This window comes from Rana temporaria, chromosome 12 (assembly GCF_905171775.1).
Source record: "Rana temporaria chromosome 12, aRanTem1.1, whole genome shotgun sequence".
Lineage (NCBI taxonomy): Eukaryota > Metazoa > Chordata > Amphibia > Anura > Ranidae > Rana > Rana temporaria.
Genome location: NC_053500.1, coordinates 69,329,999 through 69,402,087, shown reverse-complemented (window position 1 = coordinate 69,402,087; position 72,089 = coordinate 69,329,999). Strand labels below are relative to the sequence as shown.

General features: G+C 46.4%; 1 long non-coding RNA gene across 1 annotated transcript; it reads right to left on the bottom strand.

Moving 5' to 3' along the window:
* Positions 1–24,757: 24,757 nt before the first annotated feature.
* LOC120919178 lies at positions 24,758–38,001 on the bottom strand. The gene is made up of 2 exons (XR_005744526.1): positions 37,368–38,001; positions 24,758–25,154 (listed from the first exon to the last, which is right to left on the bottom strand). It is a non-coding gene; the product is annotated as an uncharacterized LOC120919178 (long non-coding RNA).
* Positions 38,002–72,089: the final 34,088 nt, after the last annotated feature.

Below are 72,089 nucleotides of genomic sequence, written 5' to 3'. Positions count from 1 at the left end.
TGGACCAGTTTCAGCGGACATGTTCGATGGTGTGTACGAGGCCTGAGGGTAAGGAAAGACAGATCCTGGTGGTAGGGGATTCAACTATTAGAGGGCAACCTCTCACAAAAACCCTAATGCCGCGTACACACGGTCGTTTTTTGTGATGAAAAAAAACAACATTTTTAAAAACGTCATTTAAAGTGACCGTGTGTGGGGAAAACGTTGTTTTATGTCTTCTGAAAAACAAAAAAAAAATCGAACATGCTTCAATTTTTTATGTCGTTTTTCAAAACGTTGTTTTTTGTGTCATAAAAAATGATCGTGTGTGGGCTAAAACGACGTTTAAAACAATGTTTTTAAACATGTGCATGCTCAGAAGCAAGTTATGACGCGAGCTTGAATGGAACAGAGTGCCTCCGTACGTGCTGAACATAACCGCGCTTTGCTAGAGCATTTTGGAAAAACAATGGTGTGTAGGCAACTTAGTTTTTTAAAATTAAGTTTGAAAAACTTCGTTTTTTTTTTCATGAGAAAAAAAAGTTTTTTTACAAGACAAAAAACAACCGTGTGTACGCGGCATTAGTGCTGAACTGTATGTTGTTTACTGGGCACTCGGGTTTAGCACATTTGCAGATCAAGTGGACAGATTATTGGGGGGGGGGGGGGCTGGGGAGGACCCAGCTGTCATGGTACAGGTGGGTACCAATGACAAAGTTAGAGGAAGATATAGAGTCCTAAAAAATTATTTTAGGAGCTAAATTGAGGAGTTGGACCTCCAAGGTAGTATTCTCAAAAATAATACCAGTACCTACAGCCAAACCAGAGATGCAGCGGGAGATTAGGGAAATAACAAGTGGATGAGGAGCTGGTGTAGAAAGGAGGGGTTCGGGTTCCTTGAGAACTGGGCCGACTTCTCTGTTGGTTACCAACTTGTTAGCAGGGGAGAGGGTGCAGCTTGACTGGGAGAGAAGATAGCCGAAAAGTTAGAAGGACTTTTAAAATAGGTGTTGGGGGGGAGGGGTCCAGATGTAGAGCTAGCCAGCACGAAGCAAGGTTCAGCAGCTAATATTGGGGGCATTAGCAGTAGGGTGACTAGAATACCAAAACCCAAAGGTAAACAAGTTGGTAAATCCAAATTGCAGCCTCATAACAACTAACAAGGAAATCATATGCCACAGGACAAAATTACGAGGCTTGTATACGAATACTAGAAGTCTGGCTAATACAAGAAAGAGAGTCACCGCTCTAGGTGGGTCTACTATATGGTCACACGTTTAAAACAGGATTCCAAGGGTGCTGGCAGTGCACTGGGCAAGCATGAAAAGTAGATGAAAGATGGATAGCCGCACTCCAAAAAAAACGTGCAGGTTGTCTTTTATTCAAATAAACAGCAAATACATCACCGAATCATAAAACAGGAACAGGGGAACAGCCGACGTTTCACACAAGATTAGTGCTTATTCATGGCACTAATCTTGTGCGAAACGTTGGGAGAACTGGAGCTGCTAACGTACGAGGAGGATTTCAATTTTGTGTGAACTTCAGAAACTTGGTTTGACATATTACATGATTGGCTTGCAACCATTCAGGGGCATTCCAAATATTGTAGAGATAGGGAGGGTAGGAAGAGGGAAGTATGCCTGTATAGCAAGAATGATGTGCAAGTAGATATGAGGGATGATGTCATTAATGGAGCTTGGGAGGAAGTGGAATCCTTGTGGGTGGAGTTTCAAAGGGAAGAGAAATAATGGGAAAGTAATAGTGGGAAAAATCCATGGGTTCCCTAAACTGAGGGAGCAAGGGGAGGCGGACCTCCTATCACCGCTTGTAATGGTGGCAAGGCTTAGAAATGTTATTATAATGGGGGATTTTATTTATCCAGATATAGACTGGACAGAAGGAACCACGCATTTTTCTAAGGCTCGCCATTTCCTAAATGTCTTTCAGGATAATTTCATGGGTCAGATGGTGAACGCACCAACAAGAGAAAACACGGTACTAGACCTACTGATTACAAACAATACAGACCTGATTGCAGATGTGGAAATATGGGGCAACTAAAGCCTCGTACAGACGATAGGTTAACCAGAGGACAACGGTCTGAAGGACCGTTGTCCTAGGTTAACCGATGAAGCTGACTGATGGTCCATCACGCCTACACACCATAGGTTAAATAAACGATTGTGTCAGAACGCGGTGACGTAAAACACAATGACGTGCTGAAAAAAAAGAAGTTCAATGCTTCCAAGCATGCGTCGACTTGATTCTGAGCATGCATGGATTTTTAACCGATGGTTGTGCCTACTAACGATCGGTTTTGACCTATCGGTTACCAATCCATAGGTTAATTTTAAAGCAAGTTGCCTTTTTTTTAACCTAAGGTTAAATAAACTATGGGCGCATGCGCAGCGGGGATCCTCGGCTAAAGTACCGGCAGACGCTGGACCTTGCCAGAGAGAAGTCTCCCACGCGCAAGCGGGAGTGACGACATTGCCGCTCCAGCCAATCACAGCGCTGGAGCGGCGATACCCGGAAGACACGCTGAGGAAAGATGATATCTCCCTCAGCGTGGACCAGGTAAGTTCCTCTCACCTCGTTCCAAGGTAAGTATTTCATAATCAGCTAGTATGCGGTGCATATACAAAAATAGATTTTTTTTATTGATTACATAAAGATAAAAGAGTTTAGTTCAAAAATAGGAGCAGTATACAAATATTGTGGGAGCAATACATTAAAGTACAAGCCAGTGATCAAGTCTACCATAGTTTCGCCAATCCTTGGGCCTCATCAGGGGATTTAAGACGTGACCATCACAATGAAATGCTCTAAAACGAGACAAAAATCATTTATCAGTTCATTCAATAGTTGCATGAATATAACATTGTACACAATTGTTAATATAATTATAGTTTGGCTAGGAAATGTGGCAGAGAAAAATAAAGCCCAGGTGCCAAATTACAGACCCCAAAATGTCCCAAGAGAACCCCCCCCGTGAAACCCCACATAGTGCAGACAAGCACTATAAGCTCTGGAGGGTAAGATGATGGTAACCTACCCAAAGCTGCCCAGTGACCCAAGAAGGGAACCCAAGTCGCCTGACAGCAAATACGCATCCAGGAGCCCTCTGGTGGTGGCTATCTAATAATGGAGAAGTCAATATCAAGGAAATATCAATATCAAGGAAAAAGGAAATATATTTCCTTTTTCCTTGATATAGGCGACTCGGGTTCCCGTCTTGGTTCACTGGGCAGCTTTGGGTAGGTTACCATCATCTTACCCTCCAGGGCTTATAGTGCTTGTCTGCACTATGTGGGGTTTCACGGGGGGTTCTCTTGGGACATTTTGGGGTCTGTAATTTGGCACCTGGGCCTTATTTTTCTCCGACCACATTTCCTAGCCAAACTATAATTATATTAACAATTGTGTACAATGTTATATTCATGCAACTATTGAATGAACTGATAAATGATTTTTGTCTCGTTTTAGAGCGTTTCATTGTGATGGTCACGTCTTAAATCCCCTGATGAAGCCAAAGGATTGGTGAATTTTACTCAATTAAGGGATGAGGTGCCGTATTTTTTTTTTGGACTATCGACCACTACCTACCCACTTTTCCTTTTAAAACATTATATTGTAAAAAATAATATTGTAAAAAGATAATAAAAAATAAATAATACAACATTTAAAAACTGACACTGTCCACGACCCTACTATCTCAACCTATGTCCTACTGACACCATCCTGTTTGCCTCACTGCTATAGGGTCAAACATTTGAGAACACCTGATTACCACACCTATATGAGCTTGTTGGACATCCAATTCCCAAACCATGACCATTAATATGAGGTTGCCCCCCCCCCCCCCCTTTGCAGCTATAACATGCCCCCTTCTTGCTGGAAGGTTCTCTTAAAAATTTTGGAGGGTATCTGGGAGAACTTTTGCCCATTCAGCCAAAAGGACATTTGTGAGGTCAAATACTGATGTTGTATGAGGAGACCTGGCTCTGCGTTCTAAGTCATCCCAAAGGTGTTCAATAGGGTTGAGGTCAGGGCTCTGTGCAGGACTATGGCGTCGGGTCAGCGTCGTCTTTTTCTGTCGTTTTCCTAAGTCGTTCGCGAATAGGACTTTACGTCAATGACGCTCATGTCGACGTCATTGACGTTTTCCGTCGTGAGCTGGAGCATGCGCACTGGGCTGGAGCATGCGCACTTAATTTAAATATAAGCCGCCCCCTTTGAATTACGCGGCCTTACGCCGGGCCATTTACACTACTCCAACGCAAATTACGGAGCAAGTGCTTGGAGAATACGGCACTTGCTCCAGTAATTTGCGGCGGCGTAGTGTAAATGGCTTACGCTACGCCGCCGCGGATTCTACAAGAATCTGGCCTTTTTTTTTTCTTTTTTTTTAACCAGTTAGCAACCGCCCTATAGACGAAATACGTCTACAAGGCGGTTGCTTAACTCTGGGAGGGCGTCAATGTACGTCCTCCCAGAATCGCGCTCCCGCGCGCCCTGTGGGGCGCGCACACGGGAGTCTCCGTGACCGCCGGGTCCTCCGACCCAGCTGATCACGGATCACGGTAAATCGCCGCTGATAGCGGCGGTTTACCACGTGATCGCTCCGTCCAATGACGGAGCGATCACTAGTAAACAAACCGGCGTCATGTGATGACGCCGGTTCCTCCCTCTCCTCTCTGTACCGAACGGTACAGTGTGAGAGAGGAGAGGGGAGAGAGCGGAAGCAGCAGCAGCTGCTGCTGCTGCTGCGGGCTGGATCTGTGACACATGCAGTCACAGATCCAGCCATCGATCCCTCCCTGTGCAATACTCTGCAGTACCAGCCATACTCTGCAATGCCCCCACACTCTGCAATGCCCCCACACTCTGCAATGCCCCCACACTGTGCAATACCCCAAAATACTCTGCAATGCCCCCACACTCTGCAATGCCCCCACACTGTGCAATACCCCAAAATACTCTGCAATACCCCAAAATACTCTGCAATGCCCGCAATACTCCGCAATGCCCCGCAATACTCCGCAATGCCCCGCAATACTCCGCAATGCCCCACAATACCCCACAATACCCCGCAATACCCCGCAATACCCCGTAATACTCCGCAATACCCCGCAATACTCCGCAATACCCCGCAATACCCCGCAATACTCCGCAATACTCCGCAATACCCCACAATACCCCACAATACCCCGCAATACCCCGCAATACTCCGCAATACCCTGCAATACCCCACAATACTCCGCAATACCCCACAATACTCCGCAATACCCCACAATACTCCGCAATACCCTGCAACGTCGTCTATGGGGATTTTTAAGTAGCGAAGTTTGGCGCCATTCCACGAGCGTGTGCAATTTTGAAGGGTGACATGTTGGGTATCTATTTACTCGGCGTAACTTCATCTTTCACATTTATGCAAAAGAATGAAAAAAAAATACTAAATTTGCCAAATTTTATAACAGAAACAAAGAAAAATTATTTTTTTTTACAGAATTTTCAGTCTTTTTTCTTTTATAGCGCAAAAAATAAAAAACCCAACGGTGATTAAATACCACCAAAAGAAAGCTCTATTTGTGTGAAAAAAAGGACGAAAATTTCATTTGGGTACAGTGTTGTATGACTGAGTAATTGTCATTCAAATTGTGAGAGCACCGAAAGCTGAAAATTGGTCTGGTTATTAAGGGGGTTTACGTGCCTAGTAGTCAAGTGGTTAAATAGACCCCTATCCATCAGGATAGGAACTTATGGAAGATCTCTTCAATTGAAAATATTTTTAGTTGAGTGGGTCAGAACTTATTGGGGTAGATTCAGGTACCGCTGCGCACTTCTTACGGAGGCGCAGCGTACCGTTTTTACCCTGCGCCTACGCAAATTATCTGCGCTACGCTTCATTCATGAAGCAGTAGCTACGTAATTTGCGCGGGCGCTCCTTAAAACTGCCCGGCTTAAGGGCGCGTAATTTAAATGATCCCGTAGGGGGCGTGGATCATTTAAATTAGGCGTGTTCCCGCGCCGAACGTAGTGCGCATGCTCCGTCGGGAAACTTTCCCGACGTGCATTGCGGCAAATGACGTCGCAAGGACGTCATTTGCTTCAAAGTGAACGTAAATGGCGTCCAGCGCCATTCACGATTCACTTACGCAAACTACGTTAAATTTTAAATTTGCGACGCGGGAACGACGGGTATACGTAGCATTGGCTGCCCCTGCTAATAGCAGGAGCAGCCTTACGCGGAACCCGAACGGAAACGATGTGAACTGCGTACGCAGGGCTCGCGTAGGGTTGTGAATCGGCGTTAGTATGCAATTTGCATACTATACGCTGACCACTACGGGAACGCCACCTAGCGGCCAGCGTAAGAATGCAGCCTACGATACGATGGCATAAGAGCCTTATGCCAGTCATATCTTAGGCTGCAGTCAGCCTATCGAGCTCTCTGAATCAGGAGCACTCGATACGCCGGCGCAACTAAGCAATTGCGCTGCGTAACTATGGTTACGCAGACGCAATTGCTACCTGAATCTACCCCATTGTTTTTATTCTTGCCTGTGCAGGAAATAAACCTATGGGGTTGAGTTACTAAAACCAGAGAGTGAAAATTCTGGTGCAGCTCTGCATGGGAGCCGATCGGATCCTAACTTCAGTTTGTTCAATAAAGCTTTGGTAATAAAACCCAAAAGCTGATTAGTTTCTATGCAGAGCTACACCAGATTTTTCACTCCCCGGTTTTAGTAAATCAACCCTGTTATTATTTGTGTAACATTCATACAGAATATTTTTTCTAAATAGACCCCTAAAAAAAAATTATAATATCAGTTTATGTGGATAAATCCTTTACCTTTACCTTTCACACTTGTGCGACTTTTCCTGCGACTTGGGACTGCAAAGTCCCATGACAAGTCATTCCCCATGATTTCCAATGATAACCATTCATATATGTGTGACTTCAAGTAATGCCAACTTCAAAGTATTCCCTGTAAGACTTTGGTCAACTTTCATGCAAGTTGAGGTCCATAGACCTCAAGTTTTCACAGGTATTCCCTGAAACTGCTTCAAAATCGCAGCTGCAAAATCGATGCAGGATCGCGCAACTTTGAAGTCGCAGTATTGTGAAAGGGGCACCTGACTGTAAGTTACAGCTGCACATATACCAATAGAGCAAATAATTTCCCAGCAGCTAAAGTGCAGGAGTTTTTTTTCCCCAGGAGGGCCAGTTCAGTTTACAATAGAGACTACTGCATTTATTAAACTCACAATTCTCACTTTGAAACTCAGATTTCTGATTTTTAATCTCAGAATTTTGACTTTGAGCCTAGGTTCACATTGCATCGATTTGGAATGCGATTTGACATGTCACATCGCATGCCAAAATGGCAGCTATTGCTGGCAATGGCACCATCCAAAGCGGTGCATAGCTGACTTTGCAAAAGTAGTTTCTGTACTACTTTTGGTGACTTAGGCCCCATACTCACGAGCAAACATGTCTGCTGAAACTGGCCCGCAGGCCAGTTTCAGCAGACATGTTTGGTCGTGTGTGGGCGCGAGCGGGCCGAATTCCAGCAAACATTTGCCCGCCGGGCCTTTTCCCAGCAGACAAATATTCCTGGACTTGTTTTAAAACAGCCCGCTGGAATTCAGCCCGCTCGGACATGTACGGTCGTCAGTACAGACCTACCGTACATGTCCAGGCGCCCGCCGTCCCTCGCATGCGTCGAATGACTTCGACGCATGCGTGGAAGCATTTTAAAGGCGGGCCGCGCACGTCGCCGCGTCATTGTCGCGGCGACACCGCGTCATCGACGCGGCGACACCGCGGACACGCCCCGCGTATTGTTTACGCGCGGACTTCTGTACGATGGTGTGTACAACCATCGTACAGAAGCCCTCTGGCAGACATGTATGGTGAAAACGGTCCGACGGACCGCTTTCACCATACATGTTTGTCCGTGTGTACCCGGCCTCAGGGGTGTGATTTGTATTAACATCTGTGCAGCAACCCCCACAGATGTCTCAGAAATCGCCCCCCGAAGTCGGACTTACATGTGGGTATGAAATTGTGCGAGTTCAGCTGAACTTGCGTGATTTTGATCCCGCTGTCGTTCTGAACCAGGGCTTAAACTTAGAATTCAGATTTTTAATCTCCGAATCCTGACTTTTAGGCTGGGATCACACTGCTGTGCGGCTTGCAGCAGGGGGTCCGATGCATCCCCATTCACCATTTCAGGTCCGAATTACTGTAGGTCTGAATGTTTGCCTGAATTCGGACCTGAAATTACGCCAAAGACGCACAGGACCCTTCTGCAGTGTGCTTCGCAGCCACCCCAGAGATGTGTGAACCAACTCTATTGAGAGCTGGTCATAGTCTCCTGCCATGGGAATTGGATGTGGCCAAACCGCATTCAATTCACATTAGTGTGAACCTGGCACGAATCTCAGAATTTTTACTTTCAAACACAAAATGTTGTGTTTTCCACTTCTCTATCTTATCCCAGAATTTTCATCAATTCCACGTTCTCCTGGTTAGGTGATTATTTCTTGAAGCTTAAATAAAAGTAAAATTTTTTTTTTTAAATATACAGTCAAAGAACAAAACTTTTCGGTTTTTGCAAGTATGCAGATGTGTATACTATACATACAACATGGCATTGCAGTTCTCAGCTTCCCCTCTAAGGAGCACTGCTGTCTATGGAGAAAGACAATGCTTTCAGAAAGAGCTCAATTGGCCTGACCATGTCTTGAACTTACAAAGATTTATGAGTTCAACCAATTTTCTTTCTGGATACACAGTAATAGGAAATGTACGTGTAGCGCTACCCCCTCAGGAGCCGCTGGTTAGATTTGGGACGGCATAATTATGTTACCTCTGTGATGTGTCTAGGGTTGATGGTGATGCTGAGAGCAGTGAAGGAATGTCCAAACAGTGGGTTGACGTTTTCAATGCTTTTATTTCTGGTCCAACACCACCAACAGTCAACTCGAGGTAGATAGAATAGGTTGGTGAAGAAGAATAAACTTTGCAGATTCAGGCTATGGATAGAAGAAGCAGTCCTGCCTCCAATAATTATGTTTGTTTCGTCGCCACTCCAGCCGGAGTGGGTATAGTGCCCCTGGACAGGTCCCTCTCACAGACCTGGCAGCCAGGGCGTCACTCGGAACTGCTGGGAAGGAACAAGTCTCTGCCACCGACTTGACTCTATTGGGTTTTAGATTAGTAAAGGGTCTCTGCCACAGGCCCAGTACTTAGGAACATGAAAGTAGAGCGAATCCTCCCAGTCAATAATTTGGGGTCACCGACTGACAGTTTGAATCATACAACCTGCCAGTATTTGGTCACCCAGATCCCCGATGGTTCGTCCAAGCCCTATTGGATCACCTGCCTCCGGGCTCACCTCAGACTGACTCCCAACCGAACAGCACAGCCAGCTTGGGATCTTTCTCTCAAAGTGTGGGGACCCAGTAAGTCACTGAGGTCCCATTGTAGCTTCAGTTGCTCTGAGTCATGAGGGCCCAGAGTCAGGAACTCACGTAGCACGTGCGCCCCGGCCAAATAGGCCATATCGCTGTGGCCCGTGATGTGCGCACACCCTAAATGTGGGTGCCGCACCTGGAACCAGGAACCCGCGAAGAACCCAGAACCACGGCCTCCGCCACAGAAATACCCCTCCCAGCATGCCCCACGAGGGAAAAGCTCCTCTGAATGGCTGCTGAGGAAGAGCGGCTCCGCCTGGACCCCTCTGGCGCCACCTGCCACCCAGAGATGGAACTACATCTCTGGAGTACAGAATGACCCACAGGACAGTTCAGGGCTGGCGACAGCCAAAATGTAAACAGATCAACCCTGATGAGAGCAAATAACTCTCTTATCCTACTAAATTTAACAATTTGAAAAGTACACAGGCGCTACACACTCCCCCCACTTGAAATGACACTGTCCCCAGTGTCCTAAGGCATTCAATCCTGAAGGCCAGCCTAAATCTGCTAAACAGTATAGGAAAAGGAAGAGCAAGAGAACATAAGTGCAAACTTTGAGTTACAAATATTAGCTCCCTAGAATACTATAGGAAGAACTATGGTATTACACAACACTACAATAAAAACAGTGATATATACACTCCTATCTATTTAATCCGCCCCATTCTCCGGCAGTGTTGATAGTAGGTCAGATCAGCAACCCCTGCTGAGGAATAAAAGAAAACAAACATACACAATATACATTCTAATATATTAATAATTTTGCTATGTACAATCTCCAAGATCGGAATCGAAACTGCACCCTCTCATCAGAGAGTGAAATTTCCCTTCCTCCCAGGGAGTTTATCAATAAGTGCTAAAAGAGATTTAGATTTTTTTTTTCCATTGCAAGAAATAGAACGGAGCAAAAACACAAAATATACATTGAAGTCCTGCAGAAAAAAACGTTGCAGAACACTGCCCCCTAGCGGTCAGTGCGCTGGTATTACACGGCAGTCCATTATTCATTTTAGAATATAAAGTAAGAGAAGGGAAATGCAGAGGATGACATTCCCTTCATTGATCTCTTTCCCGATGTTGGTAAGAAGCTGGCAAGGCCCCACTCTAACTGGCTGAACCCACCCCAACCTGAAGTTCTTCACATATACAATGATGCGGATCCGGAGAGCAGGGCCGTCTTTAATATGGTTTGGGCCCTGGGCAAACATTTTTTTTGGGCCCCCCTCCAGCTTATTTTGGGCCTAGCTTGTTCACATGTATGTTTTGGCGGTCCTCATTTGTGCAGGTACAGCAGCCTATTGATTTGAATGGGCTGCCATGCCTTTGTTTCCTGCAGAAAAAAGGTGCATTCAGCATTTTAAAAATACAGTTGCCTTGAAATCCATTCTGCTTTTGCACCATGCTACTTACCTGCAGTTCTTGCACACACAAACGCACTGTGTTTTTAAAAGCGTGACCTAAACGTCTAAAAATGCAGCAAGTTTGACAGTGCGGGAACTGCAGATAAGTCACAGCAGACAGCAGAATGGACAGACAGTGCTGTATTTCAGTGCTTGATGGGCATAGGCGTGCCGTGTGCGCAGCCTATTACATGAGGCATGCACTTTTCTTTGCAGGAAACGCAGGCATGGCAGCCCATTCAATGAATGGGCTGCTGTGCCTGCGCAAATGTGGGCCGCCAAAACACATACATGTGAACCAGCCAGGCCCAAAATAAGCCCATCAAGCAGTTAAATACAGACAGTAATGCCATGTGCTCTGAGGCCTTACTCAGCCTGGACTGCAGGTCTGGTCTGTGATTTAAAGAGTTCCTCTATTTTACACATGGCATGGCATGGGGTCCCATGGTGCTAAAGCAGAATGGACAGACGGTGCTGTGACCCCCATGCCATGCCATGTGTAAAATAGAGGAACTTTTTAAAACACTGACCAGACCTGCAGTGAATCATCAAATATTATAAAGACTTTGGGCACACTCTACAGAAAACTTCTATTTACAATATAGATTAGCAAACAGTGACATACCTTGAGGAGCAGGACATGAAGAAGTCAGCCTCGGGAAGAGCAAACTGGGGATGTTATAAAATCACATTCTAATTCACTTTTATATACAAGCAGCACCCAGTGGCAGGAAGGGAGAAGTGCACTTCTAAAGGGAAGCCAGGGGTGCTGTACATTTTAAAACAATGGGAAGGGAAGCAGTACTGTCACTGGCTGCGTGCCGCTGATGATTTTCAGCCTGATTTGTGGGCAGCACAGGGGCTTAACGTGCATCAGGGCCGCCATCAGGAATTATGGGGCCACTTACACAGCTTCAGGCATGGGCCCCCTGGAGCAGAGAAATGAGGGGGGGGTGTGCTGCCGCCTGAAATTGAGAAGCAGGGGGGGGGGCTGCCGCGAATTTAGAAGCGGGGGGCCCTTTACAAAAAAGAAATAAAGAAAGAATTAAAGAAAAATATATATAAAAAAGGGGTGTAGCCATCCGGGGCCCTGGGGACCTCTGGGCCCTTTAATAAAAAGAAAAAAATAAATAAAAAAGGGGGGTTGTCATCTGGGGCCCTGGGGGCCTCCGGGCCCCTGGGGACCCCTAAAAAAAATTGTCCCTTTAATAAAAAAACCTCTAAAAAAATTGTCCCTTTAATAAAAAATAAAATAAAAATATATTAAAAAAATATATATTTTTTTATTTAAAAATAAATAAAAAAAGGGGGGTTGTCATCTGTGGCCCTTGGGGCCTCCGGGCCCCTGGGGACCCCTAAAAAAAATGTCCCTTTAATAAAAAAACCTCTAAAAAAAAATTGTCCCTTTAATAAAAAATAAAATAAAAATATATTAAAAAAATATTTTTTTTTTTATTTAAAAATAAATAAAAAAAGGGGGGTTGTCATCTGGGGCCCTGGGGGCCTCCGGGCCCCCTAAAAAAATTGTCCCTTTAATAAAAAAAACTCTAAAAAAAATTGGCCCTTTAATAAAAAATAAAATAAAAATATATTAAAAAAAGATATTTTTTTTATTTAAAAATAAATAAAAAAAGGGGGGTTGCCATCTGGGGCCCTGGGGACCTCCGGACCCCTAAAAAAAAAAAAAAAAACTAAAAAAAAAAAAAAGGGTTTTTTTTTTTAAAGGGGGTTGCTTTGGGCCCCCAACAGTGACAGGGCCCTGGGCAGCTGCCCCATTTGCCCTGTGGTAAAGACGGCCCTGCCTGAGAGGTAGGTAAAAAAAACTTGAGTGGGGGCGAGTAAACTTTAAATGAGATGTTTTTTTTTTGCAATATGCAATTATTCAAAAATAATTTAAATATATGAAATATAAAAAATATTTCCATAATAACCAGGCTCATGAGCCTGGTTATTTCATATATTAAATTATTTTTGAATAATTGCGTATTGCTAAAAACACATCTAATTTAAAGTCCCAAAACCTCCCCCCCTCTATCCATTTACAGGGATGGAGGCCTATGGTTGTTTATCATATGCCTCATGTAAAGTCCCAACTTTATCCCCCCTTTTTTTTACATCACAGCAGAAGCAACCCGGACTGGGGAAAAAATCAATTTGAAACCTGAATAAGGTTGAGAGGTCAAATCGATTCAGATTTTCAGCAAATCGATTATTATTTTTTTCACCAGGACCGTAGCTGACACCGCGCCGATCCTTAGGATCTGCGGGCAGGAGTTTTTAGGCGAGGCCGTGGCTTCGGCCAAGTCCATGAGGCCGGACGCCGCGGACTAGGCCGAAGCCGCGACCTCGCCTAAAAACTCCTGCCCGCAGCTCCTCAGGACCAGCGCAGTGTCCATAAAAAAAAACGCAGATTTGATTTTTTAGAAAAACGCCCCGCTCTAGTAAGCAGTAGTGCAGAATCACATTTATATACAGTACATGATCCTGCACAGGAGGTCCAGAAGTATATGAGAAAAATGGGCCTAATTTAACATGCATAGGTCGCAGGGTGATACTGCGAATGCACCAATCAAAGAGTGTGCCACCGCCCCGATATTAGAGGAATTGAAATAAGAACTAGTGGTTTAGGCTTTGAAGGCACACGATACCATTTATATGAAAATATTAGAAAATGTATTGGTATGAAATATCATAAAATCAGTTATGAACATAAAATCAACATAGAGATTAGATGAATAGCTGGTTCTACAGAGGTTAACACAGTACTTATATAATCTTAGTGTACAGGAGGCTTAAATATAAAGCAAGGTTTAGAGATACAATCTTATACTGTGAGACCCGAGTAGTATTCCGGAGGATATGGAGGACTTGCTCTACATGTTGCGCGCTTAGGAATATCGCTTTCTCAGGAGCATAGATATTTCAGTAGTTTAGCCGCGTTGGGAGTAGACAACGTGCGGTCGTGTAGTTATCCCCACAATGGCTGTGTGTTCAGAATTAAACTGATCCAGCTCAGTGTAGGGGTAATGTCATAAACACGGGAACACATTAACGTAAGGTAATAAGGCAGTCGATTGCTGGTAAGCAACTATAAATATATGTCCGGTCCAGGGATGTAACCAAAACGGTGATGTATACGCTTGGAAAAGGGGCTGAATAGAGAAAGGGCAGATGGGTAGATCTGCCAAACCGATTACCAGCCTGGAAAACCCCAATCAGTAGAGAGGAGATGGTTGCAGGCAATGGTAGTAAAAAAGTATCCTTGAAGCCCAAGATCCCACATGCATCCGTATGTAGATCCCCAATACGGCGTCATATCCATATCCATTTACTACCATTGCCTGCAACCATCTCCTCTCTACCGATTGGGGTTTTCCAGGCTGGTAATCGGTTTTGGCAGATCTACCCATCTGCCCTTTCTCTATTCAGCCTCTTTTCCAAGCGTATACATCACCGTTTTGGTTACATCCCTGGACCGGACATATATTTATAGTTGCTTACCAGCAATCGACTGCCTTATTACCTTACGTTAATGTGTTCCCGTGTTTATGACATTACCCCTACACTGAGCTGGATCAGTTTAATTCTGAACACACAGCCATTGTGGGGATAACTACACGACCGCACGATGTCTACTCCCAACGCGGCTAAACTACTGAAATATCTATGCTCCTGAGAAAGCGATATTCCTAAGCGCGCAACATGTAGAGCAAGTCCTCCATATCCTCCGGAATACTACTCGGGTCTCACAGTATAAGATTGTATCTCTAAACCTTGCTTTATATTTAAGCCTCATGTACACTAAGATTATATAAGTACTGTGTTAACCTCTGTAGAACCAGCTATTCATCTAATCTCTATGTTGATTTTATGTTCATAACTGATTTTATGATATTTCATACCAATAAATGTTCTAGTATTTTCATATAAATGGTATCGTGCGCCTTCAAAGCCCAAACCACTAGTTCTTATTTCAATTCCAGGAGGTCCAGAAGTGGTTAACCAATCGGCTGTGTGTTAAAGGGGTCTATTTTTTAAAAACATTCACACAGCCACCACAAACAGTCACCATTTTTTGCCTAATATGTTTATTTCCTATGATCGTCAGCTACATCTAGTGGTCTTGATGCTATATTTTCCCGATTGAGGTATTGATTGAGGTACTGCATTATGGCCACTAGATGGAGCTGGAAATCATAGGAAACAAACATTTTTAGGCAAACTACAGTGATTACTCATGATGGATGTTCCAACACGTGGGACATTCACACAGCAATTATTTTTATAAATAGACCCCAAATGATATGTGCTATTTATAGCATCACTCAATGCTCTGTATTTATGTGAAGTATTGATGGTTTGTATTTTCTATAGGCAATGATAGAGGTGTAATCCTGAGCATGGCAGGACTGTGTCTTTCACCCATAAATCTGGTTCCATAGGAGATTCTTTTTCCTTCCTTGTATAGACGGAGGTATGCAGGTACTTCACATAGCTCTGCTCCAAGTAGTTCTCACTGTCAGGACACACAAGTGCCAGATTAACTTGTGTTTTGCCAAATGCCAGGCCTCTGAGATAAGCTTTGGCAGCACGATGGATGCGCACACATCAGTCAGCCACCCCCCCCCCCAGTCACAGCATGCAGCCATGGGGCACATAAACATGAATGCTTGGCCTGACCAACTTACCCAAAGTCTTCGGAAATAAAATTGGAAGGGTAGTGCTGGCACCTTTTGGTAATCCTAATGATCTAAAGGGTATACAGGTGTTCAACTGAGATGTTATTTTTGGGACCAGTAGCTTCTACACATCTAAGGACCTCCACTGTTTGGAACCGGGAAATTCTGAGCTTGAAGTATCATACCAAAATCCAGATATAGATTTGCAAAAATTCTATCCTGCTTCACATGATCAATGTAGCCAGAAGCAATCTGGTGCTCCTTCAATCTCAACATGGTTGGCCAATATTAATGAAATACGTCTCATTGAAGACTTTTTATTTTTTCCTATAAAGGAACCCATGAAATATTTTAGATAATTTGGTTTTGTTGGACCAGTTTCACAACCTCTGCTAAATATGCAGTTCTTCCCGGCAATAGCCCCTCATAACTACCATAATGTTCTGATGTACACCCAACCCCAAAGGGTACTCTATAGTCTGGGGCTGGAGGAGAGGTACCTCCAAACGCTTCCCCCCAATCCTAATGGGTACACTATAGTCTGGGGCTGGAGGAGAGGTACGCCTGAACACTTACCCCCCTCCAACCCCAATGGGTATGGTATAGTCTGGGGCTGGAGGAGAGGTACCTCCGAACACTCCCCCCAATCCTAATGGGTACACTATAGTCTGGGGCTGGAGGAGAGGTACCTCTGAACACTTACCCTCCTCCAACCCCAATGGGAATCAGTAGTACCTACCAGTAATTGCTATACAGACCCCCCACCCCCCTACAACCACCCTAGATAATAAATAAATAAAAGACTTTGCTGCCCCAATGGGGAGGGTGTAGTCTGGGGCTGGAGCAGAGGTACCCCTGAACACTTACCCCCCTACAACCCCAATGGGGAGGGTGTAGTCTGGGGCTGAAGGAGAGGTACCCCTGAACACTTACCCCCCTCCAACTCCAATGGGGAGGGTGTAGCCTGGGGCTGGAGGAGAGGTACCCCTGAACACTTACCCCTGAACACTTACCCCCTCCAACCTCAATGGGGAGGGTGTAGTCTGGGGCTGAAGGAGAGGTACCCCTGAACACTTACACCCTCCAACCCCAATTGGGAGGGTGTAGTCTGGGGCTGGAGAAGAGGTACCTTTCCCTCCAAGGTGTTATGATGTGGGCTCACACTGGCATGCTGCAGTTTGTCTGCAGTGCTGGCATACTTCCTGCATGTTGCCTCTGGTCCCATAGAGGTTGCACATTTTTACTGTATGTTCTGAAAGTGCACATAACATCCCGCATGCTGCATCTTTTGTGCTATTCCAGAAAATGCAGCAAAAATGTGCAACCTGAGGGACTATGACTATGGAAAACTGCCAGTACACCAGTGTGAGCCCAAAGACTTGTATTCACTTGCAGCAGGCACTGCCACTCCACTTAAAAGTGACAGGCAGAGGAGGTGATATCACATTTAATCCCTGCCTGTTTTACCCCCCTAAATGCCCATACCTCCAAGTAATGGCACGGTTCACTTTGAACTCCACCTTATTTCCATTACTCTCTGTAGGTATTAGATGTGCTCTCACCTTATTGTTTGCACATCTAATACATAAAGATTTCTGAAAATAAGGTGGAGTAAAAAGTGAATTTTTACACCTAAGTGCAGCACCCTTTCAGGAGATTTGAGGATATTATTAAACCCAAACGCTGGTGGACTTAGGCCAGCATAGACAGATTTAATTTTCAGCAAAATTTCAATCTATGTGCAGACTTCAGTACAACCAGAATGCTTTTTTTTTTGGCGATCACGATCACTGTATTCTGATGGCTGGAAAACTTTCACCCCCACAGAGAGTGACCCCCTTCACTTTGCGGGCAATGTGGAGCAGTCTCTCTCTCTCTCTCTGTGTGCAGGCAGTGTCAAGCGGCCTTTCTCTCTCACTCTGTGTGCAGGCAGTGTCAAGTGGTCTCTCTCTCTCTGTGCAGGCAGTCTCTCTCTCTCTGTGCAGGCAGTGTCAAGCGGTCTTTCTCCCTCTGTGCAGGCAGTGTCAAGCGGTCTCTCTCTCTGTGCAGGCAGTGTCAAGTGGTCTCTCTCACTCTGTGTGCAGGCAGTGTCAAGCGGTCTCTCTCTCTCTGTGCAGGCAGTGTCAAGTGGTCTCTCTCTCTGTGCAGGCAGTGTCAAGTGGTCTCTCTCACTCTGTGTGCAGGCAGTGTCAAGCGGTCTCTCTCTCTCTGTGCAGGCAGTGTCAAGCGGTCTCTCTCTCTGTGCAGGCAGTGTCAAGCGGTCTTTCTCTCTCTGTGCAGGCAGTGTCAAGCGGTCTCTGTCTCTCTGTGCAGGCAGTGTCAAGTGGTCTCTCTCTCTGTGCAGGCAGTGTCAAGCGGTCTTTCTCTCTCTGTGCAGGCAGTGTCAAGCGGTCTTTCTCTCTCTGTGCAGGCAGTGTCAAGTGGTCTCTCTCTCTCTGTGCAGGCAGTGTCAAGCGGTCTTTCTCTCTCTCTCTCTCTGTGTTCAGGCAGTGTCAAGTGGTCTCTCTCTCTCTCTGTGCAGGCAGTGTCAAGCGGTCTTTCTCTCTCTCTGTGTGCAGGCAGTGTCACGCTGTCTCTCTCTCTGTGCAGGCAGTGTCAAGCTGTCTCTCTCTCTGTGCAGGCAGTGTCAAGCAGTCTCTCTCTCTCTCTCTGTGCAGGCAGTGTCAAGCGGTCTTTCTCTCTCTGTGTAGGCAGTGTCAAGCGGTCTCTCTCTCTCTGTGCAGGCAGTGTCAAGCGGTCTCTCTCTCTCTCTCTCTGTGCAGGCAGTGTCAAGCGGTCTCTCTCTCGATGTGCAGGCAGTGTCAAGCGGTCTTTCTCTCTCTGTGTAGGCAGTGTCAAGCGGTCTCTCTCTCTCTGTGCAGGCAGTGTCAAGCGGTCTCTCTCTCTCTCTCTCTGTGCAGGCAGTGTCAAGCGGTCTCTCTCTGTGCAGGCAGTGTCAAGCGGTCTCTCTCTGTGCAGGCAGTGTCAAGCGGTCTCTCTCTCTGTGCAGGCAGTGTCAAGCGGTCTCTCTCTCTGTGCAGGCAGTGTCAAGCGGTCTCTCTTTCTGTGCAGGCAGTGTCAAGCGGTCTCTCTCTGTGCAGGCAGTGTCAAGCGGTCTCTCTCTGTGCAGGCAGTGTCAAGCAGTCTCTCTCTCTCTCTCTCTGTGCAGGCAGTGTCAAGCGGTCTCTCTCTCTGTGCAGGCAGTGTCAAGCGGTCTTTCTCTCTCTGTGCAGGCAGTGTCAAGCGGTCTCTCTTTCTGTGCAGGCAGTGTCAAGCGGTCTCTCTCTGTGCAGGCAGTGTCAAGCGGTCTCTCTCTGTGCAGGCAGTGTCAAGCAGTCTCTCTCTCTCTCTCTGTGCAGGCAGTGTCAAGTGGTCTCTCTCTCTGTGCAGGCAGTGTCAAGCGGTCTCTCTCTCTGTGCAGGCAGTGTCAAGCGGTCTCTCTCTCTCTGTGCAGGCAGTGTCAAGCGGTCTCTCTCTCTCTCTGTGCAGGCAGTGTCAAGCGGTCTCTCTCTCTCTGTGCAGGCAGTGTCAAGCGGTCTCTCTCTGTGCAGGCAGTGTAAAGCGGTCTCTCTCTCTGTGCAGGCAGTGTCAAGCGGTCTCTCTTTCTGTGCAGGCAGTGTCAAGCGGTCTCTCTGTGCAGGCAGTGTCAAGCGGTCTCTCTCTGTGCAGGCAGTGTCAAGCGGTCTCTCTCTCTCTGTGCAGGCAGTGTCAACCGGTCTCTCTCTGGGGCAATATGGAGCAGTCTCCCTCTCTCTCTCTGTGCAGGGAATGTGGTGTAGATGGAAGGTGAGCTGATTCTGTGGTTCAGTGGGCCACTTGACTGGTCTTGCCCCCCAGGCCTAAGGCTGCCAGCCCTCCCCTGGTGAACACCCATGCAATCCAATTCCAGTGCGGACTGAAAAAGGGTCCTGCAGCATTTTGGTGTGATTGTGATGCGATTTAGTTTGTATGGCTGAATTCCATCACGACATTGCATGTGATTAGGGTTGCCACCTGTCCGGGATTCACCCGGACAGTACGGGTTTTGAACTGTGTGTCCGGTTTTCAATCTCCCTGGAACCCGGACACGTGATTCATTTAGATCATACTGTAGAAGCTGGGGATCGGGGAAGTGTAGCTAGTGCTTATCGGGCAGCAGCTGGGGGCTGAGGAAGCGACACAAATAGTTAAAATAGGTCAGCAGTGCAGACTGTGCAGTAAAACTTGTACAGTTGCACCCGACAATTAAACTATAGTCCCGGTCCCCTTGTGTATATCAATCCGCCAGGCATGCAAATGCCGGGAGCCACAGTACAACGATTACTCCGCTGGGACTATTTGATGATTTTCGGGCACAGCACACAGGTGAAGAATTCTTGTGCTGCGGTTTCCGGCAATCACATGCCCAGCGGATTGACAGAGAAGGTCTGGAGCACCACATAACTATTGCCAGATAAGGATTAACCAATTCTGTTCCTTCCCCAGTCTGCAGCACTCCTATGGTAACAGTCTGATCAGAGTAATCACTTGACCAGGAGGTGAGGAGTTAATGAGGAGTTTGCCTTGCTTGTCTCTGCTGGTAAAGATTAGGAGGAGGATGGGGGGTGCATGGTGATTAAAAAACTGAACTCAGGAGCTGCCTGTGTGTATCTGTGAGGATGTGAACCCGGGGGGGCACAGGGGCTGACTGTGTGTGGGCCATTATATAATACTTACCTCTGCCTTCTGCTTTTTTTATGCCTCTGGCAGATTGTTGGGACTCTGATTTATTTTGTCTGAAGCACTGCAATAAGGATTACTCCACAGCTCCCTGATGAGCTATAACTTGTCCTTCTAAGGTCTCTCTCTGTGCAGGCAGTGTCAAGCGGTCTCTCTCTGTGCAGGCAGTGTCAAGCAGTCTCTCTCTCTCTCTCTGTGCAGGCAGTGTCAAGTGGTCTCTCTCTCTGTGCAGGCAGTGTCAAGCGGTCTCTCTCTCTGTGCAGGCAGTGTCAAGCGGTCTCTCTCTCTCTGTGCAGGCAGTGTCAAGCGGTCTCTCTCTCTCTCTGTGCAGGCAGTGTCAAGCGGTCTCTCTCTCTCTGTGCAGGCAGTGTCAAGCGGTCTCTCTCTGTGCAGGCAGTGTAAAGCGGTCTCTCTCTCTGTGCAGGCAGTGTCAAGCGGTCTCTCTTTCTTTGCAGGCAGTGTCAAGCGGTCTCTCTGTGCAGGCAGTGTCAAGCGGTCTCTCTCTGTGCAGGCAGTGTCAAGCGGTCTCTCTCTCTCTGTGCAGGCAGTGTCAACCGGTCTCTCTCTGGGGCAATATGGAGCAGTCTCCCTCTCTCTCTCTGTGCAGGGAATGTGGTGTAGATGGAAGGTGAGCTGATTCTGTGGTTCAGTGGGCCACTTGACTGGTCTTGCCCCCCAGGCCTAAGGCTGCCAGCCCTCCCCTGGTGAACACCCATGCAATCCAATTCCAGTGCGGACTGAAAAAGGGTCCTGCAGCATTTTGGTGTGATTGTGATGCGATTTAGTTTGTATGGCTGAATTCCATCACGACATTGCATGTGATTAGGGTTGCCACCTGTCCGGGATTCACCCGGACAGTACGGGTTTTGAACTGTGTGTCCGGTTTTCAATCTCCCTGGAACCCGGACACGTGATTCATTTAGATCATACTGTAGAAGCTGGGGATCGGGGAAGTGTAGCTAGTGCTTATCGGGCAGCAGCTGGGGCTGAGGAAGCGACACAAATAGTTAAAATAGGTCAGCAGTGCAGACTGTGCAGTAAAACTTGTACAGTTGCACCCGACAATTAAACTATAGTCCCGGTCCCCTTGTGTATATCAATCCGCCAGGCATGCAAATGCCGGGAGCCACAGTACAACGATTACTCCGCTGGGACTATTTGATGATTTTCGGGCACAGCACACAGGTGAAGAATTCTTGTGCTGCGGTTTCCGGCAATCACATGCCCAGCGGATTGACAGAGAAGGTCTGGAGCACCACATAACTATTGCCAGATAAGGATTAACCAATTCTGTTCCTTCCCCAGTCTGCAGCACTCCTATGGTAACAGTCTGATCAGAGTAATCACTTGACCAGGAGGTGAGGAGTTAATGAGGAGTTTGCCTTGCTTGTCTCTGCTGGTAAAGATTAGGAGGAGGATGGGGGGGTGCATGGTGATTAAAAAACTGAACCTAGGAGCTGCATGTGTGTATCTGTGAGGATGTGAACCTGGGGGGCACAGGGGCTGACTGTGTGTGGGCCATTATATAATACTTACCTCTGCCATACTACTGACCTTTGCCTTCTGCTTTTTTTTATGCCTCTGGCAGATTGTCAGGACTTGTCCTTCTAAGGTGTCTGAACAACTTCTGCATCTTTTGTTACCATAGAAAGTTTTAGGGAATGTCCGGTTCACTTAAAGCGGAGTTCCACCTAAAAGTGGAACTTTCGCTAATTTTGTTCCCCCCCCCCCCCTCCAGGGTCACAATTGGCACCTTTCGGGGGGAGAGGGGGGGACAGGATACCTGTCTTTGCATCCTTTCCCACTTCCAAGAGTCTGGGCTGCATCCCGTGATGTCACCGCAGGGCTCCCCCCTCCTCTCCCGGCCGCTGGGTCAGTAGGAGAGATGAGCGGGCCTCGTGCATGTGCAGTAGGGTTCCTGGCATGAAGCCAAAAGGCTACACTGCCGTGCCTGGCCAATGATTACCTGTGCTGATCACTACTGGACGCTGGACTGGCAAAATGTCAATAAAATGAAGAGGGCCAGGAGCCACACCTAGCCGATGAGAGCGACATCAGGAACTGTTACAATTTTGCACCAGTGCTAATCACCAGTGTGAAAGTAGCCTAAGGCCCCTTTCACACTGATGTGTTTTTCCTGCGTTTTTACTCTGCAATGGGATGTTTCACACCACTGCGCTGTGGGTGCAATGCGGTTTGAAAAGTCCTACAGTGTGCAGAGACAGACCTGTCATCTGCCTGCTCAGCGGGGATCGACAAAGCGATCCCCGCTGAGCAAAGTGGAGCCTGTGTGAAAGTGCCCTAAAACTGTATACTACAAAAAAAATTCCCGTACGACACAAAAATGTTCGGGTTTGGCTTGAAGAAAAGGTGGCAACCCTACATGTGATGTGCACCGCAATGCAGTGCGAATCACATGTGATGTCTGGCATCGCACTAGTGTGAACCCAGCCTAAAAGTGGGTGTACTTAATGTGAAAATGGTAGGTAATGGTTGAACAAAAATACAGCTGAAGTTCTAGGGTTTTTCTTAACTTCAAAACTTGGGCAATTGGTTGCAGTCTGAAGGGGTTAAACTTTCCATATGTTTTCATAAACAACCACACCCCACAAAGGATAGCTGCAAGTGACCTTTACCAGTCAGGATGGATTCAAGAAAGAGAAGCAATATATGGATTCATTTTGAGTAAGCTGGTCCACAGAAGGCAAAATGCAAGATTTGTAAGAAGATTTTCTCAGGGCAAAGAGGATCAACTTTACATTTTAGACGACATCTTCAAAGCAAACATCCAACTGCATTGCTTATGCAAGTGAGACAAAAGGGCCCATCAGAATCTGCATCAGCCTCAGGTGAATGCACATCAAGGCCTTCAACCTCCGGTGATACCGTCATCGCATGTGAATCATCCACCACATCTGGAATTGGTACCTTTGTACACCGGTCTAGGCAAAGTCTGATTATGAGGTATGTGAGCGCACCAACCGGCCCCATCAGACAGAGCGAAGTGGATGAGTTGTTGGTTAAAATGATTGCTCTGGATTTACAACCCTTTTCAGTAGATGACAAGGGATTTAGGAGTTCTGTGAAAGCTCTTGATCCATCATATGTTTTGCCGAATAGAAAGACATTATTGGGAAGTTTGTTACCTTAACCACTTGCTTACTGGGCACATATACCCCCCTCCTGCCCAGGTGAAATTTCAGCTTTCGGCACTGCATCGCTTTAACTAACAATTGCGCGGTCGTGCGACGTGGCTCCCAAACAAAATTGACGTCCTTTTTTTCCCCACAAGTAGAGCTTTCTTTTGGTGGTATTTGATCGCCTGTGCAGTTTTTATTTTTTGCGCTATAAACAAAAAAGAGCGACAATTTTGAAAAAAATACAATATTTTTTACTTGTTGCTATAATAAATATCCCAATTTAAAAAAAAAAACACTTTTTTTCTCAGTTTAGGCCGATACGTATTCTTCTACATATTTCTGGTAAAAAAAATTAAAATTGCAATAAGCAAATTATTATTTTTTATTTTTTTACTAGAAATGGCGGCGATCTGCGATTTTTATTGGGACTGCGACGTTATGGCGGACACATCGGACACTTTTGACACCATTCACATTTATACTGCGATCAGTGCTATAAATATGCACTAATTACAGTATAAATGTGACTGGCATTGAAGGGGTTAACACTAGGGGGTGAGGAAGGGGTTAAATGTATTCCCTGCATTGTGTTCTAACTGTAGGTGGAGGGGGGGGGGGTGACTGGGGGAGGTGACCGATCTATGTCCCTATGTACAAGGGACACAGATCGGTCTCCTCTCCAGAGACCGGACACTGTCTCTGTGTAAAACGGCAATGAGAGATGATATAATATGAGATCATCTCTCATTGGCCGCACAGATCGCATCGCAAACGGCCACTCTGATTGGCCGTTCGCAGCGAACTGTAATTGGCTGTGTCCAAGGGACACGGCCAACACAGAGTTTCCCCGCCGCGCGCGCCCTAAGGGGCGGACGTCAATTGACGTCCAGTTGGATTTTCAGGTCCGCGCTGTAGCCGATGGTTAAAGTAAGCAATGCTTCTGTGTGTGACAAGTGACTGCTGGACATCACACACAACCACTAGTTTTATGGCAGTCACTTGTCATTATATTGACCTTTCATCATCTTGACTGGACTGCTTCTCATTTACAGAAAGGCACACAGCTGACAATCTGTCAGTGGAACTTTCAGAAATCTGTGAAGCTGTGTATCCCGTTTTCACCTTTTTTGCTGTGGATTGTAGTGTATTCCATTTTACCATTAGACTTCATGTCCATGGACGTTTTAAAAAACGGGCTGTAAAGCTAGTACAGACGCCAGGAAAAAAGTGGCGTTTTTACTGTTATTTTTCCTGCGCCCCCCCCACCCCAAAGCACCTTGTCCCCATGTTGATGGGGACAAGGGTTTCTTCCCGACAACCGGTGTTCTTCTCCCACTCTCCGGTGCCGTCTTCGGGGCTGGCCGCTGCTATCTTCTTGCAGCTCTTTTACTATTGTTTTGGACCCGAGCCAAGTGCACGGAGTGTCTGATATCTGCTTCCTGAGCCAAATTAGATAAGAAGCGTTTGTACAAACTGAAGAACGTAAATAATCTACACTCAGACTTGTGTCTCAGGGTGAAGACCGTTACTTCTGCTTTTTTATTGCAAGCCGTGTGTTTTTATATGGATTACAAGTACATTCAAGAGCGCATGACCGAACACACGACCATGCTCATTAATATTCATTAATATTCAACATTCTCATTAATATGTAATATTATTCTTGTGACGTCCTGGCGTCTGGCATCTGTCTGGTTCTGTGGTTCTTAGGGACTTTCAGCTGTCCTAAAATAGTTGTTTTTTGCAGACTGAGTTCCTGTTCTGATAAACCATGTGATGCATCTCTGAAATACAACATTATATTAGCAAAGGGGTAAATTATGCATTACGATTATATGTGATTATTCCTATAGCAATCAATAACCTATTTGCATACGTTATATATATATATGATCATATGTGATATAAAGCATGTGTTTGTGCATTGAAATAGGCATTTCATTATCTTAGTTTGACTATTTTTATCACATCCACTACAGCACCCCCCTTGAAATGTCTATTTTAATCTATTTTAATCTGTCCCTGTTTTAATCTAAGTTTCCCCACCCCAAGGCGCGCGGAGTCTAAGCTCCAGCAGGTTTTCCCCAGAGCCTCTAGTGGTGAGGATGGCTTTCGCTGCAGCTGGACCCAGGTCGCGGCCTCAAGGCTCCTACCCTATCTGTCCCTGTCATCCTGCCTATTCATGATGTGAGACTGGGAATGTCTGTAGTGGAATGTGCGGTTCTTCGTACTCATCTTCCTCGAGCCCTATGTCTTGGTTCACGAACGTAGGGATTCCTTGTTCTACTGCTTTCTCTATACATTTCTTTAAACAAGGGAGTATGCAACAAATTATCAGAGCGAGGAGAAATAGAAAGATTAGTATGGTTACTCCTATTTGGGTTAAAATTCTCTGCCACCCGTTCATCCAACTGAAGTATTGGTCCCATGGATCTGTGATGCCTGAATTTTTCTTTAGTTCAACTGACAGATTCTTCAACTTTTTAAGGGCTACAGTGACTTGGCCATTCGGGCCGGTGTTGTCTGGAATATATGTACAGCAAGTGGTGCTGGTCATCTTGTCTATCACAGTACAAACCCCTCCTTTCTCTGCAAATATCATATCCAGAGCCATCCGGTTCTGGAAAGTCATTTGAGAGTCGGCCTCCAACTGTTCGGCTATTCCCTGGAATGCGTCTCTCGTGTAATTGACAAACCTTTGCTGATTGTAATATATATAATTTATCCAGTCTACATTTTTGCTAACAGTTATTATGGGGATTAGGGCCTCTAAACCTGCTTTTACCTGGTCTCGGGCCTTGAATTCATCAGGGACCCCCCTCGGAACTCCAATGGCATCTAAATACACATGAGGTTCAAAACTTCCCGGAAGGGCTTCCCTTTTTGTCCTCTTACCCTGTGTGTTGTGAGTACCTTCCGTTAGGGTTAGGATGTGCAGAGGCATGATGGCCTTTGCAAGGGCACATTCTCCCCTCCATTGTCCTTCCAATCTGGACCTCACTTGCATGTCTCCACATATCCAATACACATCCCCCAAGGATTGACTTTGATTCTGTATTAAGTTGGCCGGGACATGACTGTAAGAAGCACAGTAACCTTTGGAGAAGTTACCTAGGTTTTTACCCCTCCCTTCATGGTGAGCATAACAAGTGTAGTTTCCAGGGTATAAGGTGATAGCCAGTGGCGGCCCGTCCATAGGGGCGCCCGGGCGCCGCCCCCCATCCCACAATCAGTAAAAAAAAAAAAATTTTTTTTTTAAATCTGTCCCTTTAAGAATTTTTTTTTTCCCAAAAAAGGGCCTTATGGGCTCTATGTCCGCGCGCCGGACGCCGGGAACAGTCCTGTAGGAGTAGCGCCACGTCTGTGCAATCACGGGATTGCAGACGCGGCGCTACATTGGCACAAAAAATATGCCTTTGTGGCGCTCTCCATCGCGCCATTTGCTTCCGGCGCGATGGAGTGTATAGTTATGGCCGGGCGGGTGCATAACACTGTCTGTGTGCACCCGCCCGTCTCTGAGCTCGTTCCGACGTCACTGGAAAAACAGGAAGTGACGTCGGGTCAGCTCAAACACAGTGCGCCCGACCGTGGACGAGGTAAGCCTGCCTGTCTCTACATCGGCGGCATCCGACCCCTCCCGCGATTTCCACAAAGTATGAGTATGTTAGTATTCGGCGGCCGGCCTGCCCCCCCCCCCCCGCTTATTCAAAGTGTTTTTTTCAATCAATTGATTGTTCGGCGGCACCCCCCCCCCCGCTTATTCAAAGTCTTTTTTTTTATCTAGTATTCGGCGGCTGGCATCCACCCTCCACCCCCCCTGCTTAATCCAATTTCTTTTTTATATATTTTTTAATATTTTTTTTAAATATTTTTTAATATTTAATATTCAGTGAAAATAATGCCAGGCAACAACCCCCCCCCCCCCATCAATGTTTTTTTTTATTTAATATTAGTTAAATATATTAAGCTTATTAACAGTTTATTTTTTATATTTGATTGAATTTAGCATTAAGTATAAAAAAAGTTTTTTTTTTAATAACGGGGGGGGGGGGGGGGTGGTCTGGTGGGGTAGTGTTACCGCCCGCTGTAGTGTTACTTGTGCTGTAATGAATTTTTTTATAGAAAATAAATGTTGTTAATAAATGGGTAAATGAATTATAAAAAAAAGATTTTTCCAATAACGGTTATTAAAATTTTTTTTTTTTTATAATTCATTTACCCATTTATTAACAACATTTCTTTTCTATGTAAAAATTCATTACAGCACAAATAGCGGGCGGTAACACTACCCCACCAGACCACCCCACCCCCCCCCCCCCCAGTTATTATAAAAAAAAAAACTTTTTTTATACTTAATGTGCAGGGAAAATATCGGCCGTCAACACCACCGCACCCCCCGCTTGCAAATTGTCCTGCGACTTGGGACTGGAAAGTTGCAGGATAAGTTGGACCCGATGATTTCCAATGAGAACTGTTCATATCTGTGCAACTTTGAAGTAGTCCCTGCATTACTTTTGTCCCACCTTGATGTGACTTGAGGTCCATAGACCTCCAGAATACATAGGCATTGCTTCAAGTCGCTGCAAAATCGCACCAAAAAATTGTGGCAGAATCTTGCGACTTTCAGGCTAATGCAGTCTGAAAGTTGCACAATTCTACTGCAATTTTGATGTGACTTAAAGCAAATACCTGTGTATTCTGGAGGTCTATGGACCTCAAGTTGCATCAAAGTGGGACCAAAGTAATGCAGGGACTACTTTGAAGTCGCACAGATATGAACGGTTCTCATTGGAAATCATGGGGTACGACTTGTCGTGCAACATTTAAGTCCCAAGTCGCAGGACAAGTAATTCCTGCAGTCTCTGGTAATCCTGTGCAGTATGTCCGCAGTCTCTGGTAATCTTGTGTAGTATGTCCGCAGTCTCTGGTAATCTCCTGCAGTATGTCCGCAGTCTCTGGTAATCTTGTGCAGTATGTCCGCAGTCTCTGGTAATCTTGTGTAGTATGTCCGCAGTCTCTGGTAATCTTGTGTAGTATGTCCGCAGTCTCTGGTAATCTCCTGCAGTATGTCCGCAGTCTCTGGTAATCTTGTGCAGTATGTCCGCAGTCTCTGGTAATCTTGTGTAGTATGTCCGCAGTCTCTGGTAATCTTGTGTAGTATGTCCGCAGTCTCTGGTAATCTTGTGCAGTATGTCCGCAGTCTCTGGTAATCTTGTGTAGTATGTCCGCAGTCTCTGGTAATCTTGTGTAGTATGTCCGCAGTCTCTGGTAATCTCCTGCAGTATGTCCGCAGTATGTCCGCAGTCTCTGGTACTCTTGTCCAGTATGTCCGCAGTCTCTGGTAATCTTGTGCAGTATGTCCGCAGTCTCTGGTAATCATGTGCAGTATGTCCGCAGTCTCTGGTAATCCTGTGCAGTATGTCCGCAGTCTCTGGTAATCTTGTGCAGTATGTCCGCAGTCTCTGGTACTCTTGTCCAGTATGTCCGCAGTCTCTGGTAATCTTGTGCAGTATGTCCGCAGTCTCTGGTAATCATGTGCAGTATGTCCGCAGTCTCTGGTAATCCTGTGCAGTATGTCCGCAGTATGTCCGCAGTCTCTGGTAATCTTCTGCAGTATGTCCGCAGTCTCTGGTACTCTTGTCCAGTATGTCCGCAGTCTCTGGTAATCTTGTGCAGTATGTCCGCAGTCTCTGGTAATCATGTGCAGTATGTCCGCAGTCTCTGGTAATCCTGTGCAGTATGTCCGCAGTCTCTGGTAATCTTGTGCAGTATGTCCGCAGTCTCTGGTAATCCTGTGCAGTATGCCTGCAGTCTCTGGTAATCCTGTGCAGTATGTCCGCAGTCTCTGGTAATCTTGTGCAGTATGTCCGCAGTCTCTGGTAATCCTGTGCAGTATGTCCGCAGTCTCTGGTAATCTTGTGCAGTATGTCCGCAGTCTCTGGTAATCTCCTGCCCATTTCGAGTCCTTCATTACTAACAGTGTCATATTTTAGTTTGTTTGCACCGATCTGTAAGGCTGCGCTATATACCATGATTTGTGATGCTGGGGCTATATACTCTGTGTTGTGACGCTGAGCTGTATACTCCTGACATTGAGTGGAATACAGGGGACGGAGTGGTGGATTCTATAAGGGGTGTGGCTTATGAGAAGTGGGAGGGACCAAATGTGGAAGGGCGGGGTATTGCGCCCCCCCATCATAAAACTTCACCAGCCGCCACTGGTGATAGCTATCTTAGGTATTGAAGCACTGGTGTCTATGGGATATTCCTTTTTCCATTTTTCACATGTTAATTGGTTGGTGGAAATGTTAGCGTAGAGGCTTAGGAAGCACTCTTCCTCTTTTTTAGGTATAACTAATGGGACTGTACCCAAATGTGGCCTTGCACTACCACAGACATAGCAGTTGGTTTTATTATGTCTGCTGGCGCTATATCTCATCCATTCTAGCCAGAGATTGATTTCTGAAAGGCCGGTCTCAACCTCCATTGTATCCTTGAAGGTAGGATCTGCTATTGCAACCATGTCCTCCAGGGTCTGTACATGGGGCTTTAAGGGGTTTGGTGGGGGCGGCAGGTTCTTGATTGGCTGCCATTCATTGTTGTTGTACATATCTTCTAGACGGAAAGACCCTCTATGACCCCAGTGACCACCTCCGAACCACCACCCCAACACATACTCTCCCTTATCGGATGGGCTCGGATTCCGTATGTTTAGGACAAGTGTCATACTGGGCCCTGGCTTGGTGAGGGTAAGACGGGTTAGCAAGGGCTCCCCCTGGCTGTCTTTACTGTCATAGGCTGGCAGAGGGTTATATCCCCAGGGTGTCCCTGTGTTCCAAGCTGCTGCTCCCCAACTGTCACAATTTTTTCCCCATGACCCTTTAGTGACACATATATATCCCTCTCCGTCACCTTTTTCATACCGTTCTGACCTGCTGTCATGCTCAGGACATGGGAGTATCTTACACGGGTGGAAGTCAAACGTGGCTATATGGGTATCAGATGAATTATACCAAAAAATGACCTTCCCATCTTTCTTAGTAATAGCTGCATGCTGTGCCCCAGTCAACCCACACAGACAAAGGATATATATGATCATGATTTATCTTTATCAGTTTCCTTGGGTATGGTGACCTTCTTGCAGTGGGAGGCGTGTATCCAGGTATTCTTCCCTGCAACTTTCACAGATGTAGCTGTTATTAGGAGGACCTGGAAGGGACCGTCATATCTTGGTTCAAGAGGGTGTTTTCGCACAAATTTCTTCACCAGAACCCAATCACCGGGGACCAGCTTGTGTGTTCCTGTATCTAACTCAGGATCTGGAATGGAAGAGAAAACCTTTGCATGGATTCGGGTTAATTCACGAGATAAAGCAGTCACATAATCAGTTAATACATCGGATTGTAACTGTAACTGTTGTGGATAATAACACCCTAATCTCGGGGCTGAACCAAACAGTATTTCATAAGGTGATAAACCATGGCTCTCTTTAGGAGTGTATCTCACACTGAACAGGGCGATGGGTAGACTATCTGGCCAGCTCATCCCTGTCTCCTGAGACATTTTCAACATTCGGGATTTTATTGTGCCATTCAATCTTTCTACCTTCCCACTGCTCTGAGGGTGATACGGGGTGTGGAAAGCAAGTGTGACCCCTAGGGCTGTCCATATTTCTTTGGTTAACGAGGCCGTGAAAGCCGGCCCCTGATCACTCTCTATGACCTCTGGGACACCATATCTGCACACTATTTCCGTTAGAAGCTTCTTGGCTGTGGTCTTCGCTGTCATGTTGGTCACAGGGAACGCTTCGGGCCAGGAACTGAACATATCAACGATTACTAGAGCGTATTCATACCGGCCACTCTTCGGCATCTGAATATGATCAATCTGTATTCGTTGAAAGGGATATTGAGCTTTAGCTAGATGTTTCATGGGTGTCTTTTCCGTTCTGCCTGGGTTGCACTTGGCACAAATGACGCATGACTTACAGAAGTTGTTGGTAAGTGGGGTAATTCCTGGGGCCAGGTAGTATTAATTGATCAAAGCATTCATCAAGGTCTTCGACAGGTGAGAAGCACCATGAGCCCACTGCACCACAGCTGGGAACATGGACCGTGGTAAACATGGTCTCTTATTCACTTCCATGAGTCCATCCTTCAATATGGCTCCCTTCTTCGTCCATGTTCCTTTTTCCTCTTCACTTGCTGCCTCTTGCATTTCCTTCAAGCGTGCCCAATCCACAGGAGGGTTCTGCAAGATCATGCTGGCTTGTACTGTCTCTTGTGTTGGAATGTTTTGGACGTCCACTCTGCGTACAACTTCTCGCACACCTTTCGCGGCATGTTTTGCTGCAGTGTCCGCCAAGTGATTACCTTGTGCTTCTTGAGTGTTCAGTCTGCCATGTGCCTTTACCTTGAGAACTGCCACTTGGGTAGGAAGTAGCAGAGCATCAATCAGGTCCCTGACTGCTGCGCTGTGTTTTATAGGTGTACCCACTGCTGTCAGAAAACCCCTATTCTTCCACAGGACACCATAGTCACAGGCCACTCCAAGAGCATATCTTGAGTCCGTATAAATGTTAGCCTTCTTCCCTTCCGCCAGCTTGCATGCCATGATTAGGGCCTGAAGTTCTGCTTCTTGTGCGGACTTAGAGGGGGGCAATGCAGAGGCATGGAGGATTGTGCCTCTGGTAGTGACAGCATATCCGGTGTGGTACCTCCCTTCATGATCTGCATATCTTGATCCATCAACATAGATAGTCAGGTCAGGGTCGTCCAGAGGCACTCTGCTAACTGTTGGCAGGTGTGTAGTTTCCATCTTCATGATTTCAAGACAGTCGTGAGAGATATCGTAAGGGTCGTATCCCCCCTCGAAAAGCGGGAGCAGAGTGGACGGGTTGAGGGTGTTACATCTGAGGAGGGATATATTGTCCGGGAGGAGCAAAGTGCATTGTAGTCTGAGATGTCTTGCTGCTGACATATGTTTTGGTTGTACTTGGTTTAGCACGGCTGATATGTCATGCGGAGCTAGAAGGATGAGGAAGTGGCCCAACACGAGATCTGCAGTTTTGTCCAGAAGGGCTTGGGCTGCGAAAACAGCTCTGAGGCAGGAGGGTGCCCCCCTAGCTACTGGATCCAATCGACAGGAATAGTACCCGATAGGTCTAAGTCTGTTGTCACAAGATTGGGCCAGTACTCCTGTGGCGTGTCCTTCTCTCTCTGAGACAAATAGCTTGAAGCTCTTTTCATAGTCTGGTATGCCAAGGGCAGGGGCCGACGACAGGATCTGTTTCAGAATTTCAAAGTTTGTAAGGGCCTCTGGTGGCAGAGTGAAAGGATCAGTCTTTAGAGCATCATAGAGTGGTTGCATTAGCAGAGATGCTTCTGGAATCCATGAACGACAATAAGATATTAGGCCCAGAAAAGCATGGAGAGACTTGTGGCCAACTGGCACCGGAATTGCTTTGATCACAGCTATTCGTTCTTGAGTAAGATGTCTTACGCCTTGTGAGATACAATGTCCAAGGAAGACCACTGTTTGCTTGCACCACTGGATCTTCTGTTTTGATGCTTTACAGCCTTGTTCAGCCAGGTAACAAAGAAGGTCTTCAGAGTGGGTGGCAGCCTCATTTTGGGTATCTGCGCAAAGCAAGAGGTCATCCACATATTCGAGAAGCACAACGTCTGGGTGGAGTTTGATCCACGTGTCCAGAATGAATTTCATTGCCTTGGAGAATTGGGACGGGGAGTTCTGGGCACCTTGCGGCATTACAGTCCAGGTGTAGCTTTTCCTTTCGTGGATGAAACTGAATAAGAATTGACAACGCGGGTCTAGGGGGACACTGAAGTAGGCGTTCGCTAGGTCCACCACAGTAAAGTACTTGGCCGTGGGTGGTATTCCTGCCAGCAAGGTGTGTGGGTTGGGTACGATGGGTGTCTCCAGTATGGTGGCTTCATTCACTGCTCGCAGGTCCTGCACCATGCGATATTTCACAGGTTCTCCTTTTGGGGTTTTCTTCTTGACTGGGAAGAGTGGGGTGTTGCAGGGGCTTGTGCAGGGTATAAGAGCCCCATTCTGGAGGAGGGCCTCTATCTGGCGAGTGATTGCTGCTGACACGGAGGGCTTGAGGGGGTATTGGGGTTTTCTGGGGAAAGGGGCACCAGGCTTCATTCTGACCATGACAGGCGGGACTTTTAGATGACCGATGTCTTCTGGGCCTGTAGACCACAGGCAGGAAGGTATTCGGGTTAAAACCTCTTCCGGAATTCCAGTCTTGTCTTCTACGTTTAGGGACAGCAAGAGCGGAATGGAGCATAATGCTGACGTGTCTTCATCAGTCAGTGGTGAGGTTACTCGGATACCACCATCAGGTTGGAAGGAGATTGAGGCCTGGAGTCTGGATAAGACGTCAGCCCCTAGTAAGTTCAAGGGACAGGTGTCGGAAACCACAAATCTTGTTAGCAGGTCAGGGATGTTGCCAACTCGTAGGGGGCGGGTTAGAGGACTTTTTCGGGGTGTTCCATCCACTCCAACGCACGTGATGTCATTGCCAGATAGGAAGGAGATATCGGGTAATTCTTTCGTTCGAATAACAGACCGGGCAGCACCTGTGTCGCAAATGAACTGTGTGGGCCGGCCCTCGATGCTGAGTGTTATCTTGGCTAGAGGTCCCCCTGAATCTTTGTGTGTTGCGATCATGGTTGGAGTGTATGACACAGGCTTGCCGAATTCCTATGGATCCATATGGCCAAACAGAGGAGGAGGAGGCCAATCATTGGGTGCTGAGTTGGGATTCCCCTGGACGTTTTGTCCTTGGTGTTGAGCATCTCCTCTTCTTTGGTCCCCTTGATCGGGCTGTCTTCGATCGGATCTCCACGGGCTTCGGCATTGTCTCCGAAAATGTCCGGGCTTTCCACAGTTGTAACAGCAGGCTCGCGGGTTTCGTGTTTGTGGTGGCGGGTATGGTGTGTCAGAAGTCAACATGAGAGGGACTGCCTTCCTATTACCCTGTGAGGACTCTATGCCCTTTGCTACCAGTAGTAGAGTGTCAAGAGGTAACACTCTGTACTCTGGCCGAGATAGTAGCAGGCCTTTCCGGATTGTGTCCCTGAGGCCTGTTACAAATGCAGAGGATAGCATCTGCGTATGTGCCTTGTTTTGTGTGCTGAATCCCAAATCGGTGAACACCTGTAACATCCTAGTATGGAATTTCTCAACTGATTCAGCCTTATCTTGTGTAATGTCTTGGATGTTTGTTGCTTGGTCTGCCAGGCGGTCACGTGCCCACTGTTGTAACTGCGTCACAAACTCACATCCCGAACCATATGTATTGTCAGGGATGCCACTGTCCACTTTGAAACACCTTAGCATTACTGGCCAGTAAGCATCCCCTGCTTTGATTTCACAGAGACTTACCAGGTCCCGCCAGGCACAGGAGTATGCCTTCTGGATCTGGGCAACTCTTCTGTAAAATGGCATGGGCTGTTTTTCAGGATCTGGTAGACTGGTTACAAGGGATGATGCTTGTTGAGGGCTAAAGGTCACATACATCAGGGGTGCGCCTAGTGGTGCAGGTGGCATTTCCCCCCTTGGTATGTGAGGTTGTGACCCACTGGGTGGAAGTCTCCAGTAATTTCCCTGTTGTGGTGGTTGGAGAGGTAGTCCCCTGTTTTGTGGGGGGGGGGCCATACTGTATGGTGTCATGTGAATCACCTGTGGGTCCTCCTGAGACATTCACCGTATCCTCAGAGAACGGTTGTGAATGAGGAGGGGAATACAATGGGAGTGAGAACCTAGCACCAACCCTGGTTGTTTGCGCTGCTCCCCACAGGCCTGCGGATGTAGGCCGTGCTGCTGTGGAAGTGGGATGGAGATGTGAGGATGTCACTCGGTCAGATTCCATACAGAATTCATGCAGCGCCCTGTGAGGTGACTGAAGGGGGGATGTACTGGTTCATGGCCCTGGTATGGAAGTGTAGTTGTCTTGGTGTTCACATCCGACAGGCCTCCAGACACTATAATCTGAGCTGGGCCCTGGTCTTCATGACTGGCTGAACTGGGAGTGGTACCAGTTGGAGCGAAGCCCCCCTTGGTCACTGACGCTTCTTGGTGCTCAGGTGAGTGGCAGTGACTATCAATGCTTTCCTCTGCCTCATCCTCATCATCTTCTAACATCATTAATGGGTTAACACCTTCCTTGTAATATGCTCCGGTCTGATCTAACACTGGGCATATAGGTATGGGTGTACCAATATGGCCGTCACAGGAAGCAGTCATGGGGAGTCTTCCTGTGTCACCAGTGTTGGGTGTTGCAAGATGGCCACTGCCCTTGGGAGGTGCCATGGGTGCTGAAGGAGGTGGTACCTTGGGACGGTGCCTGGTGGGAGGATCAAGTGAGGGGCAGGGTTTCCTGTCCTGTGCTCGGACGCCATTATAGGGTGGTGGCCGTCCAGACTCAAATGTACATTCTGGTTTATGATACACATATACAATATATCCATGTTGGTTTGTCTCTTGCTCTGACCACCCCTCTACTTGGACAGCTTGCGATACTCTGTACCAGGCTTCAGCTGTAGCTAATAAGCCATGATCAGACAATAGACCTTTTTTCCGTTTTAACAACACCCTCCATTCTTCTGCCTGCAACCTCCCACCCATGTGCATGTTGATGTCACATACTTTTGCAAGTTCATTTATCCTCTTAACTGCTGTTTTTCCCTCCCTCTCTAAAACCAAGCTGTAAGCTAAGCTGCCTTCCCTCGGCTTTTCTAACTTCTGTCCCATTGCTATTTAATGGAGGGATACACGTTCAGATCTCTGGATTTTGTATTACAAGGCTGTCTAGGACACAAGTTTGAAGTTTTGGCTGCGTGCTCTTTTGAGATCTTTCTGCGCTGTCACTTCCTCTTTTTTAAAAGTACACTTTCTCCTTTTTTTTTTTTTTTTAAATCGAAAGTGTCAGCCTGCTGCAGACAGACGAGCTTAAACAATACAGCAGTTAAATACAGTGCGTTCCTTTAAATGTCATTTACGTCTCCCAGAGGCAAACCCAAACTTCTGACTCTGTCCTTTTCACCCTCCTCACACTTTTCTGGCTGTTCTGGCTGGAGTGGGCACCTAATAGGTAAGTATCCCCTCTCTCTAGCTTCACCTTCTATTGCTGGTAATGATGCACCGACTACAATTCTGACTGGGTAGTGCACGTTTAATCTGAACACCAACACATCTGGAAAATCTACCAACAAAGGTTTCAGGCCAAGAATTTCTTCCCTGTATCCTGGGGTTATCACTTTCACCAGCCCCCAGCCCTCTGAATGAATTCCTAACAGTAGCCCACAGACACATTCAGGACATGACATCCCTGGCTCATGTGATTAAAAGATGAGACCTCAGAACAACGTCACAGGATTTTCCCTGCACACCTTTGTGCACACCTGTGCAGTAGTACCTGATACCCTGAGCTGTGCGCACCTTCTCAGGTATACCTTACAACAACCCTGAGAGAAGTTTGACCACGTTATCACAGCCAGTTATCGCATCTGTGACTCTATTCCTTTCTGCCTGTCTCATCCAAACATCAGAGGCCAGCACATATAACAAAACACCAAGATATGTGACAACCGCAGTGAAATATAGGATTATTAGTCCTCACGGGATCCCCACGCAACTATGCGTTCTCCTGACGCCCCCTCCTGGTCATCCGTGCTTCACAGCACAATTATTTATTCCCCCAGGAGGAGTTTGACCACGTCAATTCTCATCCGTGATTATATAATTAATCCCCTTATTCCCAACAGCCGTCACAAGCTTGACAGAACAAAACAAAAACAACAGGAAACAAAATACAGGCTGCAGATACCAATGCAGGTTCTTATAAATGACCCTCGGGCAAGCTATATTATCTGCCTGCTTTGCTGATCGAGGGCAAGCCGACACGGGAACAGGAACTAACCAACCACGGGCGGGATGAACAGTAGACAAAATTAAAAGTGTCTTACCGTTCTCAGAGGTGATCAGTCTCTGCACCCGTCCGCATTGGTCTCCGTCCCAGTCCCCTCTCGATCGGCTTGGCCCGAATCAGGAAGCCCGAAGCCCCACGTTGGGCGCCAATTGTTTTGGACCCGAGCCAAGTGCACGGAGTGTCTGATATCTGCTTCCTGAGCCAAATTAGATAAGAAGCGTTTGTACAAACTGAAGAACGTAAATAATCTACACTCAGACTTGTGTCTCAGGGTGAAGACCGTTACTTCTGCTTTTTTATTGCAAGCCGTGTGTTTTTATATGGATTACAAGTACATTCAAGAGCGCATGACCGAACACACGATCATGCTCATTAATATTCATTAATATTCAACATTCTCATTAATATGTAATATTATTCTTGTGACGTCCTGGCGTCTGGCATCTGTCTGGTTCTGTGGTTCTTAGGGACTTTCAGCTGTCCTAAAATAGTTGTTTTTTGCAGACTGAGTTCCTGTTCTGATAAACCATGTGATGCATCTCTGAAATACAACATTATATTAGCAAAGGGGTAAATTATGCATTACGATTATATGTGATTATTCCTATAGCAATCAATAACCTATTTGCATACGTTATATATATATATGATCATATGTGATATAAAGCATGTGTTTGTGCATTGAAATAGGCATTTCATTATCTTAGTTTGACTATTTTTATCACATCCACTACACTAGCAGCGGCCAGCCCGCTCTTCCTCGTCGCCTTCTGCCTTCTTCCTTTTTCTTCCGATGTTGCCACGTCGCTCCCTCCCGCTGTAATGCCGGGTGTGCGGTGCGCAATGATTTATATTGGCCTCTTATGACGTCACAGTCCCAGCGTGCTCCAGGTAATGTCGTCACCACCCTAAGCATGCTGGGACTGTGATGTCAAAGCACCCACCCCCCCCCCCATGTTGAGTGCATGCGGCCTGGTACGGCTCAAGAGGGGGGGGCGCTCACACATCCCCATCCCTGACTGGCCGGGTGGTATGCTCGAATAAGGGTCTGGTATAGATTTTGGGGGAACCCCCGAGCCGTTTTTTTCAGCGTAGGTGTTCCCCTTAAAATCCATACAGACTGAAGGGTCTGGTTTCATCCCGGGGGGGAACCTCACGCAAATTTTTTTTTAATTTGCGAGGGGTTCCCCTTCAAGATTCTCTGCACACCAGTCACCCCGCAAGTCAGATCATCTTGATTCGACTTCTGGTGCAACCTCTATTCAAATCAATGGGCTCCCATAGTGAACCATTGATTTTGAATAGAGAGAGAAACGCAGGATGAGGCTTACAGCTCTAACGCTGGAGCTTCAGAACGCACTGGTCCTGTTTTTTTTTTTGCAGCTTAAAAACGGCTCAGCCATCTACAGCTCAAAAACATCATGGTGGGCATGAGGCCATAGACTAACATGGAGAGCCGTTTTTAAGCTGCAAAAAACACTCAGAAAAGTGGCTGTAAAAACGTCCATGGAAATGAAGCATTAAAGGACAATTCAGGAATCTTTTCCAGGAGTGCGGCTGTCCAAATATATTCTTTTTTGTTTTCTGCTATATGCACTGCCAGCACCCGTGGTCTCCAGGAGGCGATTGATTAACCAAGCGTTTCCATCTGGAGCGGTAATTCCCTTTCTTCCTCAATTTCATTGTGGGCCGCATCAGCATTATGATTGTTCTAAAAAGGGCCGGTTGTATCTGTAAGATTAGATGTCCAGCGCATCCCCTCCCCTTACATTAGATGTCAGGAACCACCCCACCATCAGAAGTTGAGTCTCCCACTCTCCCTTACTTACATCACAGTGCACCCCCCTTTCCTTATGCTGCTGCTTGGAAGAAACTGGATGCATTGCTTGAAAGCAGAAAGTAGGAGTCTGGAGGAGGACCAGAGGAGGGCTGGAGCTCTCCTGCAATTGCAGGATAGGTGCAAGGGCCACATGAAATGGCCTGGAGGACCGGATTCGGCCCGCGGGCCTTGTGTTTGACACCTGTGATTTAAATGGATGTATCATTTTAAACTATCATTTTGCAATAGTTCAAACCACATGGGTAACTACTTTGTCATAAACAATAATGTATGCATTTGGCCAACACTAGGTATGATTGTATGCATTTAGTAATGTGTGTCCTTTCTTTCTCATTATAACAGATATGTGACAAAGGTCGTTTTGATGGCAAGGGGACTGCAAAATGTCATCCAGAAATTCCGTGGTGCTGTATCCAATTATGGCCCTGTTATGCAAATGATGAATGCATTTGCAGATGAGATGCAAAAACAATTCCACCAAATTGAACACTTTCGCCAGTTGGCTGAGGCAACCCTTCTGGACCCTAGATTTAAGCAAAGGGCATTTCATGATGCAGCAGCAGACGAAGCCTCCAAAAGTGTCACTGCAGCTGCTGCAAGAATGGGGTCCATTACCCATGGGGATCATCCTCAGGCTGGCCTTGGGGACCCCCCAGCTCCTCCTCGGTCTGAACCGCAAATGTCTTTCTGGGCAGACTTTGATGAGCGAGTGGCTGATGCAGTTACCATCTGCAACCCTACTTCTAGAGAACTGAGAGGATATCTTGAAGAATCCCTCATTCCAAGGACTGATGATCCATTGGCCTGGTGGAAAGCAAGGCAGGCAATCTATGAAGACAAGACTTTGCACAGTAGCGACTTCTGTGCCTGCAGAAAGAATATTTTTGAATGCTGGCCAGATAATTTTAGAAAGAAGGAGCAGGCTAAATCCAAATAAAGTTAGACAGCCCATTTTTGGTAATGCTAACATCACCTCTCCTGCAAACACCATTTCATAGAGAGGGATAAATTATCTTAACCACTTAAGGACCGCCTCCTGCACATATACGTCAGCAGAATGGCACGGCTGGGCACATGTACGTCCTGTACATGTACCCAGCCGTGGGTCGTGGGCGCGCTCCCACGACCCGGTCCGAAGCTCCGGGACCCGCAGACCCGATCGCCGCTGGGGTCCCGCGATTGGTCCCCGGAGCTGAAGAACGGGGAGAGCCGTGTGTAAACACAGCTTCCCTGTTCTTCACTGTGGCGGCTGCATCGATCGTGTCATCCCTTTTATAGGGAGACACAATCGATGACGTCACTCCTACAGCCACACCCCCCCTACAGTTGTAAACACACACTAGGTGAAGCCTAACTCCTTCAGCGCCCCCTGTGGTTAACTCCCAAACTGCAACTGTCATTTCCACAGTAAACAACGCATTTTAAATGCATTTTTTGCTGTGAAAATGACAATGGTCCCAAAAATGTGTCAAAATTGTCCGAAGTGTCTGCCATAATGTCGCAGTCACAAAAAAAATCGCTGATCGCCGCCATTAGTAGTAAAAAAATAAATAATAAAAATGCAATAAAATTATCCCCTATTTTGTAAACGCTATAAATTTTGCGCAAACCAACCGATAAACGCTTATTGCGATTTTTTTTTTTTTTTTAACCAAAAATAGGTAGAAGAATACGTATCGGCCTAAACTGAGGGAATTTTTTTTTTAAATATATATATTTTTGGGGGATATTTATTATAGCAAAAAGTAAAAAATATATATTTTTTTTTCAAAATTGTCGCTCTATTTTTGTTTATAGCGCAAAAAATAAAAACCGCAGAGGTGATCAAATACCACCAAAAGAAAGCTCTATTTGGGCTAAAAAAAGGACGCCAATTTTGTTTGGGAGCCACATCGGACGACTGCGCAATTGTCAGTTAAAGCGACGCAGTGCCGAATCGCAAAAAGGGGCAAGGTCCTTTAGCTGCATTTTGGTCCGGGTCTTAAGTGGTTAATGTCATTTGTTTTGCACTATGTTTGCACTTTCTTTGATTTAGTTGTGTTTTTTATTTTACCTTCTTTGTTACATATTTTGTATTGTTGTTTAAGGCTGGGTTCACACTGGTTTGAACAGACATCGCATGTTATTTGCACCACATTGCTGTGCAGATCACATGCGATGTCTGTGCGATGCAAATATAACCATATTGGGGCAGATTCACATACATTTAGATAGGCGCAGCGTATCAGAGATGCGCTACGCTGCTGTAACTTACTTTTTTATTCTTTGAATCCACAAAGAATGTGCGCCGTAAGTTACGGCGGCGTAGTGTATCTCTCGGAGCGTAATTCAAATCGGCGGTTAGGGGGCGTGATTCATTTAAATGAAGCGCGTCCCCGCGCCGAATAAGCTGCGCATGCTCCGTTTCGAAATCTCCCGCCGTGCATTGCGCGAAATGACGTCACAACGACGTCATTTTTTTAACTTAGACGTGAATTACGTCCATCCCTATTCACGGACGACTTGCGCAAAAAAAAAAATTCAAATTTCGACGCGGGAACGACGGTCATACTTATCATGGCAAGTTTTAACTATACGCCGGAAAAAGGCGACTAGAGACGACGTAAGAGAATGCGACGGCCGCGCGTACATTCGTGGATCGTCGGAAAAAGTTCATTTGCATACCCGACGTGGAAAACGAAGCGAACTTCACCCAGCGGACGCCGAAGTATTGCATCTACGATTCGAAGGCCTTTCGAAGCCGTACGCCTGTCGGATCTTACCCAGATGCCGTTGTATCTTGGTTTGAGGATTCAAACTAAAGATACGACGCGGGTAATTTGAAAGTACGCCGGCGTATCAGTAGATACGCCGGTGTACTCTCTCTCTCTCTCTGAATCTGGCCCATAGATTTTATGGCTGAATTTGCATCGCATTCAGAACAAAATGGTACAGGACCCCTTTTTTGGTCTGCACTGGAATCAGATTGCATGGGTGTACCATTTCACAGTTCACACTGATCTGCGAACCGATCTGAGGGTGTCATTAACTTTACATTGACACCCACAGCGGTTCACAGATGTCAGTGTGAACCATCTGCGAATCAAGTGCGATGCGATAACCCACACAGGATTCGCAGGGTTTGCTTGCATCACACCAGTGTGAACCCAGCCCAAAGAAAGTATTATCTAAAGACCGTTAAATATCATTTTCTGTAACAGTTTAATAAGTACAGTTTTTTTTATCGTAATTATTCCAGTACTTTAAAATAGTTTGATATTGTTCTATTAAAAATTGATTTTTTTCTATCTTGTCTGTGTTATTATCTACACCACTGTAGAGGTCATGGTTGTAGGAATTTAAAAAAATCCAAGGATCCAAGGGGCATAGAAATCTCAGGACCAGAATGCAGAAAAATGATACGGAAATATTACTATAAAGCGGGATAAAATTTATTTTTGTGTTATAAAAATGAGACAGCTCTCTCATTCAGTTATACAGCTACTAAATTAGACACAATTGCCAGAAGGGATGTTTGTCCCTTTTAACATGCATATCTCTTTTAAGATAAGCCAACTAAATACTAAAGAGTCACTAAAGGAAACATTTTTTTTTTTAAAGCGGGAGTTCACCCTAAAAAAAAATTTTAAGATTAGATTCATGCTCATTTTGTCTAGGGGAATCGGCTAGTTTTTTTTAAAAACGAAGCAGCACTTACCATTTTAGAGAGCGATTTTCTCCGCCGCTTCCGGGTATGGGTCTTCGGGACTGGGCATTCCTTCTTGATTGACAGGCTTCCGACGGTCGCATCTATCCCGTCACGAGTAGCCGAAAGAAGCCGAACGTCGGTGCGGCGCTATACGGCGCCTGCGCACCGACGTTCGGCTACTTTCGGAAAATCGTGACGCGATAGATGCGACCGTCGGAAGCCTGTCGGAAGACTGTCAATCAAGAAGGAACACCCAGTCCCGCAGTCCATACCCGGAAACGGCGGAGAAGATGTATCTCTAAAACGGTAAGTACGGCTTCAATTTAAAAAAAAACTACCCGATTCCCCTAGACAAAATGAGCAGGAATCTAATCTTAAAAATTGTCATTTCCGGGTGAACCTCCACTTAAAATAACAAACATGTTATACTTGCCTCCACTGTGCAGTTCGTTTAGCACAGAGTGGCCCCGATCCATGTCTTCTGGGGTCCCTCGGCGGCTGTCTCTGGTCCTCCCCGCAATTACTCACCACAGTCATGCGAGAGCTCACATGGTGGTCACTAATTGCGGGCGCGCTCCTGTGATACAGCGAGCGGCCATAGCCACTAGCTGTATCACTCGGCCCCGCCCCTCGGTGCTCCGCGTCACTGGATGTGATTGACAGCAACGCCAGCCAATGGCTGCGCTGCTCTCTAACCATCCGCTCCAGCCAATCAGTGGTCAGGCTGAGCTGCGAAGAGGATCTCGGGACCGCGCGCGGGACTTTCGAGGGGTCAGGTAAGTATAAGGGGGGCTCGGGGGGGGGGGGCGGAAGTATCAGATGTTTTTTCACCTTAATGCTTAGATTGCATTAAGGTGAAAAAACATTTTCCTTTACAACTCCTTTTAAAGAATTAATCTGAATGAGGATATTTTCTTATCCTGACTCTTTGTCCTCTCTGTCTTTAAAGCAGTCTGTAGTGTACTGCTTCTACCTGATCATTGATTTAGTGCATGGGGTGTCCAAACTTTTTTCAAAGAGGGCCAGATTTCATGAGGTGAACATGTATGAGGGCCGGCCATTTTACCTGACTTTCTTTGAACCATTAAAATGAAATGCAAAGTAAATATTTTATACAAAGTTTATTGCACAGTGCCTGTGATTGGCTCTGCGCGTTGTCAGCTTCATACGGCTCTGGCAAATAGATTTGTGAACACGCCCAGCTACACATCCTAACAATGAGAGCGGCGCTCGGGATTTGTCATGTTGAAAATGTATAAAAAAATAAAATAACACGGGAATGTACTTGGGGGGGGGGGGGGGGGCCCACATTAGAATGTATATGTAAATCCCAAATGGGGGCCACATCAAACCGCGGGCCAGACTTTGGACATGCCTGATTTAGTGTATTGTTCGACTGGTGGTGACTCTGGATTCTTTCAGTGTACTGTGTTCTAACAACTCATATGCACCCCTGTTGATGTCTATTAAGACGAAACCGGTCGGGTTTACTGAATATATCCACCTTTACTGCGCATTTGACTTTTTCACATACCTCTTGAATGTGGACTTTTGCTGCGATTGCTGTGGTTGCTGTGTATTGGCATTTTTTTATCCATATGGACATTTTATATGTATGATCTCTTCGGATTCAATTGGATTTATTATGAGCATGTTTTTTTGATTTTTAAATTAAATACTTTTTTACGCTATGAGGAGGTGTCCTCTCTCCTTTTCTTTTCATCTGTGTTGGATCCTCTGAGGATTCCATTCATCAACAAGTTAATCACCATTGGAGATTCTCTGTTCGGCTGCTGTAAAGGATCTGGCTTGGAACATCATCTGGATTGTCCGGGAGGGTAACCAGGTAGGGCAATCGGCCCACACAAGCCTTGAGGACCCCCCACCGTATGGTGAGCTATGGGTCTACATTAGCTGGTAAGCGTATTTAATCTACTCTTACTGTAAGGATCAACTATCTGAAGATGGGACACCATGTATCAGAGAGGAGGGCGTTTTTTCCATCTATGAGAATATAAGAATACCCCTGTGTATTTAACCACTTGACAACTGGGCACTTAAACACCCTTAATAACCAGACCAATTTTCAGCTTTCGGTGCTCTCACGTTTTGAATGACAATAACTCAGTCATACAACACTGTAACCAAATGACATTTTTGTTCTTTTTTTCCCACAAATAGAGCTTTCTTTTGGTGGTATTTGATCAAAAAAAAATTAGTTTTTTCATCCAGAAAAACAATTCTGGAGCCCCTCACATATGTGAGACCCCTGTGTTCCCACTAGTATAGCAGGGTAAAAGATCAATCCAAGGGGCAGGCAAAAAACGTGGTCAAACAGTCCAGGGTCAGTTCCAGAGCAGGCAGAGGTAGGTACAGTTTAGGGTTAGGCAAAAGAGTGGTCGTATAACAAGCCAGGGTCAGTTCCAGAGAAGGCAGAGGTATGTTTAGGGTTAGGCAAAAGAGTGGTCGTATAACAGGCCATGGTCGGTTCCGGAGAAGGCAGAAGTATGTTTAGGGTTAGGCAAAAGAGTGGTCGTATAACAGGCCATGGTCGGTTCCGGAGAAGGCAGAGGTATGTACAGTTCAGTGCAGTGGCATAAGGGGTGTGGGGGGAAATTACAGGAAATGAGAATTGCGTTTACCATACGTCCCTAATGATGTAGAAACGTATGGTAACGGCGGAAACATGTTCCAATACAGAGGCCTGGTTGGGAAGGACAATCGGGACAGTAATACGTGGTGTCTTTTCGAATTCCTCTTCTGGAGCACATCCGGCACCTCTTCTGATTTCTGTTGCCTGTTTCACGGGAGGGGGTTTGCTCAGGAAAGTGACGCTCGTGCAGTCTGCTCACAGAATCAGAGCGAATATTTTCTGGTGGGTTTTCAGGGTACAAAAGGGCGGTGATGACTTCTTCTTGATAGTCCAGATATGATACGGGGTTCTCTGATGATTCTTTGTAAATTACATAGGAATTATAGAAGGCCAAACTAAAAAAATAAATGGACACTTTCTTGTACCAGTGGCGGGATTTTCTTGTGGGCAGGTAGGGTTCTATCATCTGGTCATTGAAGTCCACTCCCCCCATGAGCAAATTATAGTCATAGATGCATTTTGGTTTTTGGATTGGGCCGGTTCTTTTGGGGACTTCCACGCAGGTGTCGTCGTGGATTGATGTAAGCATGTGGACGTTCCGTTTGTCCCTCCACCTGACAGCCAATATCTCCTGGTTCCTCAATGCTGCAGACTCCCCTCGTCTGAGCTTTTGATCCACCAGTTTTTGCGGGAAGCCTTTTCTATTGGGTCTTATTGTGCCACATGCTGGGGTATTCCGAAGGTAAAGACAGCGAAACAGGGGCAAGCTGGTGTAGAAATTATCCACATAAAGGTGGTATCCCTTTCCAAAGAGTGGATAGATCAGATCCCAGACCATTTTTCCGCTGACTCCCATATACTCTGGGCATTCAGGGGGATGCAGTTGGGAGTCCTTCCCTTCATACACCATGAATGAGTAGAGGTACCCTGTGGCTCTGTCGCAAAGTTTGTACATTTTGACCCCATATCGGGCCCTTTTGCTGGGGATGAACTGCTTGATGCTCAGCCTGCCTGAGAATTTGACAAGGGACTCGTCCACGGATATGTTTTGTTCAGGGGTATATAATTGGGGAAATTGTTGAGTGAAAAAATTTAGTAGTGGCCGAATTTTATATAGCTTGTCAAAAGCAGGGTCATTTCGGGGAGGGCACTGGGCGTTGTCGTTATAGTGGAGGAACCGCATAATTATTAAATATCAGGATCTTGGCATAAGGGAGGAGAAGAGTGGCATGTGGTGAATGGGTTTGGTGGACCAGTAGGAGTACAATTGTTTTTTTTTTTAAAGTGCCATAGTAAACGTTAGGCCTAAGAAAATTTTGAATTCGTCCACGGTTAGTTCTCTCCACTCAAAGGGGCGGGCATATCTGGAACCAGGGTTGCTTCTTATGTACTGTTGTGCGTAGAGATTGCACTGGGCCACAATGAAGGATAGCAAATCTTCGGTGAAAAGTAAATTAAAAAAATTAAGCATGGAAAAGTTTTCGGTGTTCACCTGGACACCTGGCTGGGCAGTGAAGGGGGGGATATTTGCTGCTCTGGAATTAGGGGGAAGCCACAGGGGGTTTTGAAGGCCATAGGGAAGGCTGGCATGGCCCCTATCCCTTTGGGGCTGAGATGACACCCTACTGGTGCCTGGGCTTTGTTGCAGTGGCACATCGCTTGAGGTGGACGGCACAGCGCTTGGGGTGGACGGCACAGCGCTTGGGGTGGACGGCACAGCGCTTGGGGTGGACGGCACAGCGCTTGGGGTGGACGGCACAGCGCTTGAGGTGGTAGGCACAGCGCTTGAGGTGGTAGGCACAGCGCTTGAGGTGGACGGCCCTGCGCGTCTGGGAGTAGACCGCTTCTCCACGCCAGCACCCCTTCTTTTCCTGGACACACGTTCCTCTTCAGATTCTGAATCAGACCCACTGTCTATAACGGGTTCATAGGCCAAATCAGAATCGGACAGAGACTCCTCGCTGCTCTCATCGCTCATGGCTAGTAGACGCTGTAAGGCCTGCTCACCGGTAAAAAATGTTTTTGCCATACTGGTGGCTGGTGAGGCTGTACTGCAGAGCACTGTGGTGGCACTGGTGGACACAGGTGGGCACAGGCGGCACTTATGTGCACTGTAGTGGCACGGGTGTGGCTCTGGTGGGCACAGGCGGCACTGGTGGGCACAGGTGGCTCTGGTGGGCACAGGTGGCTCTGGTGGGGCTCTGGTGTGCACCGATTAGCAGAACAGGCAGCACTGGTGGGCACAGGCAGCACTGGTGGGCACAGGCAGCACTGGTGGGCACAGGCGGCACTGGTGGCACAGGTGGCCGTGGTGGCACAGGCGGCACTGGTGGCACAGGCGGCACTGGTGGGCGCAGGCGGCACTGGTGGGCACAGGCAGCACTGGTGGGCACAGGCGGCACTGGTACGGCACTGTTGTGGCACTAGTATAGGACTGTTGTGGCACTGGTGCGGCTCTGGTGACACTGGTGCGGCTCTGGTGACACTGGTGCGGCTCTGGTGACACTGGTGTGGCACAGGTGGCACAGATGTGGCACTACTGGGCACAGATGTGGCACTGTTGGGCACAGATGTGGCACTGTTGGGCACAGATGTGGCTCTATTGGGCACAGATGTGGCACTTTAGGCACAGATGTGGCACTATTGGGCACAGATGTGGCACTGATGTGGCACTATGGGCACAGATGTGGCACTATGGGGCACTTTTTGGTAATGGTAAGGTCAGCAACACTCACAGTTTATCTCCTCTTCTCTCCCGCTGATACTGTGTGAGGAGAGGAGAGGAGAGGAGGTAAACTTTCCCTGACCTCCTTTGTTTACATTGTGATCGCGCCGTCATTGGACGGCGCGATCACATGGTAAAAGACCGCTGTTACTGGTCAATTACCTGGATCTGTGTAGAATTTTCTGTGTGCGCGCCCGAGGCGGCGCGCATTACTGCTTCTGCTGGGCGCCGTTTCAGAACGGCGACCCCCAGTTAAGCAACCACCTTGCCGCCGTTTTTGGACGGCGGCTGGTGGTTAAAGCGGTAGTTCACCCTCCTTTCCATCATTAGACCATTAAATTCGGCATCGTAGCGCGAGCTACGGTATGCCGGTCTTACATTTTTAATCCCCGTACTCACTGTGATATCGATGATTGAAGAATCCGACTCCCGCGGGGAATGGGCGTGCCTATGGAGAGGGAGGATGATTGACGGCCGGCTCTGGCACGTCACGCCCCCCGAAGACAGCCGGAGTAGGTCTCGGCTATTCACGACGCCTGCGCACAGGCTATGCGCAGGCGCCGTGAATAGCCAAGCCTATTTCGGCTATTTCCGGAGAAGCGTGACGTGCCAGGGCCGGCCGTCAATCACCTTCTCTCACCATAGGAACGCCCATTCCCCGGATTCTTCAATGAGAGATAGCACAGTGAGTACGGGCATAAAAAATGTAAGACCGGCATACCGTAGCTCGCGCTACGATGCCGAATTTAATGGTCTAATAAAAAAAAACGTTTTTTTTTTTTTTAACAGGGTGAACCCCCGCTTTAACTGGTTAATGGGACTATGTACTTTATCCAAATATAGAATTACTTATTTGTTTTTATTTCACGGATTAATTACAATGTCTTTCTGACACTGTTTACTATATTTGCACACCTTGTTGGACCGTGAAGGTCTATTCAGGACCATTCTATGTGATTCACTGTTGTTTTGATTCACTTAATATTTATACTATTTTGTATACACTGTGGAATAGGTGTAATATCTATATTCACCACGAATACACTACGGCCGAGTACTCACGAGCAGACATGTCCGATGAAACCGGTCCGCGGACCGTTTTCATCGGACATGTCTGCCCGGGGACTTCTGTTCGATGGCCGTACACACCATCGAACAGAGGTCCGCGCGTAAACAATACGCGGGGCGTGTCCGCGGTGTCGCCGCGACAATGACGCGGCGACGTGGGCGGCCTGCCTTTAAAAGGCTTCCACGCATGCGTCGAAGTCATTCGACGCATGCGAGGGATGGCGGGCGGCAGGACATGTACGGTAGGTCTGTACAGACGACCGTACATGTCCGGGCGGACAGGTTTCCAGCGGACTGTTTAAAAGCAAGTCCAGGAAACAGTTGCCCGCTGGAAACCTGTCCGATCCGCCCGAAAATGGTCCGCTCGGGCCTACACACGGCCAAACATGTCTGCTGAAACTGGTCCGCGGACCAGTTTCAGCAGACATGTTTGGTCGTGAGTACGGGGCCTACAAGGTATTGCTCAGCAGGGCAGACCGGTTTCATTTGGCGCTGCACTTTCCTTTTTTATATATATATATATATATATATATATATATATATATATATATATATATATATATATATATATATATATATATGTAGCATTACCCCTGAAGGAGCTGCTGGTTTAGATTTGGGCCTGCCGTTACCTTACTGTTCCTTTTGCTCGCTTCAGGGGTTGTCCTTGAAATGTTGTCCACAAGAATGTACGCACCAACACGAAGTCTATTTCAAGGGTTTTATTAACAAAGTTCTCCAACAGAGGGGTAGAGGGAAAGACTCGGGCATTTTCACTTTGCGGATCACGGGTACCACTTAGATCCAGAGGATTAACTCAGCTCCACACTGGATTTCAGCAACCACCAGATAGGCCTACTATCACAGGCCTAGCAGCTAATGCAAAGCTCGACAAAGTCTCTGCCACAGACTTGATGAGTATGGTCAGGCGGTCCCACGATCTTCTGCCACAAGATCATGTAACCGACTGCACACTCGATATAGTTCCAACAAAAGTTACACAACTCACGGTGCAAAGAATCTTTCAGGCGGACCGACAGCATAGTTCGGTAAATCCGCCAGGGTACGTCCATCAATTTAATCCCACTGGTTCAGCTTCCTTCCACAGATAAGGTAGCGAAGGACCATCCCTGGATCAGTAGGCCCCAGAAACGCCTGTGCCTACTCTCAGTGGCTAGGCCTTCGCTACAAAACAGCTCAACATTCCTGAGGCCAGGAGGGCTCTCAGGTCGTGATCGGAAGACGAACCCCGCTAAATGGCGTCTGTCTCTTAAGTACCCCTCCCCAGAATGCACAGTGGGTTGAACACACCCCCCGAGCCTCTTCTGAGAGAGAGATACCCAATACGTCCAGCCTGTTGCCTTTCCAACCATGAGCTGTGGTGACAGCGACACCCACCGTCAGGGGAATATATATATATATATATATATATATATATATATATATATATATAATGTGTAGCGCCTGTGTACTTTCAGTACAGGTCCTATGTCAAATTTAGAGGGGAATGAGAGAGTTATTTTGCTCTCATTCAATATGATTCGTTAAATTAGGTTTCTGTCCGGCTGGACTGGCCTGTGGGTTAATTTTTGTGTTCCAAAGATACTGTTCCATCTTTGGATAGCGGGTGGCGCCAGAGGGGTTCAGGGAAGAGATGCCTCTTGCCAGCAGCCAATCAGAGGAGTTTCTCCCTCGAGGGGCATGCTGGGGGAGGGTACTTCTAGGGCGGATGCCATTTTGTGTGGTCTTCGCTTGTTCCTGGTTCCGGGTGCGGCACCCACCTTTAGGGTGTGCGCACATCTCGGGCCCCGGCAAGATGGCCTACCAGGCCGGGGCGCAGTGCTACGCGGAGTTCCTGGTTCTGGGCCCTCATGGCCCGGAGCACCTAAAGCTGCAAAGGGGCCCCAGTGACTTACTGGGTCCCTACACTTCATGAGGAAGATCCCAAGCGAGTTGTGCTGTTCGATGGGGAGTCAGTCTGAGGTGAGCCCAGAGGCAGGCAATCCAACAGGGCCTAGACAATCCATCGGGGATCACGTTGACCGTACACTGACAGTTTGCTCGATGGCAACCTGTTAGTTGGTGACCATATAGAAAAGCTACCTGAGGGAGATTCAGGCAAATTGTTTTTACTGAGAGGATTCGCTCTACCATCCATGTTCCTGAATACTGACATGTGGCAGAGGTCTCACTACTAATCCTAATTCTACTAGAGCCAAGTCGGTGGCAGAGACTTGTTCCTTCTCAGAGGTTCTAAGTGATACTCTGGCTGCCAGGTCGGTGTGAGAGGCCTGTCCAGGTACACGGCTGGAGTGGCGACGTGAGTTAAAGTCCCATTGGAGGCAGGACTGCTTCCGTTTTCTAGAGGCCTGAATCTGCAAATTCTCCTTTCTCTGTCTACCTCAAGTTGACTGTTTGCCATGTTGGGCAAGTAAATAAAGCACAGAAAACGACACTCTGCTGTTTGGACATTCCGTTACTCCATCATCATCCCTAGACACATCACAGAGGTAACATAATCATGCCGTCCCAATCTAACCAGCGGCTCCTGAGGGGGTAGCGTTATATATATATATATATATATATATATAATTGTGATTTGTGAAAGGGGCCTTTGGCTGTGGAATGAGTGTAAAACTGAAGAGAATTAAAAATGCTAAAACAATTATTATAATAAAAAAATAATTATAATAATAATAAAAAATAATAATAATAATATTAATAGAAAACTGTTTCCATCTTTGTAGGGGTGTAAATGGAACTGAGGCTGTTCCAACCGGCTGGCCCACACTCCCTTAAAGAGGAACTGCAGTTTGCTCACATAATTTGTAATAAAAACATCTTTGCCATTCTGAAGCTTCCCTCCAACCACTTTGCATATTATTTTATATATACTGTGGTTCTGTACTTGCCAGTTCCCTTCCTGGATTTACACAGAGGCACATCTCCAGCATCTGCAGCCCTCATTGGCAGGGCTGGTGCAAGGATTTTTGCTACCCTAGGCAAAACAAAAATTTTCCGCTGCCCCTCTAGTGGCTCCACCCCTGACTCCACCCCTGTTGCCTTGCCCATGTATAGGGTGGGGGTGGTGGAGTTTTTTTGTGTCGCCTCTCCACCTATTTCTTCAGCCACCTAACCTCTGGAACCGGCCTGAAGACAAATAGTGGCAATACAGCACCCCTTTACAATACAGTGCCCGCTTTACATCACAGCCCTCTTCCCCCTTCACATCACAGACATTCCCCCTTTACATCAGTGTCCTCAGCCCCCATTCCTTGCACCTCAGTCCCCTTCACAGCCCCCCTTGTACCCCAGTCCCGTTTACAGCCCCCCTTCTTTGCACCAGAGTCTTCTTCACAGCTCCCCTCCCTGTATACCACTCTCCTCCACAACTCCCCTCCCTGTATACCACTCTCCTCCACAGCCCCCCTCCCTGTACACCACTCTCCTCCGCAGCTCTCCTCCCTGTATACCACTCTCCTCCGCAGCCCCCCTCCCTGTATACCACTCTCCTCCGCAGCCCCCCTCCCTGTATACCACTCTCCTCCACAGCTCCCCTCCCGGAATACTACTCTCCTCCGCACCCTCCTCCTTGTATATCACTCTCCTCCGCAGCCCCCCTCCCTGTTTACCACTCTCCTTTGCATCTCCCCTCCCTGTTTACCACTCTCCTCCACAGCTCCCCTCCCTGTTTACCACTGTCCTTTACAGCTCCCCTCCCTGTATACCACTCTCCTCCACAGCCCCCCTCCTTGTATACCACTATACTCTGCAGCTCTTATCCCTTTATACCACTCTCCTCCACAGCTCCCCTCCCTGTTTACCACTCTCCTCCACAGCTCCCCTCCCTGTTTACCACTGTCCTTTACAGCTCCCCTCCCTGTATACCACTCTCCTCCACAGCCCCCCTCCTTGTATACCACTATACTCTGCAGCTCTTCTCCCTGTATACCACTCTCCTCCACAGCTCCCCTCCCTGTTTACCACTCTCCTCCACAGCTTCCCTCCCCGTATATCACTCCCCTCCACAGCTCCTCTTCCTTCTTGGGTAGGAGAGTTTGAAGGTGGGCAGGCAGTGAGAGCAGGCAGAAGCCCTTAACACCGCCAGTGACTGCTTGTCACAGCTGCGGCCTCCAGAAAAAGGATCCCGTTCCCCGGCTAATGTAAGCATCTCGCTCCAGCAGGCGGGAAAGCCTCAATTACCCGCTGGCACAGCATCTTAGTCCATGCACCCCACGGGGGGTGGGTGCCCCACATGGGGATAAGACACCTTCTGCTTTGTAGCCCATGCTGCTAATGCTAGTTGCTAATGTGCCCTGACGTTTGGAGTTCGTCAAGGCCTTTGCCCAAATAGACCCTGGAAGTTCCCACTTTTCTAGGGTGATTTATTTTTCTCTTCCCCCCAAATTGTTTTTGTATGTGGGTTTAGTTACATGGAACTACACCTAATGTGTGTATGCGGCCACAGATGATCTTATTGCCCTAATGTAATTACTTTAGCGGTTTAGATTTACTAAAAATGTTGCATTTCCATGTTCTGTGTACTGTGGGAGACCAGATATAGTGAATGCCGGGTCCTGGGTTTATTTACAATTTACAGCTGCATACACATGATCGAAAAATCCCACAAGAAAACCGTGGATTTTTTTCCGACGAAATTCAATGATTCCGAGCATGCGTCAAATTGATTCCGAGCATGCATAGGATTTTTGTGCATCGGAACTGGCTACACACGATCAGAATTTCAGAGCAAAACTTTTCTTGTCGGAAAAATTGAGAACCAGCTCTCAAATTTTTGTTGTCGGAAATTCCGACAGAAAAAGTCAGATGAAGCCTACACACGGTTGGAATTTCCGACCAACAGCTCACATCGAACTTTTCTTGTTGGAAATTCCGACCGTGTGTACGCGGAATTAGGCTGGGTTCACACTGAGGTACAGAGCAGGGGCTCAAGTGCGTCTCCATTTTCACTGTTTGAAGTCTGATTTTAGCCCAAATTTTTGGTCAAATTCAGACCTGAAACTGACCAGAAGACGCATAGGACTCCTGTGCCATTCCATCGGAGTCGCTCCAAGGTGTGAGAATCATAAAGAGCTGGTCATGATCTCCTGACATGCGAATTGGAAACCCACATCCAATTCACACTGGTGTGAACCCAGCCCAAAGTGACTTTATCAGAAAATGAAGTCCTGCTAGATCACGTCAGGATGGCCCCTTTTGCAGGTATAGCTATGTAAAGCATTAAAATTAAGTGGCTATGCTGTTCCTAAAATGCAGTAATACACGGTCTGACCCTGCTCTGCACATGCTCAGTTGCTCTCCATTTTTAGGCACTGCCAAATTTGTAGAGGCCGAACTGCTGACAGCCTTAACCACTTCAATACCAGGCACTTGTACCCCCTTCCTGCCCAAGCCAGTTTTCAACTTTCAGCTCTGTCGCTGTTTAAATGACAATTGCGCGGTCATGCTATACTGTACACAAACAGACTTTTTATAATTTTGTTTCCACAAATAGAGCTTTCTTTTGGTGGTATTTGATCACATCTGTAGTTTTTATTTTTACTAAACAAATAAAAAAAGACCGAAAATTTTGAAAAAAAAAAACGTTTTTCTTTTGTTTCTGTTATAAAATGTTGTGAATAAGTAAGTTTGCTCCTTCACTGATAAGGCAGCACTGACGGGCACTGATAAGGTGGCACCGATGAGGTGGTACCAATGAGGTGGCACTGAAGATGGGCACTGATAGGCGGCACTAATGGGCATCGGTAGGCGGCACTGATGGGTGGCTCGGATATGCAGCATTGATGGGCATTGATAAGCGGCACTGATGAGCACTCATGGGTGGTACTGGTGGGCACGGATAGGCGACACTGATGGGCATTTAAAGTCTGCACTGATGGGTACTTATGGGTGTCACTGATAGGTGGCACTGATACGTGACACTGATTGATGGCACTGATAGTCATCCCTGGTGGCACTGGCACTGACAGGCATTGTGGATGGGCACAGATTGGCAGCTGCCCGGGCATAGATTGGCAGCTGCCTGGGAACTGATTGGCATATCCCTAGTGGTCTAAGGTGGCATACCTGTTGGTCCAGTGTGGGTGGCCATCTCTGGTGGTCCTGGTGGCATCTTGGTGGTCCTGAGCGGGAATTCGAGGGGGGGCTGGGCTGATAAAAAATCAGCACAGACCCCCCCTGTAGAGCCTAACGGCTTTCCTCTACTCATATCTGTCAGACTTGAGGGCGGAAAAGTCAATCAATGGTTCTTTCTACATCATGATCAGCCATGATTGGACACAGCTAATCATGTGGTAAAGAGCCTTCATCAGAGGCTCTTTACTGAGATCGGTGTTGCAGTGTGTCAGACTGACAAATGACAGGCCTGTCTAACACAGTTGCACACACAGGTACAGATCCAGTTCTGCAACAGGTAGGCTGATACGCAAAGTTCACGGCTCTAGATAGAGTCCCATATACAGTTTCTCACCAGGCAGGTCAAATCCCCAAAATGGAGCCTTCCACAGAGCACACTGAGGTTTCTCTCACTCCTGGCACACAGCTTCACTGACATTTCCAGAGCACCTGATTAACCGCTTGCCGACCGCTGCACAATGATATACGTCGGCAGAGTGGCACGGCTGCGCACATGAGCATACAGGTACGTCCCCTTTAAGAGGCGGCATTGCGGGCACCCGCCGTGAGCTCCGTGAGTGTGAACGCAGGTCCCGCAGACTCCATGTCCGCCGGGTGTCCACGATCGTGTCACAGAGAGGCAGAACAAGGAAATGCTTGTGTAAACAAAGGATTTCCCTGTTCTGCCTTGTGACAGGAAACTAATCTACTGCTCCCTGTGATCGGGAGCAGCGATCAGTGTCATGTCACATGTAGCCCAGCCCCCCCACAGTTAGAATCACTCCCTAGGACACACTTAACCCCTTCCTCCCCCCTTAGTGGTTAACCCCTTCACTGCTATAGCATTTTTATAGCACCCATTGCTGTATAAATGACAATGGTCCCAAAATAGCGTCAAAAGTGTCCGATTTGTCTGCTATAATGTCGCGGTCACAATAAAAATCGCAGATCGCCGCCATTACTAGTAAAAAATAATTATTAATAAAAATGACATAAAACTATCCCCTATTTTGTAGTTGCTATAACTTTTGCGCAAACCATTTTTTTTTTACCAAAAATATGTAGAAGAATATGTATCGGCCTAAACTAAGGAATCATTTTTTTTTATAGATTTTTTGGGGGATATTTATTATAGCAAAAAGTAAAAAATATTGCATTTTTTTTCAAAATTGACGCTCTTTTTTTGCTTATAGCGCAAAAAATTAAAAACGCAGATGTGATCAAATACCTTTAAAAGAAAGCTCTATTTGTGGGGAATAGAGGACGTAAATTTTGTTTGGAAACTACATCGCACGACCGCGCAAGGAAAATTGTACAAAAAAAAAAAACAAGATTGGTTAAACACACAAATGCTTTTTTTAACCACTACTATTCCTTTATATTGGCTTTTGAAATTTACAAATGCAGCAATTTCGAAATCAAATGAAAGGTTTTGCACTGGAAAACATTTTTTGATAGATAAAGTACATTTTATGGGGCAGATTCACGTACCTCTGCGCATCTTTCCGCTGGGCACAGTGGGCCATATTCTGAGTAAAGTTACGATGGAGTAACTCAGGATACTCCATCGTAACTCCCTTTTTTGGCCCGTGTATCTATGCTCCTGATTCTCAGAATCATTTTTGCATAGATACACTTAAGATCCGCCATCTGTAAGTCACTTACACTGGCGGATCTTAAATGCAATGACGCCGGCCGCCGCTAGATGGCATTTACATGAAGGAGTCATTTGCATATGCAAATGATCCTTCTACGCCGATTCACGAACGAGTTCGCGTCGCGTAACCGTCGCTAACGTCGTTTGCGTAAGCGGAAACTTACCCCTGCTATATGAGGGGTAAGTTTCCGCAAGTCTCGCGTAGGCCATGTTACGGATGGCGTCGGGTCCCCGTCGTGTTTTTTCGTCGGATACGTCGTTTACGTAAGTCGTTCTTGAATACGACTTTACGTCAATGACGCACACGTCGGCGTCATTGACGTTTTCCGCCGAGAACTGGAGCATGCGCACTGGGCTTTTTGCAGCCCGGCGCATGCCCAGTTCTTTTGCATCGGGGGCGCGCTTCATTTGAATAGAAGCCGCCCCCTTGGAGATCCGCCAGGCTACGCCGGGACACTTACACTCCGCTGTCCCAACTTATGGAGCAAGTGGTTGGGGAATACAACACCTGCTCCAGTAAGTTGGGACAGCGGAGTGTAAGTGCCCTAAGCGAAGCAGGCGGATATTTAGAGAGAATATGGCCCAGTGTGTCTAAGATACACAACGCCGCCGTAACTTTTTTTTTTAGAATTCTCAAAGAATTTGCGCCGTAAGTTACGGCGGCGTAGTGTATCTTTGGTGGCATAAGGGCGTGGAATTCAAATGAATGTAATGGGGGCGTGTTTTATGTAAATACGTCGTGACCCGCATGCGCCGTCCGTGGGGGTATCCCAGTGCGCATGCTCGAAATTAAAACGGAACAAGCCAATGCTTACGACGGTGACGTCATTTTACGCAAATCCCTATTCGCGAACGACTTACGCAAACGATGTAAAAAATTCAAATTTCGACACGGGAACGACGGCCATACTTAACATTGAGTACGCCACCATATAGCAGCTTTAACTAAACACCGGAAAAAGCCGTTCGTGGATCGTCGTAACTAGCTAATTTGCATACTCGACACGGAATTCTACGGAAACGACACCTAGCGGCCGGCGGAAAAAATGCACCTAAGATCCGACGGCGTACTAAGACGTACGCCTGTCGGATCGATCCCAGATGCCGTCGTATCTTGTTTTGTAGATACAAAACAAAGATACGACGCGGGAACTTTAAAATTACGCGGCGTATCACTAGATACGCCGGCGTAATTCTTTTGTGGATCTGCCCCTATATCTATATATCTATATACAGACATCTTAAGTCTCCCGTGAGGTGCGGGAGACTCCCACATTTCTGCAGCGGCTCCCGCACACCCGCAAGAGCCTCGCTATCTCCCGGGAATGATCGGTGCGGCATTCTGCTGCCAGAGGGAGAGGGCACACAGGCCATCGTTCCTACACTGTCATTGTCCTGCCAACAGTTCCCCTATCTGTGGTCGGGTCTTTTGCATGTCAGATCAATCACCTTATCCATCTCTCATATCTCCAGACTCTGCTCTCTCCCTCCCACGGCCTCAGCCACTATCTCATACTGCTTTCCTTTCATCCTCACACAAATCTATCCGTCTCTGCTGGTCACACTGCTTCCCTCTCAGGTCCTTGTTACCCCTTGCTACCTTCTTCCTGCCAGCCGGTTTGCCAACATTTAGCAGCCATGATAATTGATAGCCTCTTCCCCGACTGACTGGAATTCTGTTCCTGACACCTTACCAACATAGTCCCTCACTCCCCTCCCCCTCCCAGTCTTCTTCTCTGGAGGCACTTCACCTTCAGACAGGTGTGTGCCCCCCTCCCCCGCCCTACAAAAACATTGCAAATGGCCAAAAGCAAGGAAAATGTGAATCTGCGCTACAGAATATTTTCAAAATAATAATAATAAGGATCTCAGGTAGTAGGAAGATATATATATATAGTATAATTAGTGTGAGGGGCTGCCCCTGCAGAAAAATCCCCACAAAATGGAGAAAAGTATGAGAAAATAATAAAAAGCAGGTGGTGGCGCCAACCTAAAGTGTAGAATATAGACTGATGTCAATTAATAATTAATATTGTATAAGTGATATAGTAAAACAGAAAACCAAAAACCAAAAAATGTTGCGTGATGATCCAAAAACCAAAATACAAATAAAATCAAATCAAAGAAGTGTTCCAGTGCTTAAATCTCATTCCTTCTCTGCTTCATGCAAAAATTGAGTGAATCAATAAAAATATATATAGTGCAATGTGCTTTCAAAAAACAGTATTTATACTGTAAGTAAACAGTCTTTATGCAAAAAAAGTCCCATGCAATAAATAAATAAAATAATTGAAATAATTAAAAAGTGCTGTGTGCTTCTTCCACGTGAGAACAACGTAGATGTAAATCTTCTGTGCAAAAAAACGTGCTCTCTCCCTGTGGTCCCGCACTCACCAGATACTTGAACCCCTGCAGGGGTAACAGGCGTTCCCAGTATAATATACTGACAAATCCCTGGATCTTCCCAGGATCTAAAAATCCACCGCTCAGAAGAGGAGACAAATAGATTGCCCAATAGTGTGATACCGTTTTTAAATGATGAACAATTTTTTATTCACATTAACAGGGTACTCACATTTAGTAGACAAGTTAAAACACATAAAGCATAAAAACGTGCTGTAGCTTAGAGTAGCGTCTGCTCTACCGGTTTCGTCGATCTGACGTCATCTGGAGCGCGCCTCTAAGCCCCCAGCACTTCCTTATTTATATAGGACGTTTATGTCTGAAACGTCCGCCATGTTGTAGTTTTTGAGGACAGGAGTCCAGCCGCTAGAGGTCCTATAATATAAAAATTGCGTCCGCCATGTTGTAGATTATGGCAGACAGAAGACCAAAAACCTGGAGTTCCTATGAAATACATCCGCCATGTTGTAGTTTATGAAGACCGAAGTCCTGTGTTTAAAGTTACTCTATGTATTTGCGAGTTATATTAGTGTAAAAAACGAGTTATATTAATGTAAAAATGTAAAAAACGTCTGCCGTATTATGGCTTTTTGGAGACCGGAGTCCTGTTCTGAGGTTACTCTATGTATTAAAGCAACAGAGTGAATAGCAATGAATCTCCCTGTTATAGTTAAAATACTTTGCGATTGTAAACAGAACGGCAATATGGTGCAATATTCAAGACATAAAAGCATGTGTCTTTCAGACATAAAGTGCTACAATAGAAATTACATAATTCTATAGGTCATTGCTGTTAGACCATAAACAAGAAAAATATATAAATTGGGGCCATAAAAGGATTATTATATAGGTCATTGCAATTGGACCATAAAAATGTAACTTAAAACATATAATATCTATAAAATAAGAGAATATGATATCTTTAATAATAATAAAATATAAATATATATATGTGTGAGGAGGCTGTGAAAAGTGATAAATAGTAATAAAAATGTAATGAAAATATAAATAAAAATATATAAATATATAGTAAAAAATGGCAATTATTGTAATGTGTCAGCTCACATTATCAATGATATTAAATGTTAAAAATTAGTTAAAAAGCAGTTCAAATCTACGTCAATGTTCATGCCTGCCGGCCAAAAGCCCCTTGACCTCCATCTATTTGCCTCTCCTTCCGCCTTCCCTCATGTCAGCACAAATCTTCCTCCTGTATCCCTATACAGAGCAAGATCCCCCAGTTTCACTCCAGTTCTCCTTTTCTCACCCCCATCTCTCTTACCCACTTCCCCCTTTTTACCCCCCCTTCGTTTTCCACTACCCCATTGTTCCCATCCCCACCCCCCATTTTTTTTTTCAGGGCCTAAATAAGAACCTCTGAGGTGGAGCATCTTATTACTGTTGCTTGTGTGGGTGGGGTGTGTACTACACCAATCCCTGCTGACCCTCCTCTCCTATTCATCCTGTGTGATTGGCGCAGTACACATCCCACCCACACAAGCAGAAGCAGTAATAAGATTCTCCACCTTGGGGTTCTTCCTTAACCCCTGAAAAGTGCCAGAAGAGAGCCAGAAACTCTGCAGGGGAAGGTAGAGGGGGAGATGTTTTTCCAGTTTGATTTAGCCCAGTGACAGCCTGCCAGAATAGGTGGGATCTGTGACAGCAACTTCCCTGAGCAGCTCTGCTTGAGGAGACCATATCTGTATAATACATTACTGCCCCTATACTGTACTCTCCTGCCCCCTGTACTGTGTCTGCTTACTCTCCCCCTGTACTGTACCCTCCTGCTCCCCCTTGTACTGTACCTCCCACCCCTGGTCTGTACCTAGGGTGACCACATTTCCAAACTACCATTCAGGGACACCCTCCTTTTTCAAAAATCAGCTTGTGCTGTAACACATCACAGCACAGTGATTGGATACAAGAGGCGGGATTTATGATTTCTCCAATTACAAGCAGGCGGCGGGGACTGTGCTCTTCCAGGCATAGCTGGCCAGGACAAGTACTGTCAGTGAGTAAAGCGGTGATGTGGCGGCCTTTTTTGGGGGCATCAGATTGGCCCAGGGGGTGGCTGTGTCAGTTTCATTCCGGGACACTGTATTGTCCTAAATGTGAGGGGAGGGGCATGAAATGTCCCCAACCATCACACATGGAATGCTGTCATTAAAAAGAAAAAAAAAAGCTAGATAATTTGCATAAAAGGTTTTGAAAATGACTTACTGTTATTGGTCAGTTATTGGGATCCTAATGGTCCAATCAGCAGAGATCCAGACCTATAAAAGAAAAGAAAATGCGTCAGTTATTGCAATTCGTTGGAAATTTCTAGAGAAGCAGCGTCCCTGTCGCGGCTCAGTTATGAGGTTTGTCCTTTTCTCTGAAAAGGGACTTTTGTGTTATGATTTGAGCTTTAATAGCTAAACCAGATGTATATTTGTCTTGGAAGTTATTGAAGACAATTAATCTAATATATTTTATATGTTTACGGTTAAAATTTATATTTTGAATAACCTATAATAAAGGCCGCGGCCATTAAATTTCACATAATGGTATATTATTTATTTAATTTTTATTTATTTAATTATAATTTTAAAGATGTAAGTGTAAAAATTGTTATGACTAGCATTCCATGGAATGAAGGTGCCCGGGACAGACCTGCAAAACGCGGGACTGTCCCGGGCAATCCTATCTGTACCCTCCTAACCACTGTACTGTGCCCTCCTGTCCCCTCCTATACTGTGTCCACTTGCTCCCCACTGTACTGTACCCTGCTGTCCCCCCATATTGGGCCCCTACCCCTGTACTGTACCCTCCTGCCCCCCCCCCCCCATACTGTACCACTACCCTTATACTGTACCCAGTTGCTTCCCCTGTAGTGTATTCTCCTAACCACTGTACTGTGTCCTCCCGCCTCCCCATACTGTACCTTCCTGCCCCTCTCTGTACTGTGCCCTCCTCCTGCCCCATACTGTTCCCCCTTTATTGTACCCCTCTAATCACTGTGCTAAGCCATCCTGCACACCGCAAATCCTTCTCTGTCCATTACCCCCTCCAGGTCCCATTAGTGTGTTCTCTTCCTGTATTTTGTTTATTGTTAAGAGATCATGGTAGGATCCCAGGGTAACGAAGACTTCTTAGGGGAGCATCTCTGTGTTTGAGTGATTGCCAAATAAATATTTGTAAAGGGGAGGGGTTAGTAAGATGACCACGCCCATGTTTGGGACACCAGAAATATTTCTGCACCCAGGCATCTGTGACCCTGGGATCGGCCCTACCCAGCCCCCTTCATGTCCTCCACCCTTTGTTCTCCTCAGCCCTGTGTTTTCCTCTACCGCTCTTGTCCTCCTCCCCCTTTGTCCCCCGCAGCCGGCTCCCCTCCCCTCCTCTCCCGCCGCGGGGCACTGTAAAGGAATTGGACACAGGGAGTGAGATCGTTCCTGTGTCCTGTGATAACTGAGCAGAGTAACCTGTGTGTACTCTGCTCAGTTTATGAATGAACAGGAGCCTCTGTCTCCTGTTCATTCATCTTTAGTGCTGAAAAAGGGACTGGGGAATGTGTCCTCAGTCTCTTTGTCTGTCTCAAAGGGGAGATGTCAGGGGTCTGCTTAGACCCCTGACATCTCACCAAAGTCCCCAATTTTTTTTTTAAATATTGTAAAAAAAAAGTACAAAAAAAGTGTAAAAAAAAAATAATAAACTACTGACACCACTCTTCCCTGCCCTACCAACCCTGACCACTGCCCCAACCCCTCCCCCTCAAAAATATTGTAAAAATTAAAAACAAATCGAATTGTAAAAAATCAACAAAAAATAAAAAAACTACTGACACCGTCCACTGCCACATACCACCCACCCCTTTCCCAGAAGCAGTGTGAAAGAATATTGAAAAGGTTATTTTAAAAATATTTTGGCGTGGGGGTGGGGGGGATGTTGGGGGTAGTGGACGCGAAGCACCACCAACCTGAAATGAGTTTGCCACCTCCTTGAAATTTAGTTTTTGCAGGTTGGGATGTCTGTATATAGATCAGACCAAAATGAGGGACAAATGAGGAAGAATGGAGGGACAGAGGGACATTACTCCAAATCAGGGACAGTCCCTCAAAATCAGGGACAGTTGGGAGCTATGGGGAAAATGACCTGCCCTCCTCAATTAACCCCTTCTTAACCCAGCCCCAGGCTGACTCCCTACATAAGGAACATACATTCCATATTAATAATTATGCTACCAAAAATTTGTGTGCTGTAAATTGCCTCCAGCATTGCTCCTGTTTCTTTTTGCTGGAGGCTGCCATTTTGCTAAAGCCTGGGGGCTGAACAGCAGTAAATCAGACAGTGGATGTAAATCCATTGATTAAGGCCTCATTCGCACGACGGACCGTGAACGGCCGCTCCATGTAATCCTATGGAGCGTCGGGTGTCAGCGGAGACATGTCCGCTGACATCCGACCCTATCCGATCCGCTAAAAACAGATGTATGGGGGGCTAGTCCCCATCCGTCCATGCAGATCGGATTGGGTAAGATCTGATAAAAAACGGACATGCTGTCCGTTTTCATCAGATCGCTCCATAGGAGACAGTGGTGCCCGACAAGCCCGACAGTGGTGCCTCAGTAAGCAGAGAGGAGCTTGTCATCCGTTGGCTCAGCGGAGATCTGCGGACTGATCTCCCGCTGAGCCGACGAGAGCAGGCGGACTCCGTAGGAATGGAGTCCGCCTCGTGTGAATGGGGCCTTAATGGTTCAAAAAAAATTACATTCCTGGAATGCTGGGATTACTAACTGTCACATTTACTTGTGTCCTCAACCAAACCATGAAATGGCTGGTGTCATTACTGGTCACTTGTGCAGGGTCATGGCAGTTGCAGATCAAACAGAAGCAGATTTTAGAGGCGGATGGGATGTGATTATGTTTATTCATTCAAGGGATGATGGCTACAGATCATCGGTAGTTGGCTGCAAGCTGTTACAGTTATGATACAAGATTTGGGAGCGTAGATTGCAAGCACTCTGAAACATCATAGCATTTCATATACAGTATGCGACTGCTGGGCGTTAAGGCCCACCCACTGTGCTATTGCATATATGCACAACTTCGTTGTGAGGGGATTATGAAGCAGGTTGGGGCAAAAAAAATTAAAAAGATTAGCTAAGCTGTGTGACAGGAAACACCTAACATAGTGGGGTTTTCTAAAACTTGACTGTAAAAAGGTGGAAATACACTTTAATGGCAGATGGTTGCATTTGCATGCGATACTGCATATACTAAAAATTATCAATTAAACGTGAACGGTTGTTCAGAGTGATAAAAACAGCGCTATGAACAGGCAAACTCTGTTCAAAAATAAATGTCCTGAATGAGTGATGGTGAGGTAGGTGATCGCTAAATGGTATATATGCACCTAATACCAAACAAAAATTTATTTATAAATGCACCATAAAATGTGGATAAGTCACCCAAATAGGAGGGTATAAGCTTACCACTGCAAATCTATAAGTGATTTGCTTACAAACCATCAAATGATCCAGATACTGCACGGGTTAAACCAACTCAGGAGGGGGTACATGAAAAGCAAAGAAACACAGAATTCATAGTGCAGTGTGCCTGAACAGTATCCCCAACAAGGTGTGGAATAATCCCCCTAGTTAATGCCCGTACAGTGTCAAAATAGTAAATGCACATAAATAAAGTGGTTTCACCGGTATCCTCCTGCCCACAGGGGCCGCGCGAGTGCTGCGGATGAGCTGGTCTCGTTCCCTCGCTGTGGTGGAGCGCGGTGGAACGCACTGTAGACTTCCGTGTAGCGTCTGTCTGTAGCCACGCCCTGACGCGTTTTTCGTCACTTCCGACTTCGACTGAGTCGACGCCCTCAGTCGAAGTCGGAAGTGACGAAACGCGTCAGGGCGTGGCTACAGACAGACGCTACACGGAAGTCTACAGTGCGTTCCACCGCGCTCCACCACCCGCCAACCACAGCGAGGGAACGAGACCAGCTCATCCGCAGCACTCGCGCGGCCCCTGTGGGCAGGAGGATACCGGTGAAACCACTTTATTTATGTGCATTTACTATTTTGACACTGTACGGGCATTAACTAGGGGGATTATTCCACACTTTGTTGGGGATACTGTTCAGGCACACTGCACTATGAATTCTGTGTTTCTTTGCTTTTCATGTACCCCCTTCTGAGTTGGTTTAACCCGTGCAGTACCTGGATCATTTGATGGTTTGTAAGCAAAACACTTAAAGATTTGCAGTGGTAAGCTTATACCCTCCTATTTGGGTGACTTATCCACATTTTATGGTGCATTTATAAATAAATTTTTGTTTGGTATTAGGTGCATATATACCATTTAGCGATCACCTACCTCACCATCACCCATTCAGGACATTTATTTTTTAACAGAGTTTGCCTGTTCATAGCGCTGTTTTTATCACTCTGAACAACCGTTCACGTTTATTTGATAATTTTTAGTATTAGTAATTTTTACTTTATAGATGGTTCTCCATTTATTTTAAATAGCTGCTTTTTAGAACAACACCACTCACTTATTGGTATTGTTTCTACACCTATAGATAGTTTGTCACCACCTCACTATCACTTTGGTTGAGGGGTCAATTCGCTACCTGGCGCCGGAAGTGCAGCAGTAGGCCTTTTCACTGCACCTTCTTTTCGATACTGCATATACAACTATACAAGTAAAGTTCTGAAATAAGCAGGTTTAAAACTAGACCATGAGCACCACCTTGTGATCAGATGTTAAACTGCAGGAAGCAGTAAAGTATAACTAAAAGGCATTTTTTTTAGTTTTGGATAGACTGAAGTGGGATTAGAACACCTGTCAAATTTCTGTTGCCATGTCCCTGTTAGGAAGATTCATTCTTTGTTATCGTTATAACTGTAAGTGAAAGAAAATCCCAGATTTCGAGTTGTCACCAGAACAGAAAGAAATGAAAACTTCCAATGGGGACACTCGTTCTGGTGACAATCAGGGAATCTCTCCCTTCTTTTTTGACTAAGGGACAGGAAGTGAAGGTAAATGGGGACACATGGCAAAAAACCTAACTTTAGCCAAAGTGAAAAAAGTTTTGCCTTTAGCTCTACTTTAGTTTGTATTCGCTGTGAGATTTTCTGAAAGGCAGAATCATAGCTTTTTTCTTAAATTAAACTTCTGTTTTATTCTTTGTCTAAGGCTCCTTGCACGCTAACAGGCCCAGATTCTCAAAGGGCTTACGACGGCGCAACGCCATTTCTTAGAATCAGTTACGCATAGATATCCCTTAGATCTGACAGGCGTAAGGCTCTTACGCTGTCAGATGTTAAATTATTATTATTATTATTATTATTATACAGGATTTATATAGCGCCAACAGTTTGCGCAGCGCTTTACATCAGGGCATTTTTTTCCCGCTGCTAGGTGTCGCCTCGTCGTTTTCCCCGTCGTCTATGCAAATTAGCTATTTACGCGAGATTCCGGAATGTATGCGCGGACGACGCATCGAATTTACGACGTTTACGTATGTCCGTCGTATGCCATGTTAAGTATGGCGTCGGGTCAGCGTCGTCTTTTTCCGTCATTTACGTCGTTTTCCTAAGTCGTCCGTGAATATGACTTTACGTCAATGACGCTCACGTCGGCGTCATTGACGTTTTCCGTCGTGAGCTGGAGCATTTAAATACAAGCCGCCCCCTTTGAATTACGCGGTCTTACGCAGGGCCATTTACACTACGCCACCGCAAATTACGGAGCAAGTGCTTGGAGAATACGGCACTTGCTCCAGTAATTTGCGGCGGCGTAGTGTAAATGGCTTACACTAAGCCAACGCCGATTCTATGAGAATCTGGCCCACAGTTTTTAAAAGCAAAAAATGAATAAAGAAATGAAGAAAAATGAAGGAAAAAAAAAGAAAGGAGGAAGAAGAAGAAGAGAGAGAGGCTATTAGTAGAGTTTTTTCTGCTGGAAAAATGTTTTAAAAAAACGTTTTTTTCTAGAAGCTGAAGCTCAAAAAAGGCAAATAGCCTAAAGTAGTGTGCATGGACACATAGGATAACACTATTTAGCTTCTAGGAGAATAAATGCCAATAACAGCTTCTAGGAGCTTAAAAAAAACACTAGCATTTAATGTACTGTTTTTCTGTTTATACTAAGACCCTATTTGGGATACAACTACTACTACTACTACTACTACTACTACTACTACTACTACTACGTTAGAGTTAAACTGTATCCTGTCCTGTTAATCCATGCCTCTTGAAGTGCAGCCATCTCAAACAGAAATCACAAAGGCTGGTAGTACTCAGGAAAAAAAAAAAAAATCCCACTATGAATTTTTAAAAGACATCAAAATGTTTTTAATATTTAAAATTCCAAATAAGTACACATCACATACGGTATATACTCGAGTATAAGCCGACCCGAATATAAGCTGAGGCACCTAATTTTACCACAAAAAAAAATGGAAAACGTATTGACTTGAGTATAAGCCTAGGGTGTCCATCTGCATGCCTCACTGTGTCCATGCCTCACTGTGTCCATTCCTCACTGTGCCTCACTGTGCATGCCACATTGTGTCAATGCCTCACTGTGTCCATACCTCACTGTGTCCATACCTCACTGTGTCCATTCCTCACTGTGCCTCACTGTGCATGCCACATTGTGTCAATGCCTCACTTTGTCCGTGTCCATGCCTCACTGTGTCCATGCCTCACATGACTAGACTGATGTTTAACATGGGAGTCTATGGAAGGGGTGCCGGTTTGAAAAATTGGTGCTCCCCAGTTGTAGGTCCCCCAGACAACAAACCTTGCACACTTGTAGAGAAGAAATGGGGCTACATGTGTGCCAAGTTCCGGGTCCAGGGGACCTACGGCTGGCCAGTACCGGGTCCCCAAAGTCACCGGAGAAATGACCGTTTAACATAGGAGTCTATGGAAGGGGTGCCCGGCTTTGAAAAATCCGTGCTTCCCGGCCGTAAGTCCCCCAGACAGCAAACTTTACACACTTGTAGAGGAAGAGCTACATGTGTGCCAAGTTTGGGGTCCAGGGGACCTACGGCCGGCTGGGTCCCTAAAGTCCGGGAGATCAGACGCAAAAAGGTGACTCAAGTATAAGCTGAGGAGGGGATTTTCAGCACAAAAAAAATGTGCTGAAAAACTCAGCTTATACTCCAGTATATACAGTAAATAAAAAATAGATTTCTAGTTCAGGTAAAATACATATGTAGACCATCTCATCGTACAGGCGTTTAGAAATGGATTACAGATACATTTTTTTTTTTAAAGGGTACTTAGAGAAGAATTCCAGGAATGGATATTTTCTTAACTCTGTCTGTAGTGTGCTGGCAGATCTTCATTATCAGTTATACACTTGGGCCAGCTTGGAGCAGTGCACCGTGTAAATACACGCTGTTCCTGGCTGATGCCACTGGAAGATGAAAAATCAGTAAATTAGGTAGACACTGCCACTACAGTGATCCCCACTTTCTTTCAGATCCCCACTGGTCGCCCCTACCTTGCAAGTCCTCCGACACCTGACACTCTGGGTTCAGACACTTAGAAACACACTTAGACACATAAAGCAATTGAATCTCATTTTACTGGGAGATTTCTTGGCAATAAAACTCAGTAACTTACAACTGACACCAGTTAAAGATTTGTTGCGACGGGGGCGTGGCTAGGATGTGTTCCCTCGGAGCTCCAAAGAATCTGGCTTCATCCGACTCCATCGCGGGGTAATCTGTAGCCCCTACAGGCGAATATCATCTCATCTTTCACAGTACAGCATGGAGGATTGAGGTCTGCCCGTAAAATCAGCCTCCGTCTCGCAGACTCCCTGGTGCCAGAGAACACAGAAGTACTGAGGCACATGCTCTCCTGCTGCCATCTTGCCATCTACAAAGGCCTCTTCTTGAGCTTTTGGCAAGCCTGCTGCAAGAATGGAGAAAGGCACAAAGGCCTCGGGATCCCCCAGCAGCAAAAATCACCACTCTGATCCTGGCAGCCATTGATGTCTGTAAAGCTCCTCTCATGCTATGGATTGATCACAAGGCATCGGAATGCACCCATATCAGACAGGATTTTGACAAAATCAGAGGGTGACTGACAGGGGCAGAGGAGCGAGTGCAGAGGCGAAGGACACTACAGCCAGACATTCTGCTCACATTGCAGAGCTGCAGGCCCAGGTGAGCACAACGGCAAACAAAATGGAAAATACAGAGAAAAGACAGTGCTGTAACAACATCAGAGTGATGGGTCTTCCAGAAAAGGCTGAAGGGGATCATCCTGCCATATTCGCTGAAAGATTCTTCCAAGACCTCGTTCAGCTGACGAATGTGTCTAATACATTCAGAGTGAAAAGGGCTCACAGTGTGCCCACAGGTGCACGGCCCTCAGGGGCCCCACCACGGCCATTCTTGGTGCGCCTTCTACATTTTCAGGATCGTGACAGGATCCTGACAGAAGCACGCCAGACCGAGGATCTGCAATATGCCAATTCAAAGATAATGTTGTTTCTGGATATTTCTGTAGAAACACAGAATAAGCGCCACTCAGGGCTTTTTTTCAGTAGGAACGCAGTTCCGGCACCTCCAGGACTGAATATGTGCAAGGGGTGCTGGGGTGTGCTGAAGGGTCTGCTAATGCTGGCTGCTGGGGGATCCATTGTAGCTGGGTGGGGGTCTATTTTAGCATGGGGGGGTCTGTTGTTGCTGAGGAAGTCTGTTGTTACTGGTGGGAGATCTATTGTGGGTGGGGTGGGTCTTATGTTGCTGGGGGGTAGGTTAGTTGTTGCTGGGAGAGATCTACTGTTGAGGGAGGGTTCCATAGTTGCTGGCTGCTGGAGGGTCTCTTGATGCTGGCTGTGGGGATATCTGTTGTTGCTGCCGGGGGTCGATAGTTTCTGGGGAGTCTGGGCCAGATTCACGTAGACTAGCGGCGGCGTAAGTATCGTAGATACGTTACACCGCCGCAAGTTTTCATCGCAAGTGCCTGATTCACAAAGCACTTGCAATGAAAACCTACGCTGGCGGCCACCGGCGTAAGCCCGCGTAATTTAAATGGGCGTGTGCTGGACCTACTGCGCATGCTCCGTTTCGAAGTTCCCGCCGTGCTTTGCGCGAAGTGACGTCATTTTTTCGAACGGCGACGTGCGTAGCGTACTTCCGTATTCCCGGACGTCTTACGCAAACGACGTGAATTTTTAAATTTCGACGCAGGAACGACGGCCATACTTTATACAGCACATCCAAAACGACGACTACATTTGCAACGGGAAACTAGACTAGCAGCGACGTAGCGAACGCGAAAAACCGTCGAGGATCGCCGTAACTCCTAATTTGCATACCCGACGCTGGTTTACGACGCAAACTCCCCCCAGCGGCGGCCGCTGTACTGCATCCTAAGATCCGACAGTGTAAAACAATTACACCTGTTGGATCTTAGGGCTATCTATGCGTAACTGATTCTATGAATCAGTCGCATAGATACTCTGAGAGATACGACGGAGTATCTGAGATACTCCGTCGTATCTCCGCTGTGAATCTGGCCCTCTATTGTTACTGGGGGTCTATTTTTGCTGGGGGATATTTCGCTGCTGGTGGTCCATTATTGTTGTAGGGAGATCTATTGTTGCTGGAAGTTCTATTGGTGTTGCTGGCTGCAAGGGATCTATTTTAATGCTTTTCTTGTTATTATTAACAAATTCCATACAAATTACTTGGCACCAAAAAATTATACTTGGTTCTGTATTCTCTATAAAGGGCAGTAGTGGAAGGTGGGCAGGGGGTGGAGCCAATGAACGGTCCTCGGAGGTGGGTAGGGGGAGGAGAAATGGGGTGACTCAGAAAGGGGGAGTTCCTGCACCTATTCTCTGACAAAAAAAGCCCTGGCGCCACTCATATGTGAAAATCAGTAAACGCCTGAATGCAAAAAGCCTGAAGTATGGCATGCTTTATTCCAGCAAGTTTTGGGTCAAATATCAAGGTACTGTAAAGTTCTTTGAATCTGCAGGTGATGCCACGGATTGGTTAGACCCGATTTAACCTTACCTGTAAGAGAATAACTGCGCTACAAGCTTTAATCTCTCCAGGCTGGAGTATGGGCCTGCTGGGTTATTAGCATATCACTTATGCACGACTGTTTACGTCATTTTCTCCAATGGTTAAATGGGTTCCTCTCTCCACTTATCATCATTCCCTTATGCCGCATACACACCATCACTTTATGTGATGAAAAAAAACGACATTTTCTGTGAAGTAAAAAACGACGTTTTTGAAACTTCAATTTTCAAAGACGAAGTTGCCTACACACCATCGTTTTTTCACAATGCTCTAGCAAAGCGAGGTTACGTTCACCACGTTTTTCCATTGAAGCTCGCTTCATAACTAGCTTCTGGGCATGCGCGGGTGTAAAAACGTCGTCTTAAACAACGTTTTTTGCTACACACGGTCAATTTCTGTGAAGTAAAAGACGACGTTTTGAAAAACGACACATAAAATTTAAACATGCTTCAATTTTTTTTTGTCGTTTTTCACAAGACATAAAACAACGTTTTCCCCCACACACGGTCATTTAAAGTGACGTTTTTAAAAACGTCGTTTTTTTTCATCACATAAAGTGATGGTGTGTACGCGGCATTAGAGTGTGACATGATCGCCTGTTT